Consider the following 72,089-nt stretch of genomic DNA (forward strand, 5'->3'; position numbering starts at 1 on the left):
GATTCTTGGCACTTTAAATGGGGGCTTTCATATGTATGAGTCAGAACAGCAGTGCACAGTTAAAAATCGAAACACTTTCTCTCACTGCAGTTCCCCAAATTCCCTTGTCTTGTGTTGTAAGCAATCACCATGAGAATTAACAATGTGATATACGTTGTAGTTTTTGTAATTGCTTTTGCAGCTTTGAAGAGTATGTTATGGCCAAGTAAGGCTGAAAATGGAGAAACCGAGTAGTGTATCAAGGAGTTAAAGTTGTAATTCATTCCTTGGTACAAGGAAAGCATTTAAAGAACAAGTATAAAGTTATCTTTCTATACTCTTAGAAGCCTCTGATTCAGTCAGGTTCAGTTCCGGTTTCCTTTTTTTGCCACAGGTGCCGATAATTTCTGTTGCTTGCCATTTAAAACTTTTCTCAAATCAAATTGCATAATGCTAATTTCAGCTTTGAAGAATTAGTAGCACAAACGCTTAGTGAGGAAACTGCAGAGGGTTAAAAAAGATTCTCTGCTGTTGTTGTTAGTCATCTGCGATCCTGTCACTCAATGCTGTGGCGGCATAGGGTCTGCTTCCTGTTAACAAGATATGTTTACAGCATCAGCATTGGGCTCCCACCGTCTGTGTATTTGTGCATTTATACTCCTTGTCACTCCTCAGGATTGATGCATCCACATGTCCGTTAACTATTAACTGATCAGGAACTGCCATCTCTGGGGAGACAGATAGTGACAGGGTCCCCGGTCTTTCACAGTACTCAGTGGCTGAGGCAGGCCTTCCTTTTGTTATGAAGCCAAAATGGTGTCCAAGTGGCAGGATGCTGTGTCTAACCATTAACTAGATTCGTGGCACTGGAGCTTACCACTGAGGTGACAAATCACAATGTTCCCCCGAACTTAGCCTGGAGAAATATTAACCCCATCTCAGCTGGGGCTCTTCCTCTATCGTCCTGCAGATAAGTGAATAGATGCTGATCCTTCCATCACCATCAGCTTCTCCTTCCTCCTACTCATCCACTCTCTGTGTTTGTGTCTCTTCTGGCACCACTGACAGTGGCGTCTTGTGAAGGAGGAAGAGATTGATATGATGAGAGGTAGATGTGCTGCTTCCTGCCTCTGGATGATAAAAAAGATAATTTATGGATTCATCACTTTGCGGGTCGTGAAAACAGAATAACCCTCAAAGAAATTATCATTATGAACGAACACAGAAGCATGATTGAAGTTGAACAATCACTTAAACAGTCGCAGAGCTGGTACAATCAAGGACTTTAGTTTATGTAGCAGATTCTCTTCATTTGTGATCTCCTGCGGAACCTGTTCTGTAGAAAGTCATTTTTAATGTGACCATGTTTCTGTTCATATGGGCCATTCACCCTACCCTCAGATGTTGTAGGTCTGCCTGTGTTTAACACCTCTGAAATATTTTCTCCCTCCCTCCACGAGAAGTTAAAAGGGTGACAGATTTAGCTGTTGCCTCCATCATTAAATCCTGCGCCCCTTCATAAAGTCAGGAGACCTCCATGGTGTCTCGGTCCCGTGCTGTAATGGCCGCTCATGGTCCAAATGAACTGAAGAGCTTTCATGTGTCCTGAACAGTCTACTCCTCTCATTACGGCCCATAGTGGTCTCACATCAAACAGCCTCATTATTTCAACGAGGGAGGAAGCGCAAGTATGTGACGAGTTGGAGCTACAAAGTGACTACGTAGTTCAAATAAAATCTGCCCTTTGTGGTTATGCTGTGCAAGCAAAATGCTACAGAGATTAAAGTACTGTGTGTCTCCAGACTTGTGACATGGGACTTCAAATCACCAGTTTCAGTCATATTTACACAGAATTTGGTGAAAATTATGTGAAATCCGGACTTTTAGTGTTTTAACAGGGTTCTTTAGCTTCTTCAGCAACAAAACTGCAGAAATATGCTTTATGCATGCTGAACCATCATAGCGCTAAATCAAAAAAAATATACTGTGATTATCATGAATAACATTAACATCAGCCCCTCTGAATATCCTGTATCATAAATGGCTTTTCACAATCTGATCATTAAAGCGCAGCAAAAATGTTTTGATATCACACAGACCATCATATTAGCTCTCAGCTGAATTATGCCTATTTATAGTTTGAAAGCATTTTACATCATTTACATAAAAAGCCTCTATTACTAGCCTAATTTAATATTAGCTGACAACAATTTGACAAGGCAAGATCAAAGGTTAAGCTAACACACAATGGCTGTTAACTCTATTAACATGGAAATGAATGCAACAACTCAATAGCCTGTTGTCATACCTACAGTGAACAGCCTAAATAAGTTGCAGTGAAAAATCACAAGGGCTGTACTTGATAAGACATACTCGTGTTACTATGGCAACATCCATGGCTCAAGCTAAGAATGCAGAGATCTGGATAATCATTGTCATTGTGATACATGGGGTTTTGCTATAAGACCAATTACTATATTGGGACATTAATGTGTTTGCAGTCAGCAAGATCAGTTTCCATTCAGAAATCATCAACAATGGCTTTACATACACTCCACTGTGTGAAACACAAAAGCCTCTGCCCATCATTACATCTGAATTTTCAAGATTAATATACTCTATGTATGCCTTGTTGTACAAATATGTACAGATCAGTTCTACAATGCACTAATTAAAATGACAATATTGTGGCAGTTTGCACAAATGATGAATCATTTTAAATGGATACTGTTTTCCATTTTTTTTCTGACAGAAGACATGTAGCATTTGTTGGACATCCTGCAGAAACACTATTAGTCACTGGAATGGGAGACGTACAGTGCAGACAGTACAGTATTCATGCCCTTGGAAGTTTTCACGATTTATTGTTTTAACAAGGTAGATTTAATGTGTTTAAAAACAATGCCTTTTAATGTCAAAGTGAAAACAGCTCTGTACAAAGTGATTACAAATATTAAATATGGATAGATCATTTTATAGACATTGTATGAAATGGTCAGAAATGCATGCATTTTCTTTGATGAATACAGTATTTGCTGGTAGGTTTATCAGAACGCTTTATCTATCTGCTTAATTGGTCAACAAGTCACAGAATGCCTCCTTTTAAAATTTGATTTGCTCATATTTGGTTGCAAAAATGCATTTTAATTAATTCAGTTTATTAAATGCAAAACATACATTTGTATCAGTGAAGAAATGAGATTATAATTCCTCAGTAGCTGGCTTTGTGGTCATAGTATTTCTGCAGAGCACCCACAACAATTAACAACAGCACTGTTTGCCAAAATTACTGGAAGGATTCTTAAGGTGATTTCCAAATGTTTTACATTTACTCATTGTTTGACCTCTTGCGCCAGAGTGTCTGCACACACGCAGTCACTTAGCTGGACTGCTTGATGATCAACTGTACACTTACAGTTGAGTTACATTGTTGTGAAGTGAATGTGATAATGATTTTCCAGCTGCTAACCAGGCAGTTTCACATTTTCACATTTCATTCTTTTAATGAGTATAATTGGCACTTGAGGTGATATATTGATATTGGCTGGGTTCCCACAGGCTTGTATGTTGTTCTATTGTGTTACCCTGAGTGTTAACAGACGGCGAAAGCCCATTTGACTTACTGATGCAACAAGAATTCCTCATGCTCTGAGGAAGCCAGGCTGTGTCGTGTCTGATCAGTGAGCATATTGATCTGTGAAAGATAGGTCCTAAACATTTACACAGGATTAATATGGCCGACAAATCTTTTATGCATATGCAAGTATTCATTAATTCATTTTTGAGCATTATGTTGCTTTGATTTTAGGAATAAGAAAAATGCAGACAACAGGCTGATAACAAGGGAATAATCATCCGTTAATCACACAATGTCTGCACTAACAATTACAGACATTGAAATACTTGATTTGACCTTGCTCTGATAACTAAAAACTGATATTTCTCTTGATAACTGTTATAATGTTCATCAGTTAATCCTGGCATATTACTGGTGCCCCCTGCTGTTCAAAGCTTTAACTGCATAGCTGAGATGTAGTTGCTAGATCATGCAGCCATGGCTTATTGACGTGTTTAAATGTGGCTTATTTAGTCTAAGATGACCTATTGAATTAAACTGACCTTAAGGTCAGATACACAGGCTCATTTCTTTTGAGAATGTTATAATATAGTGCCTTTGGAGGGGGGTAAGTATTGACCCAAAAATAAAATTCTAGAATTCCTTTAAGATGAATCAACTATGTGATTACCACAGCTGCCTCTATAGATGTTGATCTCTTCACTGATTTCACATTTGTTGTTGACATCACTTGAAGACATAAGTGTTAAAAAATCTCAACATACTTAATGTAGTGTCATACATAATAATAATAACAACAGTAATAAGAGATTTTACCTCTGTCGTCTCCTCCTTTATCACCTTTTTACATCCTCTCAGCCAAAATAAGATAAACTCCAGGCAAAACGTTTTCATTGTACAAAAATGTCAGACATGTGTTGTGGTTGCTAAGCAAACAGTGACTAATAATATCTACATGGAAGAGGTTTGCATTAGTGCAGCAAGCCAAAGCACAGCATGTCTCAGTCTCTACCAATCTAAAGACAATGAAGGTTCACCACACTGTAATTACCCGACAATGAGTTTGTCAGTCACTTCTCATAAATATGAATAAGGAGGGATGGATAAAGGTGTTCGGTCTAAATTTGCCACGGTTTTTGACGTGAGAACGAGAAAACGGCCCAGCATCATATTCATCCTATCAAAATCTCCTGAGGGAGAGCGTTTTAAGCTTTTGTGTGTCAGTCTTTCCCTGTCATGACTGGATGAGTGCAGCATGTAGAGGGCGTAGAGGGGTAGAGATTGATGTAACAGGTTTGGGTTTTTACTTTTTTAAATGATGAAAGGGGTTATATTTTTCAGAAACAGCCTGAAGGTGTCAGCTGTTACTGTGAAACGCAGGAAAATCTCAAGGATATAGTGGACAGCATATCTCTAAAAGACAGAAAAATACATCTGAAACTGCTTTATTCACGAACTAATTTAAATGTTAATGGGCTTTATGAAAATCACCTCTTACACTGCTGCACATGTTTCACTTAGCATCCATGGAGAGCACTCTTGGTGTCACCAAAGTAGGCTTGATCATAACCATTGTTGTACAATTACGTTCCAAATTAACAATATAAAAGGTTATTTAGGCATCAGAAACCATAATAATCAATTGATCTTTACTTTAGTCAAGGAGACTATCTCTGGTTCATCAGACTACCTCCTTGTTTTTTAATAGGGCAAGTCCTGGATACATTAATGTTTATAGAGCAGCTTAGAGACAGCTTAAAACACTGCTGAATGAATTAGTGCTATGAGAATTTTTGTTTCATAACCGACATTAGAAAAAAGCAGACAAGTAATTAACAAATCTTGTAATCAGTCTTAGTATACCAGTTATTATATTCAAAATATCCCTAAACAGTGGAAATTGAAAAATATACCTTTTTAACTGTGCTGAACTGCAGTGATTCTTGTCCCCTGTGAGTTGATACTAGCAAATATGATTATGATTATCAAAACTCACTAATGACTTGATGAAATAAATAAGAAGATACATTTTTTAAAAAAGGAACAATATTTCGCTATTTTTTGCATTCACTGTTTATGCATTTTGAGGATTTTCACAATTACAGTTTGGATTTTGTGACAGTTTTATATAAAACAGCAACAACATCAGATATACCTTGTGTGTTTACTGTAATTTCCTGTAATATGACTGTATCATAAGCTTTCGTGGGCCGTAAAGAACACACTGTATCTTCAATCTCGTACAAGTTTTACAGAGAAAATTAGTGAGGAAAATGTTGACATTTGGCATGAATAATTTGACAGTTGCAGAATTGTGTGGAATTATGGCCCATTTGACACTTTAATTTTCTGCATACTTGCTGAGAATGAAGTTGAGTGAACTAAATGAATTCATAAAAAACATCAGAAGACAAAAGAGCTCAGGACTTTAATGGCAATTTTCAATATTAAGCCAGAGTTTATACATTATATAGCCCACATCACTGTGCAGTAAGGACTTTGGAGTGTATACTTAAACATGTTACTTTATTGAATGTATTTTGCCAGCCTGATACAGGACACAGCAAGAAAAAGGTGATTGTTGTTTCATATGACACGTACTTTCATTGTATTTGTGTCATGTTATGTTGAAAACTGAATTGTGTCATGTTTTCCATTATAAATGGTAATGATGCAAAGACTTTTTCACTTGTTCTAATTTATGACATGATTGATGAGAGCTTTGAGTTTGTTCTGAACGATAGTTTTCCTGTCTCCTCCAGCAAAATGAATGTCAGTTTAAATATTGAATCTAAAAAAACAGTGCCAGACAAAATTAAAAAAAAAACAAAAAAAAAAAACAACAGTTGTGTTTAAAAGGCAGCATGTTTCCTAAATAAACCTGATTTCCTTTGGTAGATGGAGTTGCGTGTTACATAGTAAAGTTGAAGATGTTCACTTAAATGAAATTTAAGTAAAATAGGGAGTTTATCAGTGGTAAATGTAGCCATGTGGAAAGCATTAACTAATACATTTCAGTTGGTAAGTTATGCTCTGTACAAGAAGTCAATGATATGCACAAACACAGTATTTTCAAATAGCAGACTGTACATAGTGTACTTCCCATCTCTGACCAGTGAGTGGTGCTTGAGCTCCTAAATGGGATTTCTGGGCATCCTGCAACACTTTCTCTCTGTCTCTCTCTGTCTCTGACACACACACACACACGCACACACACACACACACACACACACACACACACACACACACACACACACACACACACACACACACACACTCTTTGGCTACGCTAACATTAGGCAAAAGAGGCATTTAGTGTGTTCTACCCTAATGTATATTAATCCAAACATTACAGTTGAGGTTGATTGACTTTCTTTATTTAAACTCACCTTTTTGGTTAATTATTATCAGAAAGTATTAGTGAAAATGCTTCACAAATAACACACATTCATCCAAATACTCTGTGATATCATCAGAGTGAACCACTTTACATCCTTTTGTGATGATGTGTTCAATGACAGGATCCCAATCGATTAGCTGAGATTTAGGATTTCAAAACCTTCAAAATCATAGTTTTTGTTGGTATGGAATTCATTGTATAAAAATATTCTTGGTGGGTTCACACAGCAACTCAGTTTGACTTGCAGGCACTATATGCACTCCGTATTGGCTCAGAAAGAGGCAGGTTGCTTTACATGCTTAACTCTTAGCATCACTTCAGCGGTACCCATAGAAGAACCATATAGTCAAGACCAATCTAGACTGAAGTTGGTGGATGATATTTATTGTAAAACATATTAAAATGATAATGTAGATGACAAAAGCAAATATTAGTTGCTGTAAACACACACATTTTTAAGTCACTGGTGCAGAAAACATCCCCAGGCTGTGACACATGGGACCAAAACATCAGCTGCAGCATAAAGCACTTAAAGCTGATTTCTAGTCGAGTAGCCTTGTTTCTATTTTCTTCTCTTTTCTGTCACCACATAGCAACTCAATGCATGATTAGTTGCAAGAGTTACGACCCCCACTGTGACTCATAAACACACTGATCCAGAGTGTTCTCAAACTTTGTGATGTCAAGGACCCACAAAGAAATAAACAGTATGCTGCTGGTACCATATCTGACAAGTGTTTTGCAGTTCATATGGCTGCAAGACATGATTACAGTTGGAGAAATAACTGTGAAAGAAAGTCAAATCTACCATACTAGTTGTTATTAATCAACAATAAGTGAGAACGTTAAAATGAGCACCTGTAAAATCTAAGATTTAACCTAAAAGCCTAACCAGGGACAGGGGCTGTGAATTCTCTATGGTCCCTGCTATAAAAGTAAACAAACAAATAATGTGATTCAATACAATAACCAATCCTTTTAAATATATTTACTCCATGGTCATTTTTACTACTGGGAACGCCAGTTAATCCAGTACAACACCAACACTAACTACAGCAACAACGCCAGAGGTGTATCCAGGACTTCAGAAATACTGAAGTCAAGTGTCAAAAGTCTCCCAATGACACCCTACCCCTCTGGAGAAAGTTTTGACTTCCCACCCAAAATATTCTAAAAACAAACAAACAAACAAACAAACAAACAGAACATTAGCCTATGAGCTTCACTCTAATGTAGCTGTACATTACATGACTATTTTATTGGTTGTTTATCAAGGAGCTCAGGCTAAAGTGAGACTATGTAACACTTAAATGACAAAACAACACATTCTGCAAATGAAAACTTGATTCTGAGTGAGGTGGACAGTGCTCCTGGATTTTCTCTGGAAAAAGGAAAATAACTTTGTTTAGTAGTAGACGGTGTACTGTGCATCTCATTTACTAAGTGGATTAAGAGTTAAGTTACTCTTTTAAGTGTCCAACTCCTGCTCATTCTACTTTTACTGAATCAAAGCAACTCTGATACTAAAATTGTAGCCTATATCTAAACTACCCTTGATTAAACTGACGATCCCCAAGAACAAAACCAGCATGAGGCCTGTGAATAGCAGGGCTCGTGCCCTCTTTTGTATCAAGACTGAATGAGAAACGAACTGGTTGGATGATGACTGACACGATGCTAAACAGTAAAAGCTGTGACACATGAATGATTGTTCACAACCCAGCTGGCAGGGCCAAATTCACTTAGCAGGTTGTACTGCTAAGCTGGATGAATGGGATATGTTGTCTGTCTGACCGCCTGTTTGCCTGTCTGTCTGTCTTACTGACTGTCTATCTGTCTGTATGTCTTTCTGTCTGTCAGTCTGTCTGATGGTCTGTCCTGCCTGCACGCTCTGACACCTTTCTTCACACTCACAACCTCAGCAGACACAGGTACAGCAATCTCTCCTTAATCACAAGAAGGGAGGGATGTATTTATTTATGATTCATGTTTTTGCATCTGCTCAAGGCTTCTCTCTCTCTCTCTCTCTCTCTCTCTCTCTCTCTCTCTCTCTCTCTCTCTGCTCTGCCTCTCTCCTCCCTCCTCTCTGTGTCTCTCCTCCCTGGTCGTCCTCTGCAGGCCTGCTCCTCTCTGCTGCAGAGAGGGGCTGCGTGACGTCAGTGAAGGCTGGAGCGGTTCCTTGGTTTGGAGCGGAAAAAAAAATGGGGAGAAGATTGCGAGGTGAGTGAGACGCACATTTCTTTCTTTTTTTAACCCCCTCTTCCTAACGCATTTGTGTTGCAATGTGTCTGCATGTGTGCGCCCGCGCGTATGTGCTGTGTATGTTTTTGCCATTATCGCTTCATTGACGCCGCTGCTCCTGTGCAACGATTTTATGCAACGTCGTGAAGTAGAGTCCAGCGATGAGCCAGTGCTGCTGTGAAAACAGCAGAATACCGGGCACATGCCAAGCTGTCGCCCTGTCCTCCGAGAGGGCACAGCTGCTGCCATCAGCATCGCTGCGAATTAACCTGACTCCAGGCCCGAGTGTGCATATAAGTCATTACGGTGGCGTCCATCGCCGTAACATGACATTTGGTGATGCCGCTCGTCCACACCCACATGATATGCTGCTTGTGATTGATCCATGTGCAGTGCAGATATGAGGATCAATAGGTTTTTTTTTCTTAGCGCTCAATGTGCCAATGTTTACACACATCGTTAACCGCTTGTCAAGAGACAGCTTGAATCAGCCTCTCACACCAACAGGACACTTTGATGGGCCTGCTTGGCCTGGATGTGAATGACTGTACCTGCTACTTCGAAATACTAAGATGTGGTGTATTGCAAGTTAAATAAATCCGTTTATTTAGTGCACGCAAAGCTGTAACCTGGAGGAGCATGATTTCACGCATAATTTTTTATCATAAACTACATTCATTTTATTATCTTCCGCCAGTCAAGTTCACAAACTGAAGTCTTCCTGCTGAATAGGCTTTTAATGCTCCTCTGAGCACACTTTGATTCAAGTTTTAAGTGTCAAAGGAAATCATGACTCTGTAATATTCACACTCTAATAATAATAATATTCCCACAGGACTCTTCAAACTCTCCTGGTCGGCAGCACACTGCTGAAGTGACAAACAGCCAGCCAGGGCTGCTGGAGTTTGGGAAAGTGTCATGTGACTACAGTGCATGGGAAATCTGACTCAAGAGTCAGTTGGCCTTAGCCTATATATGCTGTTGCTGTGTTTGTAGAATCAGATGTGACAAAAGTTTGAGCTGAAAAAAAGGAGAGATAACTGCATGATTAACAACTGAAAAGAAAGATATTTGATTGGTTTTCTGCAGAATGAGATGAGTTTTAACTCATAAGATAACTGAGCTTTTAAGCCCTTGACTGCTCTTCTGTTGAAGACAGAGTTGTGTTCTGTATCTGCACTGCAGAAGTATACAACATGCACACACATGCTACATGCCTTTGTGCAGTGTCCCTGACTGACTGTTTCAGTCACTCGTCCGGGACAATTTTTTTGACTGCATACCTGCAGTTCTCAGCAGTCATGTAAATGTCACTGCAGACAGCTGGTTTCCCAACGATCACATGTCAGCAAGAATTCACACTAATGCAGAATACTTTACTGTCTGTTGTACAGTCCTTAGCACTGACTATTCCTACTGGTGTGTATGGTTACTTTGAGCACGACTGTGTGTTTTCATTTGGTAAGCACGTGTGTGTGGCTCTTAGAACTGCAGTGGTGAATCCCATATTCATTGCTCACGATCCCCGAGCAGATAGAAATCATCTGCTGTTAGAAAACATAAGAATGTGTGTTTACAATACTGTATTTTTGCCGTATTGGGAAGATGGTTTTGTTTACATTTCTAACGATCTTGAAGAGTGTGTTTGTTGACATGTGGTATACATTATCTATCGCTTTATTTTATGTACTGATTGACTGTTACAGTTAACGTTGCGTCTCTGGATGTGCGGTTCACAGATCAGACATAGATACAGACAGAGGGTAGGACCTGTCAGGATGCTGTAAGTCATCTAAAAAAACTCGCATTGAAATTCACATATTCCAGCGATTAAGTGCATGTCCTTATATGAGACACGTGGGAAACATATATGTAGAATAAGGCTGGAGATATTCAGTATTTTTGTTATTGTCAACAAATCACATTAAAAGACCAAAACCATCAATGCATCTCTCAAAAATGTCTAATCCAGCAGCCTCGCTATAACTCTTGACCTGCTTTTGAAGACAAATCTTCAGAAACAAGTAGCAAACATAAAGTTTCATTGTTAAAAAGGCTCAGTAATTTCCTGAAACAGCCAAGTGGTAATTTATAGCAAACAGGAGTAAATTGTGCATTCGTCGGGGACTATTTCACAACTGCAGCTTTGATGTGCTAGCAAGTATTTACACCACCATTAGTGTAAATAGTACCACATAGTGCTCGTATTCATCACAATGCAAGAACATGTCAGTCAGTGCAACAGTTTGGTACTTTTAATAGTTTCTGGACAACAATGGAGGTCTATGTCACACAGATTTAAAAGTTGTCTTTAAATGTCTTGTTTTGTCTGATCAACAGTCCAAAATCCAAAGATATTTAGATATAAAATAGAGAAAAACAGCAAATCCTCACACTGGATAAGGTGAAAGTTTTTGCTCAAAAAGTTAATTACTCAACCAGTTAATTGATTATGAAAATATTTGATTATTAATTTTCTGTAAATGTACCAATTGTTTCAGCAAATATATAATATAACCAGCCTTATCTTTCGAAGCAAAAACAGTGTGTCCTAGTGTGCCTAATGTGAAACTTGTTATTTCGTTGTAATCAGACTGTTTTTCCCTTTAGCTAATCATTAATTTAAAACTCATTCTCAGAATTAATTTTCTGCTATAACAATGTGCCCATGCACAGCTGCCTGAGACATCTCTCAGCCGTTCTGTTATTGTTGCGCCTGCCTGCAAAATGGTGTTCATCCAACCATTGCTTAGAGATCAAGGATCAGGCTCATGACTCTGGCCTTAGGGCATTCACACTTTTCTGACAGCTTGTGTCTGCCAAACGGTATCTGGAAAAATACAGATGCTAATGTGTAAATTGTGCAATATTTACTTATTCATCGTTATTGTTTTAAGATAATCACACAGGCCTTATGATTGACATGTTATCATTTTTTGTTAAATTCCCTCCCATTTGAAATCTCCCACCTTGTTAGACAGATAGCCGTATGTCTGCCCCATTGAAATATGAAATATTTACTCTTCACAGATTTCGTCACTCTACCAGCAACGTGAATATCATGCCGCCACCACACTCAGGATTAATGAGTATAAGAGGACCTCAGAGGCAGTCGAAATGTGCCCACAAATCATAGAGGCCATTTTCTGCATCATTTCCCACAGACATCCTTTATAGAAGCTTCCTCCCCAATCTTGTTTAGGCTAGCACAGAGGGCTTAATGTACTCACATAAGAAGCTTTCTTGTGTTCTTTTCAGCGGATGTGAAATCCTGAGAAAGTATAGTATCTTAATCCAGCTCTGGTTGGATAAGATACTGTAACTCTCCTGCATGACAGTGACAAATGTGTTAGCGAAACTATCGGCATAGCTAGCAGTAGCTTGGATTAATGCCACTAAATGCTAGGTAAACACTCAGTATGACTTATTATTGGATCTTATTACTTGTTGAGGAAACTGCAAGATCAACATATTCCTTTATTAACAAGCAGATATTAGTATAATTTCCCTTCCATGGAAATGAACAAACTGGACGTAACATATGGACATACATAGTGATCACAGCTGGAAGCAGAGCAGTTAGTGTGTTTAACAGCATCTTCCTGGCATGCACTGATGCTGTACACATCCTGGAGGATAACTGCTTAACAGAGCAGTCGTCTGGATCAATAGTAGACAGTGGTGAGTCGGGGAATGAGTCTGTCCATCAGCTCACATTTGTGAAAGTCATTCCATCTCATTCACTATCCCAGCCTCGTCCTGACCTGAGCTCCCATAATGATGCTCATTCAGTGTCACTGCAGTGAGAGCTGTGCTGCTTTAGCTTTCTTGTTGTGTTCAGTCTCCTTGTGGTCACTGAATGTTAATACTGCTTCAGTGGGTGCTGGCTGGGGCTATGTCATGAAATATGAAAGAGCATTTTACATGGTGTCTTCCTTTGTGCTTGTGTTAATGAAGTAAGGGCTAAATGAGAGATAGTTGCATACAGTAGTCATCAACAACTTTTAACAGTTAAAAAGTAACTTATTTTACTAGTTTCTTTCTTTCTTTTTTGTGAAGACTATGTTGAAAAAGTAGGGGGGTGTATTATACTGGAGGATTAGACAATTATGTAATCACAAGTCATCAAGCAATAGTAATCAAGTCAGTCAGTCAAACAGTTTTACTCTTTGAATTACATGACTATTGGCTCTTAAGTTACAGAGAGAGACTGTTTCTTAAAACCTGCAATGAGAGATTTTTTTGCCTACATGGGGGCAATGGAAACAAGTTGAGAACACAACATATCATCACCTTTTCAGTTGATATGGCGAACTTGTTAACAAACAGTTGCTTATTTACATATCCAGCAGTTACAGAGCAATAGCGTCATCTGGTATTCACCTCATTTGAACTCTGATTTTGGTCTCTACCAAACCCTGAGGGAAACTGTGTGTCCACTGTGTTCTCCAGCTAGTTGCTAACCGTGTCTGTCTGCTGTTTGGTGCTGAGCTGGCAGTGTGCAGTGTTTTTAGTGGTAAGAACTTTTTCACTGAAAACAGCTGCCTGCTTCCACCGAAAACAACATGATGAGAGCGGTGACAGTGAACCAGAGCAGCAAAATTGTGGGTCAGACACCTCAACAATGCACTATAAAGCTCTGTAAAGCCAAGAGGAGCTGCAGATTGGGGTGATAATTCTCTGTTGGTTCATCACTGTGAGCAACCTCTTCATGGGATGTTTGTAGGCTTAATGTTACTAGGCTGGCGAGAACATAAATCTTATGTTAGAAGATGACAAGCCCATGAGCCAGGAGTGTGTAACATTATGCAACTAAAAAACACGATGAAGGAATGCTAAGCATAGGTGAAATATCTGAACAGTTTATTAGAATTATTTTCAAAAAATATGTTTAAAGGAGCTATTTGTAAGTTCAAACTTCATTCCTTTACTCATCAAGAGCTTTCTTCAGTGGTGGAAAGCAACCCTCTTGTCTTGTTTCTATTTCTATTCTTTTTTCCTACTGAAGTTAGCATGCTAACTGGCTAGCCCTGGCCTGGTCGGATTGTCTCATCACTTTTGGATACTGACTCACCGTAGCATGCAGTGTGCCCTGAAGAAGTTGCGAGAATAAGTAGTATTATAACCTCTTGTCTTGCAAACAGTACAACAGCTGAAGCTCTTACCAATACTGGTACGTAAACAGCTGTTAACGCTAATGTTTGCTTTGTAACAACAGCAAAACTAACGAATAACCATTAAAGTAAAGACTTGAAATAAATTGCTTCAACTCCAAATAAGAGCAGGACAAAGCTGCTACTGTTAACACTGCTATAACATAGAGTGTCTCTCTTGAACCAGGCTAGACTCTTTGTAGAGGCAGAAGTCAGCTCAAAACTTTGTAAATGACCACACAACTAAATGCACTGGTTAATGCTGATTCTTAGATGGTGTACAGTAAATATGAGGTTATTTTTGGTAGTTATTTTGTTTTTTTTCATTGGTTTTGATTCAGTGTAGATGTTAAATATCCTACATCTGCCTATCTTTTAGTTCAAATATCCAAAAGCAGATGTTGAAAAAGAATGGGGGTCTCTGGGTATCACTGTCACAAGAGATGAGGGGTGGTGCTCTGTGTAATGACCAAAGTGTTTTGAATCTTTTTCAACATACATGATTGGGGTTGCCCTTTGCTGTCAGGTGAGAAGCCCCAGGCTTAGAGGTTGTCCTGTCATGACAATTACTCAGAGCTAACACACTTTGACATGCTCATGTAAGAGCCTTGAGGGCATTAGGACCTTTCACTAAACCTTTTGTCGTTCAGTCTATAGAGGAGTCTATATGCTGTAGTGTAGCCTGTCCTGTGAACATGTCAAAGCTATGAAGCACTTTCCTCCAAGTCGACTGCTGTCGGGATGTTTGCAGTCTTTAACACATTTTACACTGATCCTAGCGTACTGTATGCCATTCAGAGAAAACTAGGGTTGGGCAATATGATTAATTTGCTGCAATGTTATCTCTTTATTTACCTCGAGTTTAATTCTGGCATTGGCTGTGAAAGTAATAACATGGGAGTGGGTGGAGCCCATTTCCAACATGATAAAAACCAGCAGTGATCACAGCTCCATTGTTGAAGTGTAGGATGATGCTCGTGTCACACCTCTCATGAAGTCTTGGCACCTCCAGTATTATTTACAGTAGCATACTGCTAACTGCCAGTTCGAGTTCAGTGCCGCATCCCTGGGTGAAGCTTTGCAGAGGACTGGTGTGATGGCTGTGAAACACCTTCAGTCACTCTCCTCCTCACACCTCCAAGCAAAACAAATCTTTATCAGCGAGCACAGGCATACAGGAATAAATCTCACCTGACTATGAGATAGAGCCCCAGAGCTGGTCTGGTGAACCGAGATTATGTGAAGCTGAGTGGCATTTTGCTTGTAACCAGTGACTTTTATTATTCATGAATGAATTTAGACCAATTTGGTCATTTGGTGTTCCATTTGGTGTTCCAACCAGAGCTGAACCTTTAACAGGCACATCTTTAGTGTAGCCTGAGGGCCAGCTGATGTTTTATGCACATGGTGCAGAGCTTAAGAATTCTGTTGCAGTGACTGCAGCATATAGGTCACTGCATTTTCACATTTGTAAAAGACTTTGAATTAAATAATCTGTTATTGTAACTCCACTTATTGTGACTCTATACTTTTTGTAATGTCAGCTGATCCTGATGTTGGTAAAGGAGCTATTTGTAAGTTTTGCTATTGCTACATCGCCAACGTTAGCATTAACAGCTGTTTACTTACCAGTGTAGAGGAAACTGTTGCGAGTTCAGTATCAAATGTCATTTCTTTACTTGTCAAGAGCTGTCTCCAGCCAGGGAAGCAATCTTCTTGCTTTGCTTCTAATTCTATCACCTCTTTTTCCTCTACTGAAGTTAGTATGCCAACTACCTTGCTCCGGCCTGGTTTACCTGTCTAGTCACTTTCTGATACAGAGTCACTATAGCAACCCTCTTCCCTGATGAAGTAGCGCTGCTCAGAGGGGGTATTATAACCCCTTGTCTCATAAATACAACAATGGCTGAGGCTCTTACCAAGACTGGTAAGTAAACAGCTGTTAATCCTAATGTTGGCTATGTAGCAATAGCAAAACTTAATAGTTATTTTAAACAGTTCAGTCAGACATTTGCCTCAAGGAAATGACCATTTATAGAAAATGGTTATACAGTTAGATTTGGTGGAAAAGGCTCTGCTCTGTGAAGGATCCCCCAAAAGAATCAAAGCAGCATCAAGGATTGTGCTTCATGGGGGAACTAATCTCCCCTTAATGACTGCATAAATGAACATTACATTTTAGTTAAATCAACAATACCAAAAAATACAGCACATATGGGCGAGGTTTAGGCTGTGAAGGGGGCTGCAGTAGCAAACAATGTTGGCAAGACTGTATCCGCAGAGTGGTAATGAGGAGTGTCAGGTTAAAATGGTCCCACTGTACACCTGCATGAATGTAACTGGACGTTACTAGTCCGCTGATAGCAACCCAGCTGCGAATAAGCCTAAATGATTGTGAAGCATGAATATAGCAGCTGATGCCAATCAGGTAAAGCAAGTGCGACTTGAGTGCTCTGCCTGATCTAACTGTCAATAGTTCCTCCCACAGTGGTGACAGTGATGGGCTATAGTTCAAATAATGCTGAATTAATTTTATTTTCAGCAATTCTCCTACTATTCAGTAACCAGTGGTCTGAGAAAACTTCTCAAACCTCGCAAGGGTTTTAAACCTACTTGTTAACTTTCTGTCTTGTTTATAGAACTAACAGCTGCAGCGCATTGGCATCCAACTTGCAAGGCCTTTTAGATAAGTATGTCCTAAAGGATATTACATGGAATGAAAAAACAACATGAACAGAGAATCACAAAATGCCAAATGATTTAATACAGTATTCAAGAACATACAACAAAAGGAGATACACTGCAGATTGCCTGCACTTTCCACTTTTTTACCCAAAATTTTTTTAAAAGGACTGTATAAGTAGAAAGAGAGTTAAAAAGCGAGTGACCTTGGGTATGCTGAGTCAACGAGGGATCACCCGCTGAGAAGGTTGAACGTGCAATGAGTGCTGGAATAACATATTAATATATCCAGTAATGTAATAGCATGGATCTGCAAAGCTTGTGGTTTGAAACAGATGTTACTGGTGTTAGCCTCTGTCTTCTTCTCTTTAGTACATAAAATATTGCTGCGCTCGATACAACAGCACAGCAGGTACAATCAGGGTGTTTCTATGCAGAGCTGCAATAATGCGTCCCATTCCTCCTAATTACAACTGCTTAAATACTGCTGTGTACACAAACTGTTAGCAAGTGACCACCACCCGTCATTTTAAAAGATGCAGTGTTCCAGGGAGGGAGTGAGAACGAGGGTGTGTGTCTGTGATCATATCTGATACAAACAAAGAATCTGATTATGCCAAAGACTTAATGACATTATTGTCAAGACACAACACTTCTCTGACTCTGAAGCTGATTCAAGGCCTAAAAAAATCATATGGAGTACATTAGAAATATGTATGGAAGCTATATAAACAAATATGCAGCTGGAAACTATGATTTAGTGCTTATTCATTCTTGATTAGGACTGGGCGATGGATGTAATCAAATGGTAAATAGACTAAAGCCCTTCATGATTTTCCTCTCACACACACACTCACACACACACACACACACACACACACACACACACACACACACACACACACACCACACACCACACACCACACACCACACACGCACACACACACACACACACACACACCAGACTCTGGATGGAAACCCGGGTCTATGTTGTAGCAGTCGCGTGCTTTGTACCCTCGCTGTCCACCCCAGCCAGGTCCTGACAACTCTGACAATAAAATGTAGCACTACATTGATTCAAAAAATACCTTTGACCATAATCCAGTCAGCCATTACATTTGCCACCACAACGTAAGTGGGAAAACTATTTTGTAATATTTAAACGTAATTTCCAGGAGATGTGGATGGAGCCCAACCCTGCAATAAATGGACAACCTACTCTACCTTCTGAGCCACAGTCATTTTTATTCATATCATTATATTAATATTCATCTTTTTCCAATATTGATATATATCAAAATACTGGGTTTACTCGAGGCATTTGGTTAGTGGTGGTAAAAATTAATTCTCTTTCTGATCACAGTCACACAGACACAGCTCTAGCTGTTCAATACCTAACCGTGAACTAACTTCAACTTGATGCAGACTGCTGGCTAAAACCTGATTCCTTTTGGTGATTATCAACTGACTTCTCACATCTCCACCTGCCTCTCCGTCTCTCACTTGTAAAAAAGAAGCTTTCTTCTTTCCAAACATGAATCAGACAGATCCTGAGGTATCTTTTCTCTGATCAGTTAAGTTACTGGATGGTGGTCTGAAAAGTTGGCTTACTTCTTAAAAATTTGGCATTTACATTTCTGAAGAAACAAATCAGATTTTCCCAGGAAATCTCCCTCCTTGTCTCCAAACTAGTGGAATGTATCCTGCTTTTTCCACATGTTTTGCCAATCAGTATCTAAAATGTAAATATTATGCACCATGTATAATTTATGCATACCGCTTGCACGATCTACATACTCCTCCCCGCCAGTGTGAACTACTTTAACGGTCTCTATCTGACGCCTTCGTGCACCTTCCTTACTCACCCACACCTTTTCACTCCTTGTCTTTACCTTTATATATCTTTATTCTCTCTGTCTGTTTGAGACCATTCACCTGTGACTCCCCCGTGACTTTATATGTTCAGTAACCTTTTTCTTTTCGCGGTAGAAATCGACTGTAGGAGTTGTAAACAAGCCTCTCCAGTTCAGGTTATTGCCCTGATGTAAACAGCAATAGATACGGAGCATTTTTGTCCTGATACTGTCTGTCTCACTCATGACCTTGTTGTAAAGAAGCATGGAGCCCTTGCTCTGTTTCGTATAGGTCTGTGTTTGCCTTGATTGGACAGACTTTAATGTTTCCATTGACCGTCTGAAAGCTTCTGTGGGATTAACATGCGATGAAAACGAGATTGTTCCAGTTTCTCTGCAAGGAGCCTTTAAAAAGTAAATAGACTAAAGCCCTTCATGATTAAAAGTCTGCAGAATAGGGTTTCTCAAGAAATGGAAGTAAAACAACCACTTAGGGTAATATTTTCAATGGCTTGTCATGTCAGTCAAGAATGTGTCCTTTAGCCGTAATAGTACTGAGATCTTTACTAATGCTTCTGTATTCATATCAGCCCTGGACTAACGAGACACAGACAGACAGAAAGTGAACATGGTAGATAAGCAGTCCATATGAGATGTAAGGCACTTCTTAATGCTAAATACTATACCACTTCCTGTGATATTTTGCCATAGCACCAGATGGCTGCTCTGCAGAATCATCATTACAGAGCAAATCTGTGTATGTTTGTATTCCAACACTACCACGACAAAATGTGGCCCCTGGCCCTTGATTGGTGCAGGAATGAGAAAGAGGTATTTGGCATTTTTCCTACAATCCTACTGCCTCAACTGAATTTTAAATGATCGCTTGTATATTTGATCACTATTAGGCCACACAACCTATCAGTTAACCTCCCCGCTGACAGTGTGCAAGAATTCGACAGGCGTGCATCAAGGGACTGATGCGTATTGCTGTGAGAGAACACAACTGACTGTATTTGACAGGATCCTCTCATGGTAAAGCCCCTCACAATATGTTTCCTACAGTGGGAAGTAAACAGACAATATGTGAGAAAACACAAAAAAGCTTCTCTTGATGTGTCAGTCTGTGTAAAACCACAGTAACCACAGTGTGCGAATGGTATTTTTGTGATTTGATTTTCACTTGTTTTTTTTTATTATATTCAAAATTGATTCTGATGATCGGGGAAATGAAAACTCTGAAGTTGTGAATGTTGTAGATTCTGTGTTTTTGCTGTGTGTGGCGGTGTGCTGTGCTGGTAGAAAAGGAGACGGAAAGACATGAGTATGTGTTTGTCTTATGAATGACACACGCACCCACTATTCACTAGTCCACATTAAGTAAAAGTCCTCTGCGATGTTTCAGCTGAGCTGCATTGGCAGGATGTGACATGTGGCTACCAAGCAGCCTCACTTCCTTCCATTTCCTGACTGGTTAAATACCTCACTTAGTAATTTTAAGCAGATGGGAATGCCTGCTGTCTGCAGTGTAGTGACTGCCTCTGTAAAATCCTCCTCCTTTAATAAGTGGGCACGGCTTGCCAGTGCACTCCCTGATCCAGCCTCACCAGACTTCTAATAACAGTCTCAGTGACTTCTGGGAATTTCCAGTGTATGAGCCCTCTGTGAAGAATGGCCTGCATCTGTGATTTGCGATCACACCGCCCATGTCTGTGCCCACTGCTTCGCTCATTAGTAGCTGCTGTAGAAAGTAGTGAGATTGAGAAAAATCAAAAAGTCTGTTTTGGCTTAAGCTCCCATCTTGGATTGGTGAACACCACTACTGTCCAGCTGTAAGAGTCGAAACGGTCCATGTTGATATAAAGATTGTCCACTCTCTACTACACGGGCTGCAACGGATACGCACACCATGTGGACTCAGTCTGTTTAGCGGAAACAGCATCGTAACGCCGTCCAAGTTCTGGACTTCAGTATTCTTGTGTTTTGAACCAGTACCCATTGGGTTGTTGATTGTTTTAAAAATAGTAACTTACATTAAAGAGCATGAGGTAATATGTTTAGAATTTGACAGTCAGGATCTTCTCTACATCTATATATGATGTAGGATGAGTTCAGCAGAGCCTAAAGCATCTGTCAACATACTACTAATAGTAGAAATATACAAGGACACACAAATCACATGCTCTTTCACATTGTTTGCATCTTAACAGGATTTCTGTTTTTTTAATGGCATCTAAGTGAATCATTTGTATACTCTGCTCCTCTTGGCCAGGTGTCCTTAAATAAAGGAAAAATGAAAAGCAGCCAATATAAAATGGTTCCTACTTAAATACATCAACAGAAGAATTAGTTCAGTCACAAAGACCTATCTAGCCACTGTCAGGAGCTTAACATCAGCGTGCTGGTGTCTGACTGATCTAAAGATCTTGCAAAATATTTTTCAGTACAGTGCTTGATCAGAGAGTTGTACTTTCATTAAAGGACCTGATGTAGGGGAACCAATGGAGGAATTTATATTTGATCAGGAGCATCCAGTTCTGGGTAATTGGATAAACACAGTGATGTAGTGTTCTTGTAGCAGCTTGACTCGGCTCAGCTTCGAAGTAGCAGATGGACACGACAAATGTAAATATTTATAAAATAATTACGACAGACTTCAGTTTTATGAATGCAAGGTTCATTGCTATTAAGAAATTGTTCGTCTTTGTTTGATGTATGTTGTACATTTAAATGACTCATCTTTTCTTTACCTTCTACTGGGGTATTGTTACAAATATAAGGCAGCATTTAAGGCTTACAAGCCACAACAGAAGCAAAGGCTGGATTTGGAGCCAACTCAGATAACAGATCGTAGAGTTTCTCTCTTTACTGTGGGTTACCAGATCTGTTTGTAAAGGACTGTCAGACTAAGCAGATTTGTCCAGCCTGACCTTGCAGACCTCAGACTGGAAATTGATGTTGACGCTAACAAGCACTCTTACTAATGGATCCACTCCCATTTCCCCAGTCTTCCTCTTTTATTATGGGGTACAAGTGGTGAAGAAGAAAAACAAAAAGTTTCAATCAACAGTTATAGGAGTCTATATACAGGATTTACTTGGCCTTGCTGCAGGAAAATGCTCTGGAGCGCTGGACCCCAGTTTAATGTTTTGTAGCTGCACTGGGATGAGTCATTGTCATCACTTTTCTGTCAGCGGTTTATTGACATTTACTAAGTTCTGTTTGATTCTCATTGCTATACCACATTCACAGTATAAAGCAGTTAAACTCACCTGTGCTTTCTCCCTCTGTTTTAGGACCTCAGGCAGGGGAGCCATGAAAGATGAAGTGAAACAACCAGTTAAATGTTGCCACTATGTGTGGTCATGTGACTGAGCTGAGGCTCCTCCATTGCACATGGGATCTCTCTTCCTTTCCATAGCTGTCCTGTTTTCACCATGAGAGGATCTGTCAGGTGCTTGACCTCTGTGCCCTCATACTGGCGCTGCCGTTGTGCTGTGTGAGCGCCCCCTCTCCTCCAGCAGTTACTGCACGGAATGGCCTCTCTGGACCTGCCATACCGCTGTCCTCGCTGCGGGGAGCACAAGCGCTTCCGAAGCCTGTCGTCCTTACGTGCCCACCTGGAGTACAACCACACGTACGAGACCCTCTACGTCCTCTCCAAGTCCAACAGTGTATGTGACGCCGCCGCTCTGCTGCCCCTAGTGGCTGAGGGAGCCCTCCTCACACCTGCCAACAACAACGACCCTTTTGAGCCGCTGCGGCCTTCAGCTTTGAAGGAGCGGCGCTTCCCTTGCCGTGAACTTCCTTGCGCGGACGACCTGAGTTTGACCCCGGCCAACTCCAACTCCGCAGCTCGGTATATTCCCAATGTGGAGTTTCCCCTGGGGGAGATTTTCATGAAGAAAGCCATGACATCCACAGACCCGGGTCCCCATGGAAACCCCAGCACAGCTGTAGCAGTAGCTGCTAATGTAGCGGCAAGTGCAGTGGAGGCGGCCTACGAGGAAGGCCTGGCCAGGCTGAAGGCGCGGGCGTTTGAACGGCTGGAGCTGGATGAGAGGCTGGAGAAGCTGTCTGAAGAGGTAAGTATGATCATTCTGGTTAATAAGGAGACAGCCTCTGCTTCCTTAAGACTGTAGACTTTGAACAATTCCAACTTTGGCGCTCACCACTGGTTGTGTCAAACACTGCATGCTGATAAATGACCCACCCCCCACTCATTGATCCAACCGGGGGAAATGACTAGAATAAAAACAAACCACCAACTTTGTGTTGGATAGTTTGTTTCTACAACCAAAAATGAGAGTGATTTGTAAGCATAGGGACTTTAACACAAGAGTGTTGAAATACTAACCAGAGGGTAGGTGAATACTCTTATTGGTCCTATTGGTTTGGAAATTAACAAGTACATGCCTAACTCTGGCTGAGCTGGTGATTACTATTACAGTAAGCAAGCCATTTAAAATACAAAATGTCACATCATTTCTTTCTTGCACAGTGATGGGTGTGCTGTCGAGCATCAGTGTGTTCAGTCCTGTATTGCAACAATTATTCAACAATGGAGGAGAAAAAACTCGATGCAAGCTTCCAGTCGGATCTCACAGATCTCTTGATCTCTCAGATGTCTAATTTGATATCTTTGATAACCATTAAGGGACTTGATCCCTGAAATGGGTGAGTTGCTCAGATAGCACACAAAGACCATAAAAGTATCTTGGACCTTGTCGTCAGATTGATCTACTCAGGCAGGTTATTGCACAGCCCAGAGGCACTGAAGGAAAATAGTCATCACCTTATGTCTTCAACTTCAACACTGAACCGCCAGCAGCACTCTTCCTGACATCCTCGGTTTGCTTTGAGAACTGAATCTGACCAGTCTAGCATTATATCAGTAACCAATGAAGAGTAGCTCAGGTGGGAATAATGTGTCGCCTATAAGGAGCCCAGCGGCCTCATAATGCTGAACAAAATTAGTATATAGTGAATAACATCAATCAAAAAAATGAAGACATCAATAAGTTTTTAGAAGACAGAAAAGCTTTAGTCGTTGGAGGAAGCATGACTGATGCTTTTGTCACAACTAAACCTTTATATATAATAGATATGTATAAATATTATAATATTTTTAGACGTCACATTTTTAGAAAGGAAACCAAGCTGGTTAACAAATGGAGCACTGGCAGGGTGTTACTGATTTAATTTAATTTTGTTAGAACCAAGTGAAAGTGGTTTCCTTGAAGCCAGCAACACTTTAAAATATGGAGGGACGTTATGGATCTGTAAGAAACCTTTGTTAATGGATGTGTTAATAACTGAATCTTAGTTGAACATCTAATTAGCATTCCCGGTTGTGTTTCATATAACATGGTTGTTATGGCAGGACAAGCTCAAGTGCTTCATGTCTTGTAGGTGGAGCAGAAAATAGCAGCCCGTGTAGGCCGTCTTCAGGCAGAGCTGGAGAGGAAGAGCTCCGAGCTGGAGCGGGCCAAGCAAGAGAGCGAGCGGCTGAGCCAGGAGAAACAAGACCTGGAGGACAAGGCCTCCGAGCTCTCTCGGCAGGTGGACGTCTCTGTGGAGATGCTGGCTAACCTCAAACAGGATCTGGTGAACAAGGAGGCGGAGCTCAATCACAAACAGCAGTAAGTGAATTGCACTGGTTCTCGTGACTCAAACTGTGTCACAGTTACACACTGCATATTATATTTAAGCAGCTTTGATTTAGTATGTAGTATGAAACATGTCCACAGTGGACGAATGTCAAAAAAAACTCAAAAACATTTTTTTTGGAAGAACATTTTTCTTTTTGAAGTTTGTCCAAAGTTGCAGTTTGATTATTCATCAGCTCGGGTGAGGGTTAAGTACATTTATTTATTTGTATCCTAACTGCAAATATGGTATATCATAACATTTAGTATGGCATATATAGTGTATACAAATAGTGGCGTGGTGGGACCACAGCTCCGAACTGTGGTCCTTTTTAGAAAACACATTATCATGCATACAAACACTCGCACACACTCCCCTCCTCTCCTTCACCTCCACCTCTCTGTTGATAGCATAATTCTTATTCATGTCCACCCACCAGATGTGGTCTGCATCTGTCTCCCTCCAGGGCTGGTTAGTTGCCTCATGCTGAATAGAGGCTTGGACGGGAGCAGCTTGGTCAGCAACAGAGTCGTCTAGTTTCTCTCACGGCCCCGCTGCCCGACTCTCTCTCGGGCCAGTCCCTCCATAAAGCCGCCATGCTGCTTCAGGAAATAGTTAAGAGTACGGCCGCTGTTAATAGGAGTATTTGGATATAAATCACAGAGTGATGATGCACGTTACTGGTGGCTCTGAATCTGTTGAACATGGTTTGGATCTCTCCCACAGAATGGCACATAGAGTGAATAAGACGAGGCTTTACTTGACTGATTTTCAGAGCTTTTATTGAAATGAATCCCAGGATGATTAGTGTGCGTTCCAAACATTGAAGCTATTTTTGGTCTGAGATATATATTTTTTTACTGAAGATAAGTCTATATTAAAATGAAATATATTCAATTAAATCAGTGAATCCTCTACCATTATATTTTACAAAATGGTTTGTCCCTTTTCCAGCCTCTCTAATCATGGCATTGAATTTCCATAAAGTATTCTGCCAATGTCCAACAGTCATCCAGTTTTCTAATTCATTATTAATAAGTGTTTACAAAAGGGAATCACGAGGCACGGTAACTATCTGATGAGAAGAGAAGGTTATAGTAGGTTATATTATGTTTATTGTTAGAAACATAGTTGAAGCATCTGCTTTCATTTTCAGATATTTCAATAAAGGTGTCAGGTGAAGATTAGGTTTATAAAACATACAGTTTCTGTCAAACTGTATAGATGAAACTCTAGTACTTTCATGGCATCTTCAACCGCAACATAAGCTCCTTTCCTTGTGATACCTACTTCTTTTGTTAAAATGATCAGCGAATGTTGACAAGCGTCATTCGAGGCTCATATTAAAGTCATCTGGTATCTGTGCTGTGTGTTTATCTGTCAGGACAGCCGGCCTCGTCTTTTCTACCTTCCTCTTGTTTTTTATCACTTCTCCTCCGTCTCCTTATCGGGCCTGAATGTCAACAGTAGGTCAGAGACAGAAAGGCACTTTCCAAGGTCTCTAATCTCATCACAGACATACCACTGCACACATCCCTGCACTATGTGTGTGTGTGTGTGTGTGTGTGTGTGTGTGTGTGTGTGTCTGTGTGTGTGTGTGTGTGTGTGTGTGTGTGTGTGGCATCTGTGACAGCACACATGTAGTTTACATATCCTTTTAATGCTTATGTGTGCATTCATAGTGAGGAACTACCTTGTTGGTCATATAGGGCTGCAACTGATGTTAATTTTCATTTTTCAATTCATCTTTTGGCTGTTTTTAACAACAACTATAGGTTTGTAAAATGTCTGGTAACTGAAAAATTCCCATCGTAATGTCCCAGAGCTCAAAGTGACACCTTCAGATTCCTGGTTTGGTACAATGAATAGTCCCAAACCCAAACATATTCAACATTCAATGACAGAAAACAGAGAAAAGCAGCAAATCCTCACATTTGTGCAATTCTGCTTGATAAGTGGCTTAAATTATTAATTGATGATCAGAATTATTCTTGACTGAATAATTGTTTCAACACTTTTCATGCATTTCTTTTTATTTGATAGCATTAAATAAATCTGTATTTGTTTCCTATTCTATAGTCTTATGACAGAAATAGCGAAACTCGTAATACAAGTTGACGTGGCTGATCTCGTGAGAGGATAACACAAAACAGTGTTTCATGGGTTTGAATGAGCTGAAGACAAGTGCACTTTTCTTCCATTTAGTCCCTTCTTTTCTTGTAAAGGTTAGTAGCTGTGGTCATGCACCCACACCCTGGCAGCGTCAGGCCGGGAAGGTCATACACTTAAAATCCTTGCCTGGGCATGTGACTGCCCCTTAGCTATTGCCAGCAGCCCAGTCCCTCCTTCTCTCTCTCTCACACACACACATATACTTTTTCTGTCTCTGCTTGTCTGAGGAGAAGCTGGCAGTCCAACAGTAAGCTCATTCAGACTCTAAAGAACAGAGCCGTTCTGAGATGGAAAAAGGGCATCACAGTCAGTGAATGTTCAGCAGGGTTGATGACTAAGCAGTAGTTAACAGACACAGAGCAGCTTATTGGCTTAAACATGTCTGCCCAACAACCTTAAACACACTGATTTTTTTCTGTCTTTGATTTTCTCCAGTGGCTTTGGAGAGTCTGTGAATGTCTGTGCCCTTTCAAGGAAATATGCATCATGTTGTACATCAGTGGTGTCAAATGCTAAAAATGTGAGTCACCTGTGAGTTGCTATGCAACCAGAGGAAACTCCCACAAACTGGCTTCTGCTGCTAGCAGTGCCATGCATAAAATGATGACACTGAGCTGATAATTTATTCTGTGCTCACTGAAACACTGTAAATAATTATGAAAAGCCTACAATAAGTACAATTGTTCGATTCTGTCCAGTCTGCATTCTGATCACAGCTTGCTGTTCAGTTTAATGCACACAGAAACACACTACATACTGTAACAGTCACTGAGAATACATGATGATAAATATCGCACCACGCTGCAGCAGTGACAACTGAATGAATAACAGAGTCTCTGAAGCATGGCTGTTAAGTGCTTCAGTAGCAGCTTTAATAAATGACTGTAGTCAACAGAAACTGGAGTCTGAGGAGAAATGAAGGATGGTGGGATGGTTATCTTCATCATTTCATCATGTCACAGATTCACTGAAATTAGAAAACAGCCTCATTTTGTGTCTGTCTCTGTCTCACAGAAATATGTCATAATCTTTTCCAGCGATTAACGATTGCTTGATGACATACAGCAAGGTTTATTTGGTTCTAAAATTCCTACGATTGCTTATAGGCTAATTGCCTTATTATTGTTCCAGGGGATCATTTTGAGGAGCTATTTGCAATTAGCTTTGATCTTGTCCGTAGCATTTAATATGGCAGTTCAATTTGAGATCTGTTTCATTCATAGCCAAGGAAATGATGGCTATCCTCACTGAGTGCTCCTGAAGGAGGACATAATACTACCTGCTCCAGTCACAGCTAGATCATCAGCTGCTGTTCTTGTAATACTTAATTATTCCTCTTCTCTGGGGAAAGGTTTGTATGAGATGTACAGGGGGTCGCTACAGTATCATTTAGACCAGTGCAGTATTTGCAATCCAATATGCCAGCCCTGACACAGGAAACAAGTTAATTGTTTTGGACATTTTTCAAGCAAAAATGTCAAACGTTGCCCAGTCCCAGCTTCTCAGTTTTGAGGACCCCAAATATCTTCAGGGTCTGTCCACCCCACTGTGGAATTCGTTTGGGATCATCTTCATGTAAAGAGGCAGCCTGCCATCACTGAATGAATGTAACTGATAGTGGAAACAGTAAATCATGTAATAACTTGAGTGACTGTATTTAATGTGGATCGGTCATATCATGGCCTGTATGCAGTCCACTTAATAAGATCAGTATAAGTGCTTATATTGATCCTGCATTTCGGGTCAGTGCACCCCTAACTGTACACATCTCGTAGAGTATTGCAGTTTGTAGATCGTGCAGGTGTTCGTGATATTGTGTCCGCCCTCTGCATAGCAAAGGGAGATTTGTCAGATTTTCATATCATATTCACACACAGTGCTGCAGTAGGCCTGAACCCTGAGGCTTGATTTATTCCAACAACCAGCTATGATAAAGTAAGAGTGCCTTGTGCAGCATAAGAAAGCTGGAGGCTCTAAAGGCAGCACAGAACATGGAGGAGTCTTGCTATTTACTGTCACTGGTGCTCCTTCAAAAAAACAAGCTCGTTCTTCACTGAGCAGCAAGCTTGAATGCAAAGTGAACCTGTCAGGGAAGAGAGAGAGCTTGCCTCATTAACAGCAGTGTCTGAGAGAGAGGAGCATGCCGTGTTAGCAAGGCAAGACTTCTGAGGGCGTTCTGCTGAAAAGAAATCAGCTTAGGAACGTAATCTGCAGTGTATCTAAGAATGTGGAAGGTTTGGACCTGCAATTAAGATGGATGGATACAGTCAGGGGACTGTGTTTTTGTTGTAAATGCTCAAGTGTCCAGCATCATGTAAGCCAGTAAACAGTTTGTATGATGGTAAAATATTGCAGTGCTGATGCCAAACACGTTCACACTATGAAAAATTCATGCAAAGAATGGATTATGCCGACTTTTTTGTATTAGAAATATGTTTATTAACAAGTGTTTCATAGAATTCTGCACAATTATCAATTGACAGTGACTGTTACTCCTCACCAAGTTTATTTGTAAGGATTGGATGTCTGCAGTTAGATATATTAAGGCTATATGTACAATGAAGAGCTTTTATAAAGCCAGTTTACAGAGAATTATGCTCAAATTTACATGCATAGGCTCTGCATTCAGAGTTACACCAACAGTATATAGTGGCTTATAACAACAAAGGGTTCTGTGTGTCATTACATGACCCAGATTGTAGTGTATGGATGATCCAGTGGATGTAAAACCTCAGTCAGAGCAGGGTTCACGGGCGGGGGGCTGTTCATGACTATCATTAGATAGAAGAAACTGACATATGTGTCCTTGAGGTGGGATGCATCCAGAGGAAAAGGTAAACAGGACGGATGATGCAAGCGCTGTTTCACTAGACACGTCTCTCTTCTGTTTCATTATGTTAAGACTGATATGAGAGGTTAAAGTGTCCACTGCATGTTTCACTGTTAGCAGATGGACTGTAGTGACTGGGGTTCAGCATCAGTAGATGTGTGTTGCTGTTCTTCACATGAAACCTGATATTGAGACTACACTGTTGTGATTTTCTTGTCTTTTGTTTTGAGCTGTCAGGCTGTCATAGAGCTGAGCGAGTGCTGCTGGTGTCTACAAGTTGAAATGCATATATGTGTTAAAATAGTCTAAGCTATTGAAATGTTAAGCCAGAAAATTTATTTGCAACAATAATGAGCGTTGATTCAGCATTTGAGTAATTTTTAAAGCAAAAATGCCCAAAATGTCCAGGCTTCAGGCTCTTAAATGTGATATTATTTTCATATTTTTAAAAAGAAAATATCTCTGAGTTTTAGACTGTTGATCGGGGAAAAATGTGCAATTGGAAGGTGACACTGTGGGCTCTGGGAACTTATGATGCTCATTTTTCACGATTTTCTGATATCGATATTGAAAATAATCATCAGCTGCAGCCCTGCTCTAAACATTTCCAGTCCTACATTGCAAAACATTGCCGTCATCATCGTCATCATTGCAAACTAACATTTGAGGACACATTCATTCTCATTCATTCATTTCTCTTTTTTGAAATTCAGACAACTGAGTACAGGTGGCGTTTTTTTCGCATAATGAATCCATTTCCTTCTTTCATGCATGTTGCAGTGCTCTTCATCATCATCATCCTGTTGTATCACTGGTTGACTCAGCCATTTTGTTAAAATTTTGAGCGAAGTGGTCAAACCATAATGAAATATTTATTTTCCCCCTGATTGATCTGAGCCAAGAACCGGATTAGTGGGTTCTTGGGAAACCAGTCGTGCGTTTTTATTCCCGAGGGGCTTTGAAAACAGTACATTTCAACCTGCGTCTCTTTCATCATCTCTTTTCTCTCAGCCTTTCATCCTTGTCTGTCTCACATCTCCTCTCATGTCACCATACTCTCTAGACAGCTCCCCATGCTTCCTTTCTTTGTGTTGTGATGTGTTGTGTTATGTGTGTGTGTGTGTGTGTGTGTGTGTGTGTGTGTGTGTGTGATAATAATAAATATGTGACATTATGACATGATGGCACAATGAAGTGTACTGAATTTTTCTCACTAAAATAAAAAGCACTATTTGATCCAGGTGTCAAAACAGAGCGACACACAAGCAGCTGTCCTTTGTTAAACCGGAAAAACCTCCTATTCATACAACATCCTCGTCTTCCTCGTGCAGGCCTTTCAGTCAATCATTGCTGCTCTTAGATATTAATGAGGCATCATTTTGAATTAATGGCCAGGGATGATGACAACTGTGAAAGTAGGTTGACCAGTGATTGTGATTATCATTTAAACAGAATCTTTCAGAAGATCATGCCTTATTAATCATGTCTGTTATAACTGGATGTCTTTGCTATCCTTGACTATTTGTTATGGTTGTTAAGTGGAAGGGAAAAGAAACATGGCTGGCATAGCTATTCATTATTTTGATTACTTGAGCAGAATGAGACATTTATTGTTTTCATTCATTTAATGGAAAAAAAAAAAATAATAATACATTTTTATTTTTTTTTTATTTTTTATTTCCAAGTGCTTAAAGAGACAAGAAGGCATCAGATTTTAAATGCATATCAGGAAAATATAGCCCTTATTCCAGAAGGATCTACAGCCAGTGTTTGAGTTTGGCCACTGACATGCATTTAAACTAAAATGTGGCGCTGTGATCATCTGTTGATTATGAGTTGATTTAGCACAATGAAATTTAATTGTTCTCTTGACCATAATGCAGTGTGGTAACATGCAGTATATCATATCTTTTAATATAAACAGAATGTTTGATAATCTGCTAAACCCTGTGAATCAAAGAAAAGAAAGAGATACTATAGCTGAAGGTAAAGGTAAGCTTCAGACTTGAGTTATTATGATCTAAAATAAGCATTTCATATCTGCAAGGAATTAATGGCTAAACACTGTCCCTGCTGTGGTTTATTCTGCTCACGACATAACCCCACATTAAACGTTGAGTTGTCAATTTTACACCTGCGCTGCAGTACAGATTACAAAAGCGAGACACAACCTGTTAATTAGAAAGCTTTAGATGTGCTGGTAGGTGGATTTTGTTACATTTGAAAAGCGCTAAGCTAGCTGTTTCCACTATTTCTAATCTTTATGCTAAACTAAGCTAACCAGCTTCTCGCTCCAGCAGATAGGTGAGTGGTGTCAGTCTGCTCAGCCTCTCAGCAAGAAAGAAAAAAATAATTACATTTCCCCAAAATGTCAGACTGTTCGTTTAAGTTTTATGCTGTTACCAGATCTATGTCCTTATCTGAAGCTAAATATAATTGGTGTGCTGTTCAACAACATAACGGCAGATTGGATGTTCAGTGTGTTTGTGTGTGGGTGCGTGTGAGATGGAAACAAAGATAGAAAGGAGTCATGAACTCTGGGACACCTTCAGCAAACCATGAACACAAGGTTCACAAGTATGTGGTTCCCCACCACCCACGAACATGAATTGTTGCGATGAGGACGTGGCGTGGAACCTCCGCCGAGTCATTTTCTCTGAATCACGCCCCGGACTAACAACCTGCTTGCTCATCACCCAGAAAAGATGGCTGTTTGCCTTTCCAGCTCCCCCAGCATCCGGGTACACATGCTTGCATGTTTGTCACCTTGAGGCTTTATTTCTGAGGTGTTGGAGCAAGTCACGCTGCGAGAGCAAAGTGTGTGTGTGTGTGTGCGTGCTGGAATGTGTGTGTTGAAATTGGGATCGACAACAGGAAGCAGCCACATCCCATTTCTCTCCCCTCCGCTGTCAAACCTCCCTTGCTTTCTGCTTCCACATGACTGCAGATTTCTGTTTGCTGTCTGTTGCTTTAGCCTCTGCAGTGTGTTTTTCTCTCACAGTCTTTGTGCCCGCTCCCTCCTCCTCATGGGTTTGTATCAGCCTCAGTCCTCTGATTCTCCTCTGCTCTTTATTTCTGGTCTTACCCCTTACTCTTTGCACGTCTCTGGGGATCTGGTGAAGGTTTTTCTTCCCTTTCCTTCCCTGCTGCCCACCCTCCACCGTCTCCACCGATTCCCTGTCTTCTCCATTAGGATTTCCAGGCGGACTGAGGTTCCTTCAGTTGAGTGGTTAAATAGCCATTCGGTCTTCTTCCTTACACAGGGAAAGAGACAGAAAGGCTTTCCTGTGTTGCTTCCAACATGTTCCTCCCTTAAGAGCGTGTTGCCGTCTCCAGTAACAACAAAAACCTAATATACTTTAATAATTAATTGAGACAAATTACACACAACATTTTATAAACAATGAAACACAAAGTCTAGCTTAGATTACACACACAATTAGCTCAACCACTACTATTTCAAGAAGTCCTCAGAAAGCTATATGTTACTGTGCTTGAGGCTGAACTAAAACAATGCTCAGTCATGTTCTTCTCTGTTTATTAACTTGAACAATGAGAGACTAACTTTAGCCTCAGGCTGCTCAGTCATACATCACATTAGGTACAGCTCTAATTATTAAATCAAAATAAATGATACTTGGAGTCATTTGTTGTGGACCCTAATGAGATTCATTATTTACAGTAGGATGAATCAATGACATAATCTGTGGAGGGAGTTTACTAATTTATGCTATTTTGACATGAGTGCTCCCACATCCAGCATCTGTCTTCCTGCATATTGCTTATGTGTTTTTTGATGAGTGCAGTGATCTTACAGGCCTCATCACTGCAGCAATCCACCAAAAAATACCTAAAGAACTGTTGTGTGATTAGACTGAGGAGTCTTCATATTTTTAATGTATGCAATCCTGGGTTGGTTTTGATATCGACTCGTAAGTAAATAGAGATTCATAAGAAACTCTTGTGTGTATATTTAGGTGAGTCAAGTTTATTTGTACTGTGCATTTTATACACAGAGGCAAGTCAAAATGCTTTATATATTGCATTATAAAAACACTTTGAAACACAAATTGAGAGGACAACTACTAGACTAACTAACTACAGAGCAATTAAAAAGGTAAAATCAAAGAAATAAGTACTAGATAGTAAAAGATGCCAGCGCTCTATGGATTACAATGAATGCTTAAAGCTTCACTAATATATTTTTTTCATATAACAGCTACAGTGTGTAACTTTTATTTATTTATTTATTTACTTTTGAAATATGCTCCAAACATATCTTAATGTGGAGAGCTGCTGTCAAAGGCTTCTGTGACGCAGACTGATTGCTTCTAGCCAATCACAGAAGGCCAAGGTCAGGGTGAGTGAATGGGTGAATGTGGCAAGTACTGTAAAGTGCTTTGAGTGATCAGTACGACTAGAAAAGCGCTATATATAAGTGCAAGTCCAATTACCATATTTTAGTTTTCACAATTATTTAAACGATGTGTAATGTGAGAGGGGGCGCTCATAGTGATGAACCCACAAAGAAAAATCACTCGATTTTAGCATCTTTCAGCTCATTGTTTTGGTTTTACAGCCTGCAACTTTACTGTTTTGGTTCGTGCTCATTGCTCTCATTAGCGTAGTCTCAGCAGTAGCAGGCAGAGAAAAATCCCTGATGAACTGACTATATGCTAACAACAGACAGACAAGGTTACCAATTAGCTGATGAACACAGTGGAGCATTTAGCAGCTAAGGAGCCAGAGATTCCCCTCAGGTTTTGGTGGAGACCAAAAGTTCACCGGAACAACTTTATACTGTATTTTGTTTCAATGTTGTGTACACAGCTATTTTCATTGTCCCCAAGGGGCCAAAGAATCAGTTAACGCTGCTTTAAGGTTCAGTCAAAGACAGTGGAGAGCACAACATTTTTAGCCCAGATTTAATGAAAGTCAAACTTTCTGTAAAACTTCCAGATAAGCGAGCTCTAGTACCATTGATAATGACATTTTGTATCCTCGTGGGGCTGAAACCAGACCCTGCCTCCTCCTATTTCTGTCTTCAGTTCCTCTCTGAGAGATCCCTGTCGATGAAATCTTTCTGATGTGTCGGATGGATGTTGAAACTTCTTTTTCCTTTTCCAGTAGCAGAGAGCAGAGCTTACAGTTTGGTGAGGAAGAGATGGATAGAGGAGCTTCATATCTCAAACACAAACATCTTCATGTTTTCACTGTAAATTTCCACAGCGAGTCATCTCATAACAATAACAATGGAGACAGTATACAGTAATAGGCCTGTCTCAATCACTTTACATGCCATTTTATATGATTTAATGAGCCCAATGTAGATAAAAATCATGTTATACCACATTATGAACAGTTGCCAAGAGAGAAACTCTAACCGGGATTGATCACAGAAGGGAAGATGAGAAGTTATAGCCACTAAGTTATCATATTATTTACTGATTCACTGATTATTTACTCACAGATGTGATAGCACTTTCTCTTCCATTTCTCCCCTACAGTCAAACACCTAGAATAATTTCGGACTCATATTTTTGTAATCTGTGCCTAAAGATAAGGAAAGTTAACTGTGCCAGATGCCAAACTATTTTTACTCCAGAATGTCCCCATTTCAAGAACATTCGCTTTGAGTGTTGGTGCTGTTTTGACAACTCTGGATTGTATAACAGCTCTAAGTGGTGAATATTTTACAGTAGTTGTTGCATAAAAGCATCCTCCAATCAGCCTCCTTCATACAGTTTGTTAAAAACAAGTGCTTGTAAGAGAACACGAGCAGCTTGGTTTATTTCATGACTTGATGAGGATGTTTAAAGCGAGAAAAAAAAGAAACACAAACCAATTGAAACACAGATCTTATGTTCCCATTCCCCATCTGCAGTGATGGTCTGAACCCTTTAATGGTTCCTGTGTCTTTGTCAAGGTCAGCTGACTGAATCTCCTTGTTCAGCCCTCCTGACTGCATTGTTTAGACAGCAGAGGCACAGGCTGTTTATAAGGACACAAACAGAGATACATAAAGAAAAAAAATACAGACTTGAGGACGACTGCAGCTTCTGGGAATTGTAGAAGTCCCACATGGAGGCTGTTCCACATTAACAGGCGTGGAAAGCGAAGAGAAAGCTCTGTAGAAGACGGGATGTGAGATTTTGGGTGGGTGGTGGGAAGATATTTGGATATGAGAGGGTTTGTCTGGAAGAGAAAACTAACGCTGAAACGATTAGGCAGTTAGTTTAATAGCAGATATATACAGAAAAAAAGCAACAACAATTTGGATGTTTGATCAGTTGTTTGTATCAAGCAAAAAATGATCTGATTCCAGCTTCTTAAATATAAGGATTGGCTGATTTTCCCTGTTTTATACTATAATCAAAAATATATTGGATATCTTTGGATATAGAGCTGTTGAAGCAATTGAAGATGTCGCTTTGGACTCCAAGATAATGATGGACATTTTCTTGGCTAAATCATTAATGGATTAATGCATACAGACTTATGCATAATAAACATGTATTGTTAGTTGCAACACTTATGAAAAGCATACAATATTTTTATGATAGCCATGTCTAAATGGTAATGTGACAACAATGTGACATTATGAAAGGAGTCACTTGTAGTGATGAACAGAGAGAGATTTATCACTTGAATCTGCAGTTCCCCTCTGCTGAGCTTTTCATTGTTTAGCTGTCCGGCCGCAACTGTACTGTTTTGGTTCACTCTCACTGTTCTCTTTGTGCCACTTTCTGCTGCAGGAGGTAGCCGTTTACAGTGAAACAGCTCTAAAAAACCCACTGCACACCACCTGCTCAGCACCAAGAGGCAGACTGACACAGTTAGCGACTAGCTGGTGAACATAGTGGAACATTTAGCAGCTAAAGATCCAGATATTTTGGTTAAAGACCAAAAGCAGAGCTAAAACAGAGTGTATATTAGAGTTTCCCAGAAACGCTGTAAATTAATTACATTTAATTAATGTTGCATATGTAAATAAGTAAGTGTTAGCTAACGCTGCCATCAACTTAAAAGATAATATATCAGTGTTGCGTTTCACAGCTTGTTTCCACTGCCGCTAAGTGGCCAAAAAAAAAATCTGCCGTTGAAGCTTAAAGAGATGAACAGAACTGCATGTTTACAGAGATGATATTAGTCAGGTGTTTCAGGTTTGTCTGCATCTCTCTGCACATCTGTGCTTTTTCATTGTGGCAGCTGTCACTATGAAATAACATTTTCCATTTTCCATTATTTTTGGGGGTGCTTTAACTTGTGCCTTTTGGCTGATTTGAACTTGAACTTTGACACCAAGTCAAGGTCATCTTCCATCAATGCAGAGACGGCTCATCGGCACTGGACATTTGGGGCTGCTTATATAATTGATAATCCAAGCTTAAAGTTGTTAAGCTAATGTGATCTGACTGATAACGTGAACATTCAGGAATTTTTATCATCAGAGCATTTGCATGTACGATTATTCAGTCACACATTGTTTTTTCAGATGACATGAATAGAATCACTGCAGGGAAAGCTAGAAATATGTGGTGAGCAGGCTGCAGACAACTGCTAACTCTCTCTGAACAGAGCTGGTTTGTTTTGTTTGCCTCTGTATCTGGGTAACACACTGTCCCTTAAAATGATGAGAACTTGCCCCCCCCCCCGCCTGCGGTCTAAATATCCCGCTGCTCTCTCACCATCCATTTCTCTGCTCTCTCACTCGCTCTCTCTTTTTCCTCTCTCTCTCTCTCCCTTTGTGTTTGGATTGTGTATTTCTCTCTGCCACCAACCCTCGGTGTGTGTAAAGGGCAGGACAGCAGCTGGTGTGTATATAAGAGAGGTTTTGACAAAATGTGGAGGAGAGAGAGTGTCCTGCAGTCACATATGGACCATTTGCTCAATACAAATCTATCTGAGGTGAACATGTACATTTTTGCCACAAGTACAGTTTGCCCTTGATGGCACAGATTTACCAGTCAACTATAAGACAATATACCCTTGAACTTGGCAGTAATACTGCTCTTCCCTCCTGTGCCCGCAGGGAGGTCGCTCAGATCGACCAGTTCCTTCAGGAGACAGCGGCGCGGGAAGCCAATGCCAAGGTTCGTCTGCAGCAGTTCATAGAGGAGCTGCTGGACCGAGCCGACCGCGCAGAAAAACAGCTACAGATCATCAGCAGCTGCGGCACCACGCCAAACGGCAGCCTGGGGCGCTGCAGCCTCCAGGCCTCAAAGGGCAATGGACGCCAGGTGAGGATCTTTGAAGTTGTATATTTCATGTTCGGATCTGACTTGATTTTATTGATAATATTAAAAGATAGTTCCAAACAGGCAGGACAATAAAACGTTATGCAGGTTCTTGTCAGCCATACATAACGACGTCAGCTAACATGCATATATATTTTTAAAATGCTGAGCTGATCCTGATCACATTTAACTGCATGATAACACAGAAAAAGATATAAAAATGTTCTTTTTAAATCACAAGCTGTTTGACATTTAATTTTGTGACATTTTTTCAATTGTCATAATAAATCAGACGACTGAGAATAATTCAATTTTATTTCATAGCACTGTGATTCTTTTATAAATAGGTTTTTTTGTGTGTTTTTTACAACCCAAGACTCCACTTAACGATTCCACAGAGTGCTTCTTCCTGGTTTCTGACAGACACCGCTTTTACTTGACAGAGCAGCTTTTTGCTTTTGAATAGTGTATAAGCATTGATTATAGAGAGTAACGTCCCTGTAATGCACCACAGGTCAGCCCCATAATGGGCTTTATGATGCCTGAGACAACAAGTCTACTCTTCTTTAAAAAGCTAAAGAGCAGTAACCACCCATTTCTTCAAACATCAGCAGGTGAAGTTCAATAAACTGGTGGAAGATCAAAACCTCACCACAAGCACAAGACTAGAATTCGTGGGTGAGCAGAGACAGAAAATGGAATAGGACTCACTCACAATGAAGTGTGTGTTTCATTTCACCTACAAGCTGAAGATTTGTTGGTAGAGAAGAAGATGATGAGTATGTGTGTGTGCGTGTATTAAATGTGTTGTGAATGTGCGTGTCTTTTAAGTCATTTAGCTCATTTGTTGAACAGTAATCAGCCAGTAATTACCTGTATTAGCATGGCTTTAATTAAACTGTGCAAAGTTGTTTTTTTATGACCTTTAATGCAACAGTGACTGGAAATGTAATATGATATATATAAAGAACTGTATGTATTGTATTGTACAGTAACGAAAGGGAGGATTTAGTACCACAATGGCAAATGCAGATAATGAAGATCCATTTAAAGAGATTGCAAACAAAAGTAATGTCAGCTTTATACTTTTTATTTGCCAAATGACATAAAAGGAAATATTGTGTCACATCCTATCAAATGTCCAAACCCATTCCTGACTATGAAAGTAGGAGTGAATGTGAGGGGTTTTTTACTTGAATCTTTCCCTTAAGTCCACAATTTGACTTTTGGCTGTTTGATAAATACATATCCAGTTCTGACCATGAAGTGTATATCTACAGCGTTTGGTTCTGTAAGCTTTGCTCACCCACCATAGGAGTATAAGATTGGGACTTATGTCTGCAAGGTGACCAGGAGACTTGAGTCCTGTCTGTTTAGCCTTCAGCATCAAAACAGTGGAAATAGCTAGGCTCTGTAGCAGACGACATCCTGACCAGAGAGTGTACTCACATAAAAAGCTGCCTCTTGCTCCGGAAACCGGAGATCAGCTCTTTGCCTCCAGGCACAGCACAGCTTCCACTGTGGTACTTTTCTCCTCTGCTTTGCCTTATTACACGATGATTACCAAAAAAAAAAAAAAAAAAAAAAAAGAAAAAAAAAAAAAAAAAGGAAAGTAAAAGCAGACATTTTCTGTACTTAAAAAATGTCACTTAATCAAGTTATTATCCAACACCTCTTGAAAAAAAGAAGTGACCTGTTTCACATTGCACAAATGTGTGTGCTGCCATGGAAACCAGCTCTTGCTCTTGCTGAAGGTTTCAACATGATTTTGAATCAGAAGTAATGTGGTACAGATTTGCTGTTTCATTTTCGCTTATTATTTGAGCGATCCATGGTACAAAATATTCTCCTCAGATCACTATCACTGAGTGCAAAGATATTCTTCATACAGTTACACAGTGCAGTGAGTAATGCTGTAAAGTAAAGTGATGCCTCTTTTGTAATGCTGATAGTAGCCTGTTGCAAAGATGCCTGATACTGTTTAATGCCATCTTACAAGTAAACAAGAATTGGACCCCAGAATACGTCTTAAAATAATAAAGAAATGTACTTTTTCCCCTTTGAGCTATGTTAGAATGTCATGTGACCTGTGACTGACCTGAAATGCTGCCTAAATTTAGACCTGATCTCTTTGGATTTAAACGTCAGTCAGTTTCACGTCTCTGTGCTTGTGCACCGTCGTAGGACTGTGAATAATCAACATGACAAGTACAAGTGTGGAGTCACACACTGGTTGGCACTCCGTTACACGGTCACGGGAAGCCCAGAGATGTCGCCCACACACCTTCACAACCCGACTCTCCATCTCTCTGTCACGGCATCAGCAAGGTCGCCCGCACCTCCTGAGGGACGGGTTTTAGAGCCGCAGTGGTGTTTTAAGACTGACAGTGAGAGAGGGGATGGATGACTTGTTTCCTGCTCGCTCTCTAGTTCAATCCAAGATGAATCTAGTGCATTTCTTGAAAGAAAGCAATGCACTGTAGTGTTTGATGAACCTTTGGTTCTGTAACGAGGAGAGAACAAGAAGCAGAAATAACAAAGAATAAGACCTTAAACTTAATTCACAAGACTGGAGCTTGTTTTACTCCATCTATTTCTGGGAGATTTGTCCCTGCTCTGCCTTCACTGCAGACTGGCCAGGAATGAGAGCCATGGATGGTGTGTTTGCCTGTTTCCTCCATGATCCATTTCCACTGGCCCTGAGCCAGAAACAAGCTGCGTGAGTAAAGCAGAGAAAAGGAGAGGGAGAGAGAGGGAGTGACAGTGCCTGTGTTTGTGCACATTTTCCCTCTGTGGCACGTTGCCAGTCTGGTACACAGAGTTCCACCTGGCACTGCTTCACACACACACACACACACACACACACACACACACACACACACACACACACACACACACACACACACAAAACACACACACACACACACACACACACACACACACACACACACACACACACACGTACAAACACTATACACACAGCATACTTCAATGCACAGGCGGCTTTGAGTGGTGTGTGAAAGAGTGACTGGGAGGATTTTGCTCTCAGGCTAACAGAATGAGTGAGAGTCAGATTGCACACCCACTACCAGATACACTTAAAAATTTACACCTGCTTTCAGAGCTACAGCCACATTTTGTTTGGTAGTAGGAAAGATGCTGAGAGTCTTTGTGTTGCTAGAGTTAGGGTTTAAGGATGTTAAGATGTCGGTCAGCCAGTGTGTGTCAAGAATGAGATATCCTGACTATTACAGGCCAGACTGCCGTGATGTTTTTTCATTGATATTCATGATCCATCATGAACCAGTCATCTTCAACTTGACACATGATATTGACGTGTACAGTAATGACAGCATTTGCATCAGATTTGTTCATGGTTATTCATGGTGATTTGAAATGATATTCGTCCAGCACCAGGTCAAAATATCACTGTTGAACAATACTAAAGCTCATGATAAGGTAACTTTGTGGTGACTGCCCTTAGTTTACCTCCAGTGTCAACATAGGGCCAAAATTCCCATTTCCATTTTGAACATTTCTATTTCATGATTTTTATGTCAAATACCAAAAAGATCCTAATAGCCTTAACAAGCTCCCGCAGTGTCACCTCACTGTTGTCTATGACGGATCATCATTTACTCAGATGTCTTAACCGTACAGCCGTACTGTTTATGCTCAAACCTGTAAGATGAAGGTAGATGAAACCACACCACCAAACCATATAGAAATGTCTTTAATTACAAGACGATTTCAATCCTATCTTTATATTGTCACGGCCTGTTTACAACTGTTTATGCCTGTAAAATAAGCTACTATTTGATTTTATTCCTTTTCCAGTGGGGATTTATCATCAGTCATCATTTTTATAGCAGTTTTAACTTAGTGTGACAACTGTTTGATAATGACATGAACAGTATTGTGTGCATACGTTAGAGTTTGTTGTCGTTATTGTATTTTTGAGTATTTTAAACCACAAATGTTCACATTTTTCTCAAACTCCCACACGCTGTAGATTACAATTAGTAAACAAAATCAATGGCACAGGCAGAGCATCAAGGTCGTCACCCATTCATTTTGAATGGGTTTTAAATAGGTTTAGCAAGGAATACTGTAATCTCACACAACAGCCATATCTCTATGTAAATGATGTTAGAGCCAGGGGCACGTCTAAGGAAGCTTGAAGCGCTGAATCATTTTAATAACACTTTCCTTTCTTAGCCTCCAATCTGCATCTTTGTGTCTCTCTCCAGAGAAACTCCAGCCTCTCTGGGAGCACAAGAGGCATGTACCAGGTGTCAGACCGACGCTCCTCCCCCAGCACAGGGTAAGTCAGCGCCTTGCTCCTGTTCCACATTTACAGACGATTTCACGCCTTCTCAGACATTGAATACCTTGAGTCTAAAATCCAAATCCAAAATACCACTGTGCCGTAAGGAGCTTTATGATACACTAACTGGTACTCTTAACCATCAGGAAGTAAAGAGAGGATTTTCAAAGATCTTATTTGCTGTATTTACATGTGGTATAATGAGGAATTGTCCTTCTTATATACTGTCTACAGTGTTCTTTAGAGAGTGGTAGCAATAGTTGAAGGTCAGCTGTTGAGGGAGCTGTGAAATGTCTGTCCGTCTGTTTATTTGAAAAGAAAGCAGGTTTTCTGGTCCAGCTGGAGACTTTGTGACTCTCCTTGGCTGTCAAATGAAGATGGTGCACCTCATCTTTCTTACCTAGTGAGAGCTGTTGTAGTAAAACACAATCTGTCAGTTATGTGAAAATATAACAGAACCCCTGGAGCCCCAAAGCTTTTAACTACCATCTGCTGTGCTGGCTGCCCCTGGCCTTTGGGGGTACAAGTTCTCAGTCCCCTGTATAAATGTTTGTCAGCGCGGCACTTGCAGTTACAGTACCTCAGAAAAACAATGAAAACAGTGGAAGCACCATGGTTACAGCCTGTGGCACTATATCATTTTTGCCTTTCCCTCAGTGGTTGAAATTCAAAGTCAGGACATTATACTGTAGTTATCTCAATATACTGTCGTGTACTGTACTATAGTTATTGCAGTACATTAGGTTTACTAAAAGATCAGCTTAGATTTATACAACAATGCTAAAGTGCTAAAACAATTATCAGCGTAGTATGACTGGATTAGTTGATCAACAGTAAAGTAGGCAACTTTGTGAATCGTTTACGTCGTTTATGAATTGCTGAACATTCGCCGGTTCCATCTTCTCACAGGTGAGGGTTTGCTGCCTTTCCCTGTTTGAAATCACTATCAATCGATTAATTGATAAAGAAAATGTTAGTTGCGGCCCTACCGTCGTCACACAGTAACAGAGCGACTTCATGTAGTTTGCTTCATATTGAGAATAGTGCGACTCCTCATCCTACATGCTTTTTCACACACTGACATCCACATTAAGATATTCATATGTCCTATAGTGTTGGACACTGTGATAGTGTGACAGAGTAGATCGGCTCTCATCGGCGCTGAGATGCAGGTAGGACGTTTCTCTGCATGAGGTGTGACTCTGCTGGAGATTTCAGACGTATGACCGTGCCATGATACTCACTGACTAACACAGCTGTCGTCCCCAGTTGGTATGTGAACGTCTTTCCTAACGTGATGTAACACACAACCCGTCAGGCCTTCTCTGTTGCGTTGAATCATTGATGGCACGACACACTCACACACACACACACACACACACACACACACAGTGGCCCAACAGCCTTCTGCTGTCTCGAGTTATGAATAGCTATTCATCAAATATTAAGATATTTTTGCCACTAGTTGTAGTAAAGGTCATAATCGCAAGTGTGCAACAGTTTAGTAATTTATTGATATTGACCTCACCAGATATTTATACAACAATCATTAGTCTACATACGTCACTTTTGCACCAAAATACCTCAGTAACAGTTTGCTTTTTTTTAATCATCATTAATTTTATGTTTTCTATTCATAACAGTAATAAATAAAATGTAATAAAATGATCCTCTTTAAATCACTTTTGTTTTTGTTCTCATTCTTTTCCAAACAACATAGAAAACCAGTGTAAGAGCTTCGAATGTAAATGTAAACCACAGCTGAATGAGAACAGTACAATCAGGACATGAAACGTTACACTCTGAGAGACATGATAAGTCTGTTCATACTTCATACTTTGCACTTTAGGAAACACCAGGAGTAGAGCGATAAGAATTGGTTTGTTTCTTCCTCTGATTATCGAGTTGAGTTTTATATTTACTCTCTGATGCTACTTTGCATTCTGGATGCACACGCAGAAATCATTAATTAGCAGTTGCTACAGTAATTGTGAGTTTCTCGTGATTGGTATCGAGTCATATCCCTTGTCATGCTATTGATTTAATGCTGACAAAACATTATTATCAGGTTACTGCTTTAAACTGGCTCATTAGCAGCCTGTAACGTATGCCAGTTGTGTCTCTGTCCCATTTTAGACTGCAAAACAGAATCACACTGTTTTCATCTTATGTAATCTGAATGCAAATTTGTGGCTTCACATGTGTTTCATCCTCTGTGCGGCCTTTTCACTTACAAGCACTGATAAGAGCTACCTGCAGGATCACCTGTGATTCACTTTCACCTTTCTTGCTTAAATGATTCATGCAGATGCTTTGACTCTTCTCAGTATGCTGAGAGAAAGAGGGGGGAGTACTGAGAAGGAAGGAAGAGAAGAAGACAGAAAGAAAAATGCCCTACTTTTTGAGAGGCTGATATTTGTAACTGCTCATTACTTGTGTTGGCTAGGAGGTTATTTTAAGTACTGTCACAGTACGTATGTACAAAAGCTGCCCTCATTCTACAATAAATCCTCTGAAATGCAGCTGTTCATTATCAGCCGTACAGTAATGTACCTATTTGTGGTTCATTTTGGTTTTAGACGTGGTTCACTGCATCCACTTTTGCTAAACTAAATGCCAACACAGCTGTTTTCCTCAGTGGAGAGGATGTTACACCGTTTAGAAACGACTGAAGTCTTTACTGACTGAAGAATCAAAGGAACCGGTCACCTAAGGATTCAGAGCAAGTGTAACAGAGCTACATTTTCATGCATCAAGTGTTAAGGAGAAGCACCTCTGCATATCTCTGCCTAATTATAAAGTATTCTGAAGTCTGAAAACAAGATCATTAAAAATCAGAATGAGATAAAATACAAATATCTGGTTGTCAGTACAGTGTTGATTGTTCTGTCTTTGTATTAGATTATATTAGCACTAAAAAGGTAAGAATGGTTGCAACAGTGATTGAGATCCAAAATATAGATTATTGATGGTACAGGATGATCTTCAAGAGGTTGTGCATTAATACTTATATACTTATATACTTATACTTTTCTATATTAAAAGTTGCACCAATAGACCACAACTGCTGGATTGTGATTTTGTGAAAGCAAACTCCATGAAAGTGCATCATGAACAGATTTAAGGAATAGTTCTGTATTTTGGGAAATACATACAAACACATATTTTGAAGAGAGTGACATGAGAAGATCTGTACCGTTCTGTAGGAAGCTACAGCCAACAGCCTGTTAGCTTAGCTTAGCATAAAGACCAAAAACAGAAGGAAGTAGTTAGCCTAGCTTTTTTTTATATCTTGTCTTAATGCCTTTTATGCCTTATGTAAAGCACTTTGAATTGTCTTGTTGTTGACTGCTGTATAAATAAACCTGCTCGCCTTGTTTCTAAAGCTCAGTAATTAACATGCTATACCTTGTGAGTTTAAACTGTGAAAAAGAAAGAAGAGAAGAAAAAAGAGTATAAAATAACTGGCTTCTGTCTGTAACTTCATATTTAATGTAAAGACATAAGAATAGTATTGATCTCCTCATGTAACTCTCTGCAAGAGAAGTGAATAAGCTTTTCCCAAAATGTGAAACTATTGATGATCATCTTCCTTCTTGATGTGGAATGGACCATCCATTTATAAGATGTGTTATCCTGTCAAAAAAAAAAATAATTCAATCATCGTTTATACTGCACTTCCCTCTCTTCTGCTGCAGAGCATCAGGGCGGATCAAGTCCGTCTCACAGGGATCTGGAGGTTATGACAGTGACAGCGTCGAGATGCATCCCATGGAGGACTGTCCCGAGGCTCAGTACTATCACATGCAGTGCCGGCTGGGTGAGGGGGGTTACGAGCGCTCTCCTGGATGTGGCGGCGGTGGCTCGAGAAACTGGGGTCTCCGTAAACAGGCTATCCAAAACTGGCAGCGACGACCTTACAGGAACAGCACTGAGGGCGAGGAGGGAGACGTGTCGGACGTGGGCTCCCGGACCACCGAGTCTGAAGTGGAGATGTGGGAACAAGAGAGGAGAGCTGTGGCTGAAGTCCAGCAGTCTGCTGCGCCCTATCCTCACCACGGCAGGGCAGGTTACCGCCCTAACACAGGTAAGAGCTCTCTGTAAAAGTGATTCAGAGCAGTAGAGCTGGTTATTCTTAGAAATCCAGGTATTGCACCTCTGCACCAGTCTCACATTCAGGCAGTAGCTCAGACACAGGGGAGCCAGGATTCACTGAATAAAGGCCTTAAAATGACTCCCATAAGAGCAGGGACTGATGTGGATCTAGGTCAGGTTGAATTTGAAGCGCTGTTATGTTACAGGAGCTGTGTCACTGATCAAAGATCATTCTACAAACAGTGTGGACCAGACATGAGCATATATGGTAAACTTGGAGGGAAGAGGTCCAGGAACTGCAGCTGTGTGTAGAAACAACAATATAAACACTTCTATAAATGTTGATAATCTATTATTTTTCTGAGGAATTTTTCCTTCACCAAAAAATGAGTCACAGGATCGAAGGTGTTGTAAAGTGTTTGGCTGTGTACAGTAAATCACAGACTTATAGGCTTTAGAAGAGACATTTCAGTAACCAGTCAACATTTTTAAAGCATCAGTATAAACCTTGCATTTATTTATTCATTCAGTTTGGCATTAAAATGTCAACACAAAATACCAATCACTTGGATCTTGGCCTTCCTTGTTTCTTCCCAGTTACTCAATTTGATGGTGTAGTTATTATTTATTATCATGTGAAGGCCACAAAATGTGGCTAAAAGCCCGGGAAACACCAGATACGTAATGTTGGATCTTGAGATGATAATTACTTCAAATTGCTTTTTCCATGGCCGAGAATGAATCTTCAAACTCAGTTTGTTTTTGGGATTGTGTGACAAATGATAATGTTAATGAGATTTATTCAAAGTGCAAAAGCAGATGTCTAAATATAGTTTGAATTTAGTATTTTTGAGACTGAAAATAAACTGTTGTTTCTCTATTCTTAACCATAGCTTGATGTTTGTTTTATAGAGGAGCGACTTTATGTGTTTGTGCTGTGTTATTGATTTTGTAAACACAGTTTAGGGCCTTAGCGATTACAGTTGTGATATAACCAGCTAAAGTCCTTTTTTTCATGAGGTGTTTTGTTTTGTTTACCACCAGTATGTTATGTCAGTTATAGTTAGTGTGTAAACCCAGTCATACATTGCAATGAGTCCTATACGCTCTCTGTTCTGCGTGTCTGTCTTTGGTAGACATTGAACATATTTGTATTTGGGAGAACACTATTTGTCTGTTGTACGGTCTCAGTTTCTCCTCTCATACTAAGCTGTGCAATCTACAAACTGAGCCAAGTCAGACAGCCACTCTGCCCGCACATTTCTTCAGATCCACCACAGATTGTACATCTCTCTGTTAACTTCATGCCCCTGCCAAGATCCTTAAACTCACTGCTGCTGCACTCCATTTTTCTCCACCTGCTGTTCTTCTAAATACCAGGAGGACCAAGGCATTCTGGGAGGGTGCAAAACTGGGCCAGAGCCCTATGACAAATTCGTATGAACTGCTATTACTGCCCCATTAGCTCAAAGATTTTTCTCACGTAACACTCAACATGTTACTGGCATTCCTTGGCTCTGACGTAGTTGTCCTTATTGGGAGAGTCTCTGCCAGGTTTTATCAGATGGTATGTATCTACAAGCACACAGTTTTCTCTCTGCATGTAACACACTGCTTGGCTTTTTTAGTTCATTTTCCAGTCTTGAGCGTAGGTGGTGTGTGTGAGAGAGAAAAAGGAAGAGTGAGAGTGTAAGCATTGGTTCATAGCCCTGATGGTTTCGAGCAGACGCCTTCCAAGGCCAAAGATGAAATGAGTCATCTAGGAGCAATCTTGCTGGGAGGAATAATTCAGGCTTGGACTGGACACATGGCATCAGCCAGTAGATAGCAACAGACAGAATGAAAAGATGAAAAGAGGAGAAAAAAAATTATGTAATCTCATCTAGTGTCTTGTTGAAGGTTGGCGCCACCATGTGACTGAACATCTTTCAACATTGTTTAAGTGGCATTTACCTCTCTTTGCTTTTGAAAATGGGCTTGACTGCAGTAACAGAAGTAAAATAAATGTGTCCAGGCATGAAGTTACTGAGTTAAATCCACCTGGCCTTTTTTAGAATGTACATTTACAACTTAAATGATCATGATCATAATAAAAACATGATTTATTAAATACTTTACAATAAACAAACAGTGAGAACAATTAAGCCAACAGTAAAACATTTCAAATATAAATAGCAAGAAAGAAATTGAGAAGAAAAAGTACTGGTCAATACCAAATCAATATGTGTATAATGTGTGCATCTGTGTGTTTACACTGTATATGTATGTGTATATGTATACACTGATTTATTAGGTACACCAGCTAAAACAAATGCAGTCTAATACAACAGTCCTGCAATAAATCCTACGTTCATGAAGGTTATTATGTTCAGTTTTGCTGAAACTGTTTTAGAGAGGTGTCGGTTCATCTTAAAGATCGTTTTGCTTTGAGTTATACTGACAGATGTTTCTACTATTTTGGCCAGCTCGTTTATATCAATGAGGGTAGGATACGTAATGGAAACACCTCCCTGTATGATGCAACACAGTTTAACAGCACCACAAACTACATCTTCCCAAATGATCATAAAGTTGAATCTACGAGGTATAATCGTGAGGCCAGGACATGAAAAGCCTTAAAAGTAATGAGCAGAATCTTGAAATCAAATTCACCAGCAGCGAGGGTTAGGATATTAAAAGCCGAGTAAAATCTTCACGACCAATAATAAGGATTTCAGCTTAATACTGTAACACTCACAGGCTTCAGCCTTTTTCAATTGTGCTTCATTTTAACCTTTTACCAGCCACTGTTCCACCTGCAGGACACAAGCATGATGCTGAACTTATAGCAATAAAAGTTACATTAAGGTATATTATATATTATTATGTTAACAATTATGTTATATGATTATGAACCTTTAATATATCTGTTGTGTGTAACTGTGGTCATTATTAAGAAGAAACATGCTGTTGTAAAAATAACTAACAACTAAAACTCTCCCTACCTTTAAAGTAGTCTAGTCATCCAACAGTGTAATCAATACTTAATGTCCAGATTCACTCCAACAATCAAAAACATTTTTCTTTTCATTTTAAGAATTCCACGTCCAAACAGTGTTTAAAGGATTGTGACTTTTCTTCCCACAGGGCGGTCGGAAGGGGTCTACAGCAAACCATGCCGTCATGAAAAGAGCCCGTCCAAATCCAATGAGGTGATCAGTCCAGAGATCCTGAAGATGCGTGCGGCTCTCTTCTGTATCTTCACCTACCTGGACACTAAAACCCTGCTGCGAGCCGCTGAGGTGTGCCGGGACTGGAAGTTTGTGGCTCGTCACCCAGCTGTGTGGACCAGAGTGCTCCTGGAGAACGCTCGCATCTCTTCCAAGGTGCACAGCGAACATTTAGATACTGTCGGAGGCATTATCAAACCACGTGGCGCATTTAACTGTATCGTCTTTGCCGTGTGTTATGAAGGCTTTCACTCATCACCATGTTTTTCTCTCAGTTCCTGAGCACGTTGTCTCAGTGGTGCACTCAGACGCACTCCCTCATCCTGCAAAACCTCAAACCCCGACAGCGAGGCAAGAAGGAAACCAAGGAGGACTACCTTAAAAGCACACGGTGAGACACACATGCAGTACAAAGAGACGCAGATACATTACCCGGTCATTTGAGGGCTACTTAATGCATTGTGCATTATTTTGGCTTGAGAGGAAGCCAGGAGGAGGAACATAAGCGATTGCATACTGACATTTCCTGTGCTGTTTGATTATGATGAGTGTGTGAAATATCAGTTTTCATTTCGTGGAAAGAAGTTGTGTAAGTGTTGTGTGAGTGAGACACGGTATGTTGTAGCTCAAAGCTTCTCTTAAACTGCTCAGACGGTGCATATACATTCTGCGTGTTGTGTATACTGCCACAGACATTTCAGAAACATTTTGTCCTGTGCTATAAGTGGTTGAAGTGCTGTTCTGAAAATGAGGAGAATCACTTCCTCTGCTCTGTCTTTGTCTTTTTCCTGTTGACCTTCACTCACATCTCCATCTAAGTGGCTGTCTGGAAGAGGGTCTGGAGGCGTTGTTGAAGGCCACAGGAAGCAACCTGCTGATACTGAAGATTTCACACTGCCCCAACCTGCTGACTGATCGCTCCCTCTGGCTGGCTAGCTGCTACTGCCGAGCTCTGCAGGCTGTAACCTACAGGTACACCAGTACATGGTCTAATTGAATCATTTATCTGCAGATTGATGTACCAAGCGACAACATTCTGCCCTGGATTTAATGCATTTCACTTATAGTATCCCACGTATGTATTAATAATGATACATTGCAATGTCTTTCATGTTCCAGGAGCGCCACAGACCCGGTTGGCCAAGAGGTGATCTGGGCCCTCGGAGCAGGTTGTAGAGACATCATCTCCCTACAAGTGGCGCCACTACACCCATGGTAATTTAACAGAGAAATATACAGTTATCGCTGCAACTCTGATCATAACTAAATGCTCTATGTGTTGTGATCACCACACTGTAGTAAAATCATTGAAACGTGGCTTTTATTGTTTTGTCTCTTTCAGCCAACAACCTGCTCGTTTCAGTAACCGATGTCTGCAGACTATTGGAAGATGTTGGCCACACCTCCGGGCTCTCGGAGTGGGAGGGGCCGGATGTGGCATTCAGGGTTTGGCCTCACTGGGTAAATGCTCCTCGTAAAACAATCATTCACCATGTAGCTATTTCTGCACCGGCAATTTCGGCAACAAGCACATTGGCTTAAATGGTACACAGATGGTATCGCTATGTCAGAATACAACCCAAAACGGTTTTATCTGTACCAAGCCTTTACGTGCTGTACCTTTGTTGTGTTGTACCTTGACACTACTCCATTTTGTCCCCCCTATCTCTTCCTCCGTTTACTTCCTTTTGACACCACCACCAGCGAGGAACTGCATGCGTCTGCAGGTGCTGGAGTTGGACCACGTGAGTGAAATCAACCAGGAGGTGGCAGCAGAGGTTTGCAGAGAGGGTCTGAAGGGTCTGGAGATGCTGGTGCTCACTTCCACACCAGTCACCCCGAAAGCCCTGCTCCACTTCAACAGTGAGTGTAAACACTGACAATATTTTGTGTACTGTCGAAGGTAAGGGTGTTGGGTAGGCCACTAAAACAATGTGGGTTATGTTTATATCTAGGCAGCTAGGACTGTTATTGTTTAAAAAAATGTCAAGTGCACGATTTTGCTCTCAAACTGTTGCTGGTCGTAATGACTTGAGGTCTGTTTTCCTATTTCCTGTTTCTGAACTTTTCACACCTTGTTGATGCTGAAAAATGATTAATGCTGCTTCAATCCTCCTTCCACTCATGCAGGTGTTTGCCGCAACCTGAAGTCCATCGTGGTTCAGATTGGTATAGAAGACTACTTTGAGGACCCCAACAGTCCTGAAGCCAGAAAACTGTTTGATGAGATGGTTAACAAGCTGCAGGTAACAGCACCTGTGTCTCAGATTTGCGTTGTATCAAATTTGTTATTAATCAAATTATATAGAGCCAAAAGATTTGGGGTAAACCATGGGCTTTTGGTGGGCATCTGGGGCCTGGTAGATAATCCAGCCATACACTCACATTCCTTTACTGCATAACTGCTCTTCCATCCATCCCTGTAGAGCAGTGTTGACTGTGTGACAGTAATGGCAAACAGGGAGGTTATCTCTGTTAATGGAAGTCTGCACTCTGTTAAACATCTTGTGAACCAACACGTCCTTGGAGTTTTGCACCACTATATTTACATGACTAACAGTTAAGCTAATAGTTGTTTGGGGGATGAGATGTGTCTATTTTTATTGCAACTGCACACCATTTAAACCATGACTCAATCCTTGAAGTCCCAGTGATGGCTGGTTGTGGATGTGCTGTTGCTAACTCACTCAGTGAGTGAGAGGCTCACTGTAAGAGGCTCAGGTCATTCTTATAGCTGACCACACACAAACAGAGACAAAAAAAAAAGGCTGTGAAATCCCAGGTTTTATTTATGCTTTGTTTTTATGAGTCAGTTTACAGTGTGTTCTCCTTGGATATTACACTCAAGATGGTGGGATTGCTCATAGCAGTTAGGTAACCTCTCTGAAAACTGCAAAGAGCTATAATTTATTTTTATCTATCCCTTTTCAAGTTTGCTGTGAAAAGGAAGCCGGAGCTCGCCTCTCATGTTTAATCATCTCTTATTTTTTTAAGCAAGTTCTGAAGAGGTGAATCTCATGAAGCGAGACAGTCATCCTTAACCTGCTGCACCTCAGTACTGTAGTTTGTGTTACAGCTTCCTGTCATATATCACTTATTGTACACACTTACTGCAAATGGAAGAAAATATAAAAGCGTGAACACATGGAGGGGCTGGAAATAGAAGTGGCCTTCAGGTAAAAACTCACACACAGGTTGCTTTTGATGAAATGAGATTCAGGCATTCCTTCCTTCCTTTTCTTTCAGGCTCTGAAGAAGAGACCTGGCTTCTCCAAAATCCTCCATGTGAAAGCAGACAGTCTCTGCTAACATCTTTTGTGCAGATTCTTCAAGTCTTGGAGAGGTGCCATCTTGGCTCCAGTCAATCAAAAAGACCCAGCTGTTTTGAGCCCACTCTTTGGGGTTGAATGCGTCTGCAGCACCGACAGAAAAAACTGAAGTTCGCCACAATGAACCAGGACCGAGGCTCAATACTGCATACTCCACAAGTACAAACAGAAACACTCATTTACTATTCCAGTGGGGGAATGCCAGTAAGGAGGCTTATTTGGACTAACAGTGGCACTATATATGAGATTAAGGGCCTGTTTTAAACTTTACAGACTCAAATAACCCAACAAAATGTAAGATCCTTCTTTCTCAGTCGTGTTTTGCTTTCCCCATAATATCGTCGCACAGAACCTGACCCCTTTCTTGAAACGCCTGGGGCCAGGTGACAGCGCTGTATTTAACTGTCTGCATCTACATAATGCTTGATGTAAAAAACGTGAAACTACCTTCAGCCTGGGGGCAGGAGCACATTATACAGCATACATACTTCTCACAGAGAAGAACATTGAATGGTGGCAGGTTTAAGAAAATGTAGAAAAATGAATTCCCTCAAGAGATCTTGACTTCTCTTCAGGGGTAAGAGTCTTGAAACAGGAGCTTTATGTTTGTGTGTGCGCGGATGAGTGAATGCATAAATAGACTAGCCGAGAAGAGAATAAAAGGTTTTCATCCAACCTGCCCTGCACTACTGTATGTTGAAACCGGACAATGGACAACGTTCAGCACTTACTGCTTCCACCTATAACAGAAACATGCTGCACCAGCTCCACGCGCGGCGGAGGACAGCCTCCCTGTGACACACGGACCTTGACAGTCTTCTAGCCACTGCATGGCAACGATGCATTTTGCCTCCTCTACCATCTTCTGCTTCCTCGTGTGAACAGGATCATGTCACAAACCTGGACTCAGTGTTTTTTTCATCATTGTAGAATAGATCTGTTGTCTGAGAGAACAGGACGCACAATATGATGATGCTCTTCAATAAGTCTGGAAGATGATCCATAATGCATTTCTCTCAAAAACTGGTGCCATTTGGAACGGTGTCTGTCCTCAACACAGTGAGCGTTTTCTCCAATGTGCCATTAATGTGGGTAGAGGGACCAGCTAGGGCAGATGTTGTAAGGAAGATGAGTGCAAGCAGCTCTTACTACGCATAAGGGTGTTGTGTTTCGTGTGGAACGCGGTCTCCAGGTGTAATCCCTTATTATAATGTTTATATATCATGAACGTTTCATACTTTACCATACTAAACAGTGCCATTCCTAGTCATAAGGCTTGTCGTGGCGGAGCCCTTGTACGATCCTTATTTATAATCATCAGCTGATATCCTCTGGCTCCCTCTGCTGGTGTTTTCAGGCAGTTACACAGCCGACAGCCAGCTGGTGTGATGTTACACTTGTACCCTTTGCAGCATGGAACAAGTGTCAACTTTGCTATTTTGGAGATCTCAGAACCAAGAGATCAAGTCTCCAGTGTCACCTTAATAATTGGCACAATTCTAGGTTACAGTTCAGTTTAGTGCACGACGCAGAAATTCTCAAGAAGTATGAGTAGCAATACTTACAGTGGTGACACTGAGTGTACACTCCTAAAAGATCATTTAAAAGGGAGCCCTGCCAATTTTACACACCATAATCATTTTTAAAAGTCGTGAGGGGGACCACTCAGCCTGCCAAAAAGGTCTTCTGTAGCTCAGGAGCTTTGTCAAGTCTGAGAAAATTATCCTGATGATTTAATCAGGGCTATCTAAGCTTGGAGATTCTAAATTTAAAACCTACACTACAAAGGCAGGGAGGGTCAAATAAAAAAATAAAAAAAAGTTTAAAAGGAGGGATAGGATCGAGTGTCTTTGTAGGTTGAACCATACTATGGACCAAAAGTCAGGATATGTCTTCTACTGCTGCATTGGTTTTTTAAATCTATCTCTCTAGCAAGTCCCCCAACTTTACGAAAGTGCAATACTAAATCGCTGGAGTGCTCCTTTAAACAGCGCTCCTATCAGACGCTTACAATCACTTTGATTTTATGAAATCGTGCACACAGTTTTGAAAAAGGTTTGAAAATGAATCACACATCAGGGACAATGTCACGTCTCTTACATTGCAACACGTGAGGTTGCATAACAAGTTGTTCATTCGACCTTGCACACCTCATTTGTCTATACAGCAGATCTAAACGTTCATGGGCAGAGTGTGCAACAGAGGATGCTGAGCAGGGGACTCGCTGATGAGGAGAGCTGTCAGCTGCTGTTTTTGGTCTCTGCTTCATAGTCAGTAATGTTTATGAGGACTCGTGTAGCTGCGTAGTATACTAATGATGTTCCAGGTTAATATGTAAGAACAGTTGTGGATGTCCATTTCTTCATGTTCTTCCAGTACTGCATATTATTATCCTACACTGGCTCTGATTATCTGCTCGGTTTCACTGAGGGGAAAAGGTTTGTGGGGGAAGGTGTAAAAACTTTTCAGACACAATAGAGAAAACACAAAAAGCACTTGTTGATTTTGAGTTTTAGACAATCCTGCCTTCGCTATCAGCTACTCTGTATATAACGTTTGTAAAAAAAAAAACAAAAAAAAAAAACATGAACAAAAACAAGAAAAAAAAAAAGGACCAACATTTGATGTTCTATAATATTAAGGTCATAAATATGAGTGGAACAAGTTGAAGTTTACAGGTCTTCATTCTGTAAGCATTTTCTCTCCAAAGTTGAATGAAAGATAAACATAGAGAATTATATTATGTATAACAGTAGTGTTGAAATTGCAGTTGTGTATTAGATACTTTATATTAAATGTGCATCAGAGTCATATAGAGATGGAAATTATTTAAGAAGAGGATAAAGATGATAATTCAGCTATTTATTTCTATAAAAAAAAGAGCGATGTGTATAATGTTGGCATGTTTGTGTTCAAGCATCAATCATTAAGTTGCCTTCTTAACTGTTCTGCTACTGTGGCAAGAAAATTATTAGATGTTTAAAGAGCTTTGATTGCCTGCAGGTTAATAACGTTTCTCTTTATTTGATCCAGTCTGTTGTTGCACTAGTGAGAAAAAAAATATTTCAGATGTTTATTATAAGAGTGTTGTTTTTAATGTTCCGCTATTTCTCAGTATTTGACAAAATATGATGCACTTTTTTTCCTGAACACTTTTATCGGCCCGTTGGTCATCGGTTTAGTCAGAAAGGAAACTGCTGTCTGTCAGCGGGACGCCTGGTGGCGTCTTCTGGTGTAGTGCGAAAAAACGAACTGTTCACTTGCACGTTGGCTTTCGTGGGAGGAAGGTTTTGGAAACACAGCGATAACATATGAACTTCTATAAGTGAAGAGACGTACAGTTAGCCTCTTTTCTCTTACACCATCTCTCATGTCTCATTGGTTGGGAAGTTACAAAGATGGAAACTGATTCAACTACATGCAAGTGCTTTTTAGGTTCATAGCCAATATGACCTTATTCTCACCTTTGTATTTGTTACTATCTTTGTTTTGTTTTTGCATTATTTTGCTGTAGATTCCATGCTCATACCAACGGTACGTTTGCTCTCTTGTGAAAATGGACCTGCTGAACACGTTACAGAGCCCGTGTGCTCTGAAACTGCAGACTAGAGGTGCCAAGTACGCCTGAATATTTCTTTTGGCTTGCCATTCTCTGCCTCTCCAAATGACAACGTGACTCATTTCTAATTTATTTTATTGATTCAGAGTCTGAAGCATCACCTGTGAACCAAGGTGCTTCCTCATTCACATGTATATTTCATGATTTAATTTTTTAAATCAAGTTTTAGTCCTCCTTTGTTGCAGTGACGCCAATTCATCATACTGTGCAATTGAAAGACAGTGTCTGAGTGATCATGTACCTCTCTGTACATATTTTATGTATGAATGATTGTACTCATGCCCATTCATCTGAATAGTATTTTACACATTACCTCAACACTTATCTGGGCAATTAAGTGTGCAGTTTGTCTTTGTAATTTTTCATTTTTGACTACCATCGACAAATATGCCAATTGATCTGTGAACTTCATCCTTGTTACTACGACAAAATGGATTTTGTTGCTGAAAAAAAAAACTCTCCCAAAAGATGATCAGCCTTCTACGATGACTGCAATAGATGGAAATGTTTTACAACTCATTTTCACTCATTTGTTGTCATCAATAAAATTGCTTTAAATTGTATTTGCTCATATTTTTCATGTACTTTAAGAAATCTGTTTGAACAAGAACCTTGCTCATAATTACAAGGTCAATTTCACTGTGTGATCTAATTTCTTTGGAGGGAAGTAGTTCCAGCGAAAACTATTCACACTGAGGTCTGCGGATTATCCAGAGTAACAGGGAACACTGTTGTCATGAAAGACACGTTACGGTCCATTTTTTGAATATAATTTTTCAGTGCTGTTAGTACTTTTTAAGATCATCATCCCATGACACAATGCTGACATGAAAGAAGTCAAAAAACACCAAACACTGAGAAAGGAAGCCTTGCACACTTGAAATGAATGCAAATATTCATAAAGCTGACAATGAATTCACCTCCACTGTAATTGGGGCTGCAGCAGAAACCTTAGTGGAAGACACATAAAACATAAGCCCCAAATTATCTATGTGACAGATAACAGAAACCTAAAGTTGGAACCACAGACTTTCTCTCATAGACTCTGTGAATTATTACCAATTATTATTATATAATTATTACCACTCACTTCGTGCAAGTTGCTTAGCAATGGACAGCTAAAAACAAAGTTAGCAACTAATGGCGGGTGGTAAAAATGGTCAGACATGTAGCAACATACTCAGGAGTTGGTGGAGAGTTGATGTGCCACATCATGGCCAACAATTGATCAATGCAGCTTTAAAAACACATTATTCATTGCGGAAGAAAATCTACAAATAATGGTGATGTGTGTAGACGTAGTGTGGACCTATTTCCTAAACTGATTCAAATCATAACTTCCTGGTAGTCGGCGCTGTTACTTATGTCTCAGTATCCTTTTTTTAAATATTTGTTTTTGAGGACAGCCTTCAGTGTACTGCAAGTTTCAGTCTCAGCTGAGAGGAAAGAACAGTAATGGCAGATGCAGTGTTGTGAAGCATGAAGCAGGTGTGGTATGAAGTGTGGTCATTGAGATGCTTGTGGTTTGTTTTGGATACCAGAGCGCATGGTTTCACGTCTTATTGACAATAATGATGAAATTAAGCCACCAGCGCCACAAAGGTTATGCAGGCCCATATAACCTTTAAACAGCTGGTTAACTCAAATTGCAAAAATAAATATTTTTCCACTTTTCTACTCATGGAGCCGTGCTGATATCGTTGGTTTTATTTGGCCAGATTTCAAAAAATTTGCCCAAATAATATTGAAGTAAAGATCCTTATTTTCTTTTATTTTCCTCTTCCTTTCTTCACCTTCCTCACTTCCTTTCCTTTCTTTATCACCGATTGGCTCTTGTTTTCCCACCTTCCACCCCTCATTTACCTGATAGAGTTCACCTGGGCACTACAAGATTATTTAAGGGCTCATTCACTCATTTTTCACCTTCACATGGGGCGGCAGTTTCTGGTAAGAAGTTTGTTACTCTTTGGTTCCTATAATCTGTTTGTTAGTCTCAAAGAACATTCTTCATCCTTATTTCTTTAATTTACATGTAATGAGACAATTTTGATTTGATGTGCTAATTTTAATCTTTATTCTTTATTATCCTTTCAGAACCTGCAGCCCATGTGTGTGTTCCTTCTTTTCATGTTCAATTATCTGAGAATAAAACGTTTTGTGGGATTGGATATATGTTTAATGGCTTTCGTTTATTCATCCTGCATCCTGACCCGATGCCCATCGTGATAGTGAATCAGTTCTGAACCTCCTACTTAACAAATACCAGCAAATGAATAAATATGTGGAATTTTCATTGGTGGTTCTCTTTTAAATGTTTTAAAGAGCTGGTAAAAGGCAAACGGCAACAGAAATACTGTACTTTGGATAGTCCAGTTTTCATTGGAACAATTTTATACTAAAAAAAGGCTGCGTGTAAATTTAGATCATGATAAATAAGAACTAATCATGAACATGTGTATAGAAATAATTTTTTTAGTTTGTCAAAGGCTTATTATACAAGTTATAACTTAAGTTAGTTATGTCACTTGTAAGCTGTATGTGTTTACCTCTGGTTATTAATGTATTTGTGGGTCATTTGAGTGCAACTTTTTTTTTTTTTTTCCACCTGAAATCACCATCAAGACCTGATTTTTAAAGGGGACTTTCTTAAAAACAGTTTCCCAATGTAATGAGCTGTCTGTTTGACCACAGCAGCTAAACTGACGCCTTTACCTTCTGGTGACAGCTGAACGGTTAAGTCCTCTGCCTCTGCAGCCTCAAATGTTCTCCTGCTGGACCGGGACTCCTGCCAGAACTTTGTCCCTGTGTTTCCCTCTCTGCTCTCCAACTGTCTGAATGTAGGAGGAGGGTGAGTACACTGCCCACAGAAAACAAGCTTTCAGCTGTAAAGCCTTGTACACAGACTCAACACTGTACAACAATCCCCCTAGCCCGCTTTATTCCATAACTTTCTCAATGAAACAACTGAATGTGTTTAATTTGAAAAGGCTCGTTCAGTGATTTTAAACAAAACAAAAAGAAACTCACCTTTTAGCTTCTTTTAACTTATTGTTTTGGTTTTATAGCTCACACATTTACTGTGCAACCCCATTTTCAACAGCATTTTTCAGACGGATATTTTTAGGAAAAGAAGCTCTGGTAATTGCTGTGTAACAATAATGCAACCCAGCACCAAATGCCAAATTTAGCCAAGTATCTGGTAAAAGACAAACATAGCAGCTTAAGGCCTAGATATTTTTTTAATCAACGGTTAGAGGAAAGAAACACAGATGTAAAAGAAGACTAAATGTTGTTCTTACACACACCAGGTGGCCAGAAACACAACCCCAAATGAATGTTGCTCTGTGTCTGCTGGATTTTTAATTGTCTAATATGTTATGCGTAACAACTTGATAAGGGGCTATTTTATCAGTACTGTGTTTTCTCAAGTCGTGTCCAAAAATGAAGTCCAGTGAGAAATGCAGTCAATGATTGTTAACTTCGTCCTGGCCCAGCTGTGTTCATGACTTTAATCAGAGCTCAGGGGGGAAACCGTCACATTCTGCTTCGCTGTTCCCCTCGGCCCTCGTCTCCAGCCCCTGCTCACTTCTCCAAAACCATGTTCTTCCCCTCATCTCCCCAGATCTACCGTTCTCCACCCGTCCACCAGATGTCCCCGGACTGTTTTTCCTGTCTACAATACTACTCACTCACCTGTTCCACATTTGCAGTCACCTGAGTTTCCTTCCCAAATCCCTAATCCTAGATCACCCTCATCACCCCTCATCACCAAAGCCTGTATTTAAACCTGCTGTTTTCACCAGTTCCTTGTTGGTTCATGTGCTTTTGTTTCCTAGTGTTTTCCTACATGGCAACTAGTTTTAGAGTTTTGTTACCTGTTACCTGTTCCTGCTTATTTGCCTGCCTGCTCATCGACCCAGCAGCCTTCTCGCTCATCCGTCATTCTTTTCATTAGGAGTTCCTTCACTTCATCAGCCTACCCTTTTGAGGCTGTGTCTGGGTCTTCCCTGCCAGTGCTGATACCAGAAATCCTGACATTAATGAGGCCCAGCTGTGTTCATGTCTTTAATCAGAGCTCAGTGGGGAACTCTGTTTAGCCATGTTGTGGCCACTTTCTGCTAATCTTCCAAGAAATGTAACATGAGCTCTGATTGGATGTAGCCGTTGGCGGGCTCTTCTGTTTCCGTGTCCTTGACACTTTGAGGTGTCAAAGGAGATGAGTGGTTACCACAATTTGCTACAACAAGCCTCTGGAGAGCACCTAAATCATAAGACTTGGTCAGTAGAAAAATAAAAGGGGAAGTCTTTAAAACATTCTTTAAGAACTGTTGATAAATATATATTTTCCAACTATTTGTTTTAACATTCATCTATGAAGATCCTCAGTCACCCTGGTCATTGTAGTGCAAATAAGGGCAGTTGTCTTAGCATAGTAAGGTGTATATAATATTAATTAATGCATGTATTTTACAGGAGCTGCATGTAAGTAACTGCTACATAGCTAACATTAGCATGAACAGCTGTTTACTTGTCAGTCTAGAAGAAACATTGCAAGCTCAGAATCAAAAAAAGTTCCTTTTCTTGCCAAATCTCCAGCGGTGGAAAGCAACCCTCATATTTTGCTTCCATTTCTATCACTTTTCTTTTACTTAAGTTAGCATGCTAACCTGCTAGCCCCAGCCCAGTTGGCCTGTCTTGCGATAGCGAGTCACTTTAGCACCCAGTCTTCCCTGAAGAAGTCTTACCTCTTGTGTACAAACATGCCAAGAAGACTTATGTATAGTCCCCTTAAAGTAATGCATTTATATTCTCTGCTTCATCTGATCTCTTTAGTGCCCCTCTTGTTTTATTGTCCAGCTAAATGTCATTTATTTTATTTGCTCTATCATTTTCAAAACACTGTAGAGTCTCCATGAGCAAATTATTTTTTTTCTGACAGAGCAGAATATTGACTTTTGACTTGTGAGGACAAAGAAACACTTAACAGTTGTTCTCATACATTTTCTTTCAGGTCATGCACACCCACACAAGTGTTTTCACTTATGCTTGATTAGACCTCTGCTCATACTGAAAGTGGGCTGAGCTTTGCGCGGAAGTTTAATTCTGTAGCGCATTTAAACACAGCTTAATGTGACCAAAGTGCTGTACAAAAGATGGTAAAATATAAAGTAGAACTAAAAATACCAAGAACATCAGTGATTACAACAAACAACCAAAGACAAATACAGAATTTAAAATGTTTTTAAATGTGTCAATGTCATAAAAATGAGTCTTTAACTAAATGAAAAAAGAGATTGAGGGCTCTGTCATCCTTAGTTTTAGTCATGACCATGGGACAAACAGATCCTTGTCAGATCTAAGAGGTCAAGAACATTTAGTCTTGGCAACAATTAGCAACGTCTGAAATTGGATTCTAAAATGAATAGAGAGCCAGTCAAGAGAAGCTGGAGATGATATGCTTGCATATTTTAGTGTAGTGAATATACAGTATGTATGAATGGATACAGATTAGAATTTGGTGGTCAAAGGTCAAGGTCACTGTGACCTCACAAAACATGTTTTTGGCCATAACTCAATAATTCATACACAAATTATGACTCAATGACTCAAAACAAAGGCTGTGTTTTATTAAGGAAGCTAATGTCAAAAAGCTGGAAGACCAAAATTCACCACAGCCACAAAAAGACTTAAAATGAAATGATAAACTCTATATTTATGGAAATATTATGGAAACTATGTAACATTAGTTAGCTGAACTGTAACTTAAGGCTAAAGTTAGAAACTAGCTAACCCTAGCGTTCATCTTTAGATACTTCACACAATCTAAATCAGAAACTCTGAAGGTAAGAAAGTAAAGTGTTTAAGCTAGATAGCTACTGCTACTTTCATTTACCTACTGTCTTATTATTATTATTATTATTATTATTATTATTATTATATACAGTATATTGTATTGGGGATGGAGCCACTGATGGAGTGAGGCAGATGGCAGATGAGGCTGTCAGTTGATGTCAAAGTTTAAAAATGGTATGGTCCACTTTAGGGGTGTCTGAAATTGTATTACAATTATTCTTCCTGACATGCATATGGGAAATACATTGTAATATTTACAATTACAGGTAAGAAGGATATATAAATGTTTCAGCCCCCCTGAACTGTTGTTTTTACCTATATTGGGTGGGGCCCAAGTCTTAATAAGGGGGGGCCATACCCAATCCCCTCTGCGATTCGAATTGTATTGGCTGCAACAAATGCATTGTTAGTCTTCCCAGGATTCACATAACTTCAGGAAAAAAAAATGCTGTTTTAAAAACCCCTTTTTTTAAATTCTTACAATTTAATTTCCCAGCTGCCTCAGGACCCCTCCACCCCTCCTGGACCTCAATGCTGACAGCCAAGCAGTGAAAAACAAAAGAGCTGTGCTGCAGCTAAAACAGAGGAGTGGTGCCGTCTGCTGTGGAAGAGGGGAGTTTTGGACATGTGTCAGATCATCTCGAATTACTGTAGATACCAATGAGATTGCTGTTACATGTTGGGGGCCAGGATTCATGAACGATGTGAGCTACTTTATGGTGCTGTATAAATTTAAAACCATTTGGCGCTACATGAGGCTGAGTTTTATATTCAAATTTGTCTTGTGGACTGTACAGTGAAGCACTGGAGGACAGAGAAACTAAAACATGCTCATTTTGTTTGGTAATTGTAGGAAAATATTGGACATTTGAAGAAAATTGAATTGTTTTTCCTTATTATTTTGCTATTAGCCCATGAAAAGAAATGAGAATTCTTGATTTCTTCTTCATCCCACTTAATAGGAGGAAGCTATTGAGAAAATAGAAAGACACGTTGTATAACTGTGAAATAAGTTGCTAATAAGTAGGGAGGAAGTGCAGCATTTTACACTGATATCCCTGTTTTTCTGTTGCTAATTAAAACTTTCCCAGTTCTTTTCAGCGTCTGATCGTGTTTGTCACTGATGAAGAGGATTAACACTGTTGTCCAACAGAAGTGAGGACTGGGTTGAGGTCTGTTCTAACACCATCTGTCACTTTGGCATGGCATTGCAGCTTTGGAGCCTTTTCTTTTCTTTCCATGTGCACTCACTTTCTGTCTTTCTCCCACAGATTTAAAAGGATACCGAAATGGTGATAGCATGGAAACCACTCTCGTCTGTGGTTGTAGCTACTTCCCTGGAAAATATTCATGAGGACAGAAGTGGGTAGGGAGGAGACATCTGATGGCTACTGTGATACTTTAATAATTTACTGAATTAACAACACTGAACTGGTCTTATTTGATGATGATAGAGCTTTTATTTTGTTAAAACTTTCTCAATTTTTTTATCTCCAGTATTTTTGAAATAACATAACATTACGTACAGAAGGCACTTACAAAAACAAGTTAAATTACAGATGCTGTTATTATAAACATTAAATTACTGATTTAAAAAAAACAACAACATAATAACAGAATGATAAAGACAAGAAATGACAGCACCATTGGCAACCTTTGAACAGTACATCTCAAATAAACTTTAGCATGATTTGAATCTACAGTACAATAAGAACAATACTCATTTGTTATCAATGTAATAATGCCCGAGCTATGCTTTTGATCATTAAGATAAAAAGATTAAAACTCATTGTTTGTTTTTATTTCACTAGTCAGAGGTGGTTTTATTTTACATATTAGGCTTTGTGGTTTGAGCTCTGTGCAAGTCTTGGTACATCTCCATCAGGCGAGTGGCTTCTCTCTGTCCTGACAGCAAAGCACCATGGGTAGTGGAATAGTATTTTCTGTGGGTGGCCTCTCCAGCGAACAGGACCTGCAGAGGCTGAGGACGGAGGAGGGGGGAATGAAATAAAAGTGAAATAAGCAGAGAGAGACGGAGAGAAGCTTTTAGAGGAGAAAATCATTTTCAAAACAAGATCCGTCCATCTGTGTCAGCGTGACATATATTTGGCCTCACGTGCAGCACTATTTTCTTTTTCCTTAACTGATTCCCTTGTTAGTGCTGTAAATATACTACAGTAACTTTCCAGAGGGCCAAGGAAATTTTGACAGGGTTGAAGGACGTCAGCGGACGGGTCATGCTGTTCCTTCAGCAGTGTCGAGTGAGCATACGGAACCTCCACCCACAACAACCCTCCCCCCCAAGAAGACGCATCGGGTTACATGGTCTAGACTGCTGGCCAGGGGTCAGCATTCAAAACCCAGCTGTATTCGCTCTGCATGTGCTGGGATATGACATGGTAGTGATGACACCGCCGCATTAGCCAGATGCGCTCAGAGTGTGTGCAGGGATTGTAAACAACCAAATGTACAGTCAGTGAAAACACTCTTCTGGAGGTAGTTACAGTCCGAATCTTCTACACCACTTCAATTAACATTATATAATTATTATTATATAATTATTGTAAGAAATACAATAATTATATAATAATTATACAATATTTGGTGAAACATTATTTCCTTAAAAGAAACTAATATGTAAACTGATAGTAATTATAGGGAAAATGGAAACAAGAGGAAGGTTTGTCCTTTTGATCTTAATTTGAAATATTACACTAACAGCTCACAGTGTTGTCATATATTAACTGCACAATATGCTATGTGGTGTGGTGGAGGTGGTGGTGCTGGTCATCTCACCGGAGCCTTGGTGCTGTTGGCGTAAGGCAGAGGCATAGCTAGCCTCTCGCAGTCCCCGCCACTGGAGCCCACTCTGGTGAAGGAGTAGGAGCCTCGGATGTAGGAGTTACTGCCCCACGAGGAGCGCAGGACACGCCGGGGCTTTGGAATGTCAGGGTTCCCTGTGGAAGGACAAAGAGAGGAGAGGAGTCAGTAAAGATAGTGGAGGAAGAAACCTGACGACAATCAAGGACAGTCTGGTGACTCCAGTGCATGACAGAATCAAACCAGTTCAAACTAAGAATGTGTCGGCTGTGAGTTGAGGCCTCCTACTGGAACGCCCCATCTGCCAACACTAATCAACTCATGACCCTCTGTGCGCAGAGAGGCACCAGCGAGTCTATATGTAATTAAGCGACAGCTGAGGGGATTAAGCCGCAATGACCTGAATGAGAAATGTAGTTGTGTGTGTAGTTCCTGTAGTCATTCAGAGTTGTCATCCATAGGAAGTCCACTGACCTCACCATGAAGTGACAGTCACTGCTTCTGCACTCGCACTCTGACCTATTTCTGAGGCAATCGCGTTCCCAAGTTACAATCTCAGGCTTCTCACTGCACATTCCTAATCTATTGACAGAAGACGACTCAGCCTGTAGTCATGTGATTACATTTCATGTTGCAATCACCATGAAACAGCTACATTTTTTCCTCCGGTGTTGCACAATAAGTGACGTGTTTTCAACAGCTAGTAGCAGCAGTGTTGACTTACCCTCACAGAAAATATAACACTGAAGCCTTTTGTGTGCATTTGTGTCACAAGGAAAAGGAGGGATCAAATGTCAGTTAAAGAAAGGCCTCTTCACTTTATCTATCGGATGATCTCTGCTTTTGCTCAGTGTTTCTTTTGTGGTAATAACACCAGACCCGTTAGCTGCTGCTCACTAGACACAGAAAAAAAGACACCTGAGTCATTCAGCTGTGTTATCCGTCAACCTCTTTTTTTTTTTTTTTTTTCTCACAAAAAAAGCCTCTTACGTCACAGCTGAAGCTTATGTCATTTCCTTTATATGGAACACAATGACCCAACCCGAGTTATAGTTCATATGAGTCACTGAGCTGACAGACTCAGTCACAGTCCAAGGTTAGTGTGTTAGCTTCAGATTACTGATACTTCCCGAAAGCTTAACTGCAGCATAGTTGGAAGACGGAAGTTGATCTGGTTTTCTGTCATAAAAGTCTACACAGTATAAGTTAATGAATAAATTAAGTAAAGTGTAGATATCAACCTAGAAAAGGCTCCTATGTTGTAAACAGGATGTGTGATGGGAACCCAGAATATAAAGCTGTTATTACACACGTGTGCATTTCCTGACCTGTAAAGCGCCTCAGCAGCTCAGTGCAGGTCTCAGCTACTGTTTCGTCATCGCAGCGCTCCATGTACAGCGCCTCCTGCCCACAGATCCAGCCGCTCAGCATGTAGCCGTAGCGCTCGGGCGGGTAGAGGACGTCAAAGCTGCAGATCTTCTTGTACCACAGCTCCTCGGGGTAGGCCAGCTGTTCGAGCTGAGCCTCATCCTCCCACACAAACTGGATGCTGTTGCACTCGGGGCTCCAGAAGGGCTCTTCAAACTCCAAGAATATCTTATCGGTGGTGCTGATGCCCAGCTTCTCGATGGCGAGCACCTTGTCCTCAGGCAGAGAGGGGGAGAACATGGCTTCGTGGTTCTGCTTCAGCACGCCCAGAGAAGCCGTCACGATCACGTGGTCGGCCGTGATCCACTCCTCGTCTTCGCACTCCACGCAGATGGGGTGACCCAGGATCAGAGGGTCCTGGTGAGGTTGGCAGCTGTGGTTGTTGTCATTGTGGTTGTTTTCCTGGTTGGTGCTCTTGGCGATCACCTCCTGATGCTGTGCTGAGTAGTTCCAGTGGATGCAGCGGATCGGTTTGCTAAGGCAGATGGTGCGGGATGGGATGTCCTGGGCCAGGAGCTCCACGATCTTCATGAAACCTTCAGGAATGACGTAATGTGCACCAGGGATCTCTGTCCACTCACCAAACTCACTCAGAGACACCTCATCCATACTGGGAGAACTGCTTTCACAGCTCTCCACCTGAAACAGGAGAACAACCCAGATTAGTTACATTTCTTGTTAGTACTTGCAGCCTAATTATCTGCTGCCAAATAAACTGTAACACAAATGATCAGTTTGTTGATACACCTAAAGAAAATCTTTGCAGACACGGCCTTTGCATTTTAAATCAAGTGTTTACACCCTTTTAAATCCACACTAACTCATCTCTATTCTCTACAGCTGCAGCTCTGCACACACCAGCATAATTAAACTGGTTTAAACATGTTGGAATCTCAAATGTTTTATTTAGAGGACACGTACTGTTGGTGTGTAATGAAAAAGCAAAAATACTGCTGCTGCTTCTGCCTCATTAGCTGGTTAGCCAGCATGGTAGCGGATACCTGGTGGCTCACGTGCCCCTGTATCTTCTCTGCAGCATTTAAAAAAAAAAAGAAAAAGAAAAAAAAAATGCTTTGTGTGTTTCTGTGTGTGTGGGTGGAAGCATATGGAGCAGTGCTAAAATAACATGAATATATTAAATAGCTACTGGTGCAAAATTCCAGTGAGACGAAGCTTCAATTTAAGTGTTTTTAGAGCCCACAATAATCATGAGGAGCGGCAGTTTTAGCTCTCAGATGTTTTGTATGTTTTTTATCTAGTTAGATAGGTAGAATTGTGATTCCCTCACAAAATTACTGATTTGTCTTTACGTCATACATGAGGTGAGTTAGTTTAGTGCTGAAATGATTTTAATGATTAATTCATTTGCTGATTAACAGAAAATTAATTAATCTCAATTTCCATCATAGATTAATCATTAAAAGCAATTGTTTGACATTTTGGGAAATGAGCTAATTTGCTTTCTGGCTCTGATGTAAGGCAACCATGACAACAGGAAGGTACTGCAGATGTGTTATCACAGGACATAGCCAGGCTAGCTGTTTTGCCCTGTTTCTAGTCCTTGTGCTAAGCTAAGCTTACTGGTTGCTGGACAGTCATGAGGGTGGTATCAATCTTCTCGTCTAACTCTCCAACAGAGAGTAAATGGTTTATCAAGCAAACATGAAAAACATCAGTTGGTTGTAGTTTCTCAAATGTGATGTTTTTTTTGTTTTTTTTGTCTGTTTCATGTAATTGAAAATGTATTGTTTTCATTGTGTGCTCTGCTGTGCCAGACATTTTTCCTCTCTTTTCTAACGTTTTATAGACTAAACAATTAATAGAGAAAAAACGTCAACAGATTAATTGATAATCTAAATAATCATTATTTGTATCCGAACTATAATTTATTGATTGCTTGACAGAATAAAGCCTGTGTGTTGCTCTATCATTGCACACTGAGGCTCTCAGAATAAAAGTCCTGCTGGTAAAAAAAAAAGGACACCTGAGTAAACCACGACTCTTAACTGTGTGGTAGGAAATGAACACATAAAAACAGCTGTGCTTGAAATAACTAAAAGCCCTTGCCTGAATATTTGTCAGTGAATATATACATGAATTACAGGTTAAGAAGAAGTAAATAAAAGCTCATAATCACTGTCTAATTAGCAAACCAGTCTTTTGTAATTAACTGCTGTCTAATTAACCCTCACTATTAGTGCCAGCAGAACAGATTAGACTATGCTTTCATGTCGTTTTCTGCATTTCTGAGTTGATGATTCAGGAATGTGTTTAGGGCCTCAACAAACATTCACCATTAAACCATGAAACCATTAAACCAATGCTTATAGAGTGGATGCACCTCCTGACTGACAAATGCACTTCATCTTAATAGGAAAACGAAATGAGGAAATGAAAACAGAAACCCAGAAGACGATACACTGCCACACACTCACAGATAGACATGGATAGTGAGAATACATGCGCGCGCACACACACACACACACACACACACACACACACACACACCTTGAGGTACTGTTGAAGCATGGACAGTTTGAGCTTCTTGATGCTCTCAGAATCATCAGGATCCAACATGATCCTCTTGCGCACCAGGTCTCGTGTAAAGACGCCGACGCTGTTCTGGCTCTCAGCGCAAACTGGCTTCCCATCTTGGAAGAACTCCTGAGTCAGCTCGTACACCTAAAAAAGGGTGAGAGGTGAGAGGCAGGGTAGAGGAATGAGGAATGTTGTGAGGAAAGTAGAAAAAGGTGAAAGAGGACACAAAGAAACTGCTTTAGTTCAGTTCAGGGCAGGCTGACTCAGCACCTGATTGTGTCAAATGGTGAACTCTACTTTTAGCATGATGGAGAAGCACCTCGGGAACATTAAAAATAAATGCTGCCAGCCACTACAAGAGCTGCACCCTGTGAAATAGAAGGAAGGGAGTATTAAAAAATACAAGGACGAAATATTGCTACACTCCCAAGATGCTACATGAATGTTGGGTTGTGTTCACGTAAACCTGTCTTTCTTGACATCAAAGGTGATAATACACTATTTCCTGGAAAGCACCAGGTCAAAACAACAAACACCGACAGTATGAATTTGGTAAAGTGGAGCATCAGCTAAAGACAGGGTCTGTTTATGTTGTATAACCACAGATAATAAAAAAAAACTTTCAGATACTTCAATACAGCAAATGGAGATTACTTCCAGTGTTATGTGACATGATTTTCTCTGTGTCTGTAGCATCAGCATCAAAAATTTTATCTCAAAGATGAGAAACGTACTTTAACACATTAATGCTTTAAAAAAAAAGAAAAAAAAAAGCACATTTCAATTGTGCCACATGAAAAATAATCATCTTGGTATAGAGACTGGTTGTTTCTTGTTGATATAGTGGTGATATAATTAGCTGATTGTCAGAAAATGACTGTAGATTAATCACTGAGGTTGTTATTTAAAGTAAAAATCTTCTCAGATGTGAATATTTTCTATGATGGTAACTAACTTTTGGTTTTGGACTGACAAAACAAACAATATGAGTTTGTCAACTTCGGCTTTGGGGAATTTTGAATCATAGACCAAATGATTAATCAATTAAATAATGAAGAAAATAATCAGCAAAATGACTGATATGCTACGGCTATCACTGATGTGGGGATAACGTATAAATATAATTTATGGTCAGGTTATCAAAAAATCGTCATCGTCATATGATGCTGATCATGAAGATCATCACGGTAACAGAGAGACAAGAGATAAACGCGTTCTTCATCACTCTGCAGTTTGTCAGTCAGGGCTGGATGACATTCTTGGAGTCTTTCCAAGTCAGGTCAAGGTTATTTATATACCCTAAAGTAGCAAATTTGTCTAAGAGAGCTTGTACAGGCTGTAGAACAGAAAAAGCATGAAGGAAACCGGAGGAGGGCAAACAGGTGACTGGCATGTTCATACAGGGGCAACTTAATGTAACAGAGGCAAGAATGTCCCCAGTCTTTAGGTTGCTGAAACTGCCATTGTGCCTCTGAAGATGTTTGGATTTAGCATGTGAAATACCATTGAGAAGATTTATCACAAGAACACAGCGTAGGTGTGACAATTTGGACATGGAGGTCACAAAGTATATACACACAGGAAAAGAAAACACACATGTACAAGGGTTTACAAAAGCAAAATGCCTTCTGCGTGTTCTTTATCTTCCCTCTGTAACTGCTTTTCCAGACGTGACCCACTTAAACGCTAACAGCGGCTGCTACAGAGCGGAGAGCGGAGGACTGAGCGAACAAAAATGGCCCGTTCCTTGTTAAAATCATCATGCCTTGGTGCTCATTTCACCGGACCACCTCGAGGCCGAGGATATGTTTAATAGTGCCGTCACAGATATAAGCGCATGTTTGATGTAGAGACTCAACATATTGTTTTCCCATTTAGTTTCCCCCGAGGAAGCTTTATAGATGGGAAAATCATCTTACTACACACTGTCTGACAGTGTCATATATATTCTATATATGTATCTGCTTGTTTTTAACTTTTCATTGAAGCCATATGATGTTGACACTGAAAAAAATAGTCAAACCAAAGACTCCATGTTTTTATGGCTGTACTGATTTATCAAATGCAAATATTCTGGATATCTTGTGCATCATTTTCTGCACACTGCTCCAAATCCAGCCAGATACAAATTTAGCATCTGTGAAAAACTGAGATCTCCTCTACAATCTGAAATAAAGTTTTATAGTTTGAACAATGTTTGGCTGCACAGCATGAGTTTGTACCGACTGACCCACAAGAAGCTTTGTTACTGCTGGCTTTATATAATCTGATACAGTATGTGACATCATTATCCTGCATATTCTGATGTTAGGCGGGCTGAACATTTGGTATCTGTGTGTTCTTGTCCATGCATGCACTCATTTGTACATGCATGCGTGCACCTGTGCGTTGCGTGCACCTGTGCATATGTGTCCCCTCACCTCGTTGTACACGTCACTGAACTCCTCCACCAGGTCCTTGGGGATCCTCTTCCCGATGTTGGTCTGGTAGTGAGCGACGCCATTCTTGGTGTACAGGCTGATGCGTCCCACGCTCCTCTCCCCGTCTGTGGTGTGCTCCAGCAGCCCATTGTCCTCCGCCAGATGGTACACTGGGTTCCCGTTGGCACCATGGATCCAGGTGGCTCCAAGCTCCAAAGTTGCTTTTCCTACACAGAGTAAAACACAGCAAAAAAACAGGGATCAGTGAGAGTTTGAAAAACATTGATCGCTTTGAAATCAACGTCACTTGCGTGGCTTTGAATGAAACCTTGATGAAAATTTGAGCTTTAGATAATTAGACAGTTCAAGAATAGGGTCAACTCAATTAACGTACGTAGTTACTGAGGCCCACTGGAATACCATTAATTATATAATTTTCCTGAGGACAATAACATCACACTATGTTCATTTTCTTTACGTTCATTTTATGTAATAATAACGGGCCAGTGCACAGACGGAAATGGTTAAATGCCTCTTTGATTACGAAACGTCTGAGCAGATACACAAGCATTTACATAACAGACGCTTTGTCCACATGCCTGACACACAAGTTTACGTTTAACATTGCTGTATGAGTGAGTGTGTTTACACGTGACCTCTTTTATATGCCTACAGTAT

At 40.2% G+C, this 72,089-nt stretch overlaps 2 protein-coding genes across 2 annotated transcripts in view; one reads left to right on the forward strand and one right to left on the reverse strand.

The window, feature by feature from the left end:
- Nucleotides 1-9,097: 9,097 nt before the first annotated feature.
- On the forward strand, nt 9,098-57,250 carry fbxo41 (F-box protein 41). Its single transcript, XM_022765443.1, has 14 exons — nt 9,098-9,176; nt 22,182-22,970; nt 24,298-24,527; nt 37,569-37,776; nt 42,024-42,097; nt 45,799-46,187; nt 49,322-49,560; nt 49,680-49,795; nt 50,224-50,376; nt 50,524-50,619; nt 50,747-50,865; nt 51,109-51,267; nt 51,535-51,650; nt 52,651-57,250. The coding sequence occupies exons 2-14, from the start codon at nt 22,422-22,424 to the stop codon at nt 52,711-52,713; spliced, it is 2,511 nt and encodes an 836-aa protein (XP_022621164.1). The 5' UTR covers nt 9,098-9,176; nt 22,182-22,421; the 3' UTR covers nt 52,714-57,250.
- Nucleotides 57,251-63,660: 6,410 nt separating this feature from the next.
- The window catches only part of smox (spermine oxidase), a 16,012-nt gene continuing 7,583 nt past the window's right edge, over nt 63,661-72,089 (reverse strand). The window contains exons 3-7 of the mRNA XM_022765465.1: nt 71,412-71,638; nt 68,962-69,135; nt 66,354-67,092; nt 65,002-65,162; nt 63,661-64,186 (exon numbers count right to left, since the gene is read on the reverse strand). Of these exons, the coding sequence (XP_022621186.1) occupies nt 64,034-64,186; nt 65,002-65,162; nt 66,354-67,092; nt 68,962-69,135; nt 71,412-71,638 (1,454 nt within the window). The 3' untranslated portion in view covers nt 63,661-64,033. The remainder of the gene's footprint in view (nt 64,187-65,001; nt 65,163-66,353; nt 67,093-68,961; nt 69,136-71,411; nt 71,639-72,089) is intronic.

The sequence above is a fragment of the Seriola dumerili genome, unplaced genomic scaffold (assembly GCF_002260705.1).
Source record: "Seriola dumerili isolate Sdu_G_001 unplaced genomic scaffold, Sdu_1.0 BDQW01000686.1, whole genome shotgun sequence".
NCBI lineage: Eukaryota > Metazoa > Chordata > Actinopteri > Carangiformes > Carangidae > Seriola > Seriola dumerili.

Excerpts from the sequence above, each read along its gene's own strand:
- fbxo41 (XM_022765443.1), top strand. The coding sequence starts at position 22,422 with ATGGCCTCTCTGGACCTGCCATACCGCTGTCCTCGCTGCGGGGAGCAC. Across the intron at positions 46,188-49,321 it reads AGGTTACCGCCCTAACACAG|GGCGGTCGGAAGGGGTCTAC; the intron begins GTAAGAGCTCTC and ends TTCTTCCCACAG. Across the intron at positions 51,268-51,534 it reads AGCCCTGCTCCACTTCAACA|GTGTTTGCCGCAACCTGAAG; the intron begins GTGAGTGTAAAC and ends CCACTCATGCAG.